General features: G+C 45.4%; 9 protein-coding genes and 1 long non-coding RNA gene across 17 annotated transcripts in view; 2 read left to right on the top strand and 8 right to left on the bottom strand.

Annotated features, from left to right (window-relative positions):
- The window catches only part of nedd1 (NEDD1 gamma-tubulin ring complex targeting factor), a 12370-nt gene extending 7144 nt beyond the window's left edge, over window positions 1-5226 (bottom strand). For 2 of the 3 annotated variants that reach the window (XR_014875017.1, XM_085165854.1), the window contains exon 1: window positions 5187-5226. The gene's annotated coding sequence lies outside the window, so the exon portion shown is untranslated. The remainder of the gene's footprint in view (window positions 1-5186) is intronic. The other variant, XM_085165855.1, reaches the window with a different exon arrangement.
- A 1927-nt stretch (window positions 5227-7153) lies between these two features.
- Window positions 7154-9701, top strand: pclaf (PCNA clamp associated factor). Its single transcript, XM_085168885.1, has 4 exons — window positions 7154-7312; window positions 8190-8270; window positions 8344-8524; window positions 9515-9701. Exons 1-4 carry the CDS (start codon window positions 7267-7269, stop codon window positions 9552-9554), a joined length of 348 nt encoding a protein of 115 aa, XP_085025011.1. The 5' UTR covers window positions 7154-7266; the 3' UTR covers window positions 9555-9701.
- A 37-nt stretch (window positions 9702-9738) lies between these two features.
- fcsk (fucose kinase) lies at window positions 9739-20294 on the bottom strand. Its single transcript, XM_085168862.1, has 23 exons — window positions 19754-20294; window positions 17750-17901; window positions 17444-17494; window positions 17251-17376; window positions 17062-17134; window positions 16868-16965; window positions 16704-16784; window positions 16448-16567; window positions 15319-15490; window positions 15138-15244; window positions 14300-14401; window positions 13959-14132; window positions 13788-13861; window positions 13275-13630; window positions 12913-13147; window positions 12666-12832; window positions 12363-12590; window positions 12146-12289; window positions 11961-12080; window positions 11706-11893; window positions 10890-10989; window positions 10568-10791; window positions 9739-9978 (listed from the first exon to the last, which is right to left on the bottom strand). The coding sequence occupies exons 1-23, from the start codon at window positions 19833-19835 to the stop codon at window positions 9904-9906; spliced, it is 3249 nt and encodes a 1082-aa protein (XP_085024988.1). The 5' UTR covers window positions 19836-20294; the 3' UTR covers window positions 9739-9903.
- A 100-nt stretch (window positions 20295-20394) lies between these two features.
- actr6 (actin related protein 6) lies at window positions 20395-25291 on the bottom strand. The gene is made up of 11 exons (XM_085168880.1): window positions 25097-25291; window positions 24248-24365; window positions 24106-24174; window positions 23907-24030; window positions 23606-23741; window positions 23473-23529; window positions 22406-22504; window positions 22159-22237; window positions 21838-22009; window positions 21151-21289; window positions 20395-21023 (listed from the first exon to the last, which is right to left on the bottom strand). The coding sequence occupies exons 1-11, from the start codon at window positions 25162-25164 to the stop codon at window positions 20894-20896; spliced, it is 1191 nt and encodes a 396-aa protein (XP_085025006.1). The 5' UTR covers window positions 25165-25291; the 3' UTR covers window positions 20395-20893.
- A 126-nt stretch (window positions 25292-25417) lies between these two features.
- Window positions 25418-35484, bottom strand: LOC146513381 (protein FAM3C-like). 5 transcript variants are annotated; one of them, XR_014875423.1, is made up of 11 exons: window positions 34243-34781; window positions 33578-33616; window positions 30120-30200; window positions 29902-29976; window positions 29707-29815; window positions 29506-29564; window positions 29205-29255; window positions 29048-29132; window positions 28671-28797; window positions 28096-28258; window positions 25418-27975 (listed from the first exon to the last, which is right to left on the bottom strand). XR_014875423.1 is itself a non-coding variant. In XM_085168881.1 (11 exons), exons 2-11 carry the CDS (start codon window positions 34370-34372, stop codon window positions 28169-28171), a joined length of 846 nt encoding a protein of 281 aa, XP_085025007.1. In that variant the 5' UTR covers window positions 34373-34477; window positions 34605-34781; the 3' UTR covers window positions 25418-28168. The 5 variants fall into 5 exon arrangements, 4 of the variants coding, with proteins under 4 accessions (XP_085025007.1, XP_085025010.1, XP_085025008.1 ...); XM_085168881.1 differs by having other exon boundaries at window positions 25418-28258; window positions 34243-34477; window positions 34605-34781; XM_085168884.1 differs by lacking the exon at window positions 34243-34781 and adding an exon at window positions 35326-35484 and having other exon boundaries at window positions 25418-28258.
- A 1516-nt stretch (window positions 35485-37000) lies between these two features.
- On the bottom strand, window positions 37001-46365 carry LOC146513379 (uncharacterized). The gene is made up of 13 exons (XM_085168875.1): window positions 45823-46365; window positions 45652-45745; window positions 45391-45478; window positions 43534-43870; window positions 43344-43437; window positions 41528-41615; window positions 40890-41196; window positions 40516-40609; window positions 40230-40317; window positions 39123-39441; window positions 37827-37920; window positions 37664-37751; window positions 37001-37588 (listed from the first exon to the last, which is right to left on the bottom strand). Exons 1-13 carry the CDS (start codon window positions 45881-45883, stop codon window positions 37001-37003), a joined length of 2340 nt encoding a protein of 779 aa, XP_085025001.1. The 5' UTR covers window positions 45884-46365.
- LOC146513380 (uncharacterized) lies at window positions 41703-43337 on the bottom strand. Its single transcript, XR_014875425.1, has 2 exons — window positions 42178-43337; window positions 41703-41883 (listed from the first exon to the last, which is right to left on the bottom strand). It is a non-coding gene; the product is annotated as an uncharacterized LOC146513380 (long non-coding RNA).
- Window positions 46366-48091: 1726 nt separating the features above from the next.
- On the top strand, window positions 48092-52184 carry kcnj11l (potassium inwardly rectifying channel subfamily J member 11, like). Its single transcript, XM_085168877.1, has 6 exons — window positions 48092-48253; window positions 49925-50087; window positions 50351-50590; window positions 50661-50930; window positions 51012-51219; window positions 51286-52184. The coding sequence occupies exons 2-6, from the start codon at window positions 49929-49931 to the stop codon at window positions 51714-51716; spliced, it is 1308 nt and encodes a 435-aa protein (XP_085025003.1). The 5' UTR covers window positions 48092-48253; window positions 49925-49928; the 3' UTR covers window positions 51717-52184.
- Window positions 52185-54224: 2040 nt separating this feature from the next.
- cd59b (CD59 molecule (CD59 blood group) b) lies at window positions 54225-63381 on the bottom strand. Its single transcript, XM_085168891.1, has 4 exons — window positions 63227-63381; window positions 56489-56546; window positions 55010-55111; window positions 54225-54789 (listed from the first exon to the last, which is right to left on the bottom strand). Exons 2-4 carry the CDS (start codon window positions 56532-56534, stop codon window positions 54590-54592), a joined length of 348 nt encoding a protein of 115 aa, XP_085025017.1. The 5' UTR covers window positions 56535-56546; window positions 63227-63381; the 3' UTR covers window positions 54225-54589.
- Window positions 63382-64589: 1208 nt separating this feature from the next.
- The window catches only part of prdm11 (PR domain containing 11), an 11058-nt gene continuing 7953 nt past the window's right edge, over window positions 64590-67694 (bottom strand). For both annotated transcript variants that reach the window (XM_085168863.1, XM_085168864.1), the window contains one exon: window positions 64590-67694. This exon is cut by the window's right edge and continues 981 nt beyond it. In XM_085168863.1, the coding sequence (XP_085024989.1) occupies window positions 66520-67694 (1175 nt within the window). In that variant the 3' untranslated portion in view covers window positions 64590-66519.

Here is a 67694-nt window from a genome sequence, read left to right as displayed (position 1 = left end):
CTCCAAGGTTCCTCACAGTGTTACTGGAGGCCAAGGTAATGCCATCCAGAGTAAGAATCTGGTTATTTTAATACGCTGAAAAGCATATTTCTAAGCTTTTCAGCGCCGAGTACAATGACCTCAGTTTTATCTGAGTTAAGAAGCAGAAAGTTAGTGGCCATCCAAGTCTTTATGTCTTTAAGACATTCCTGCAGTTTAACTAATTGGTGTGTGTTATCTGGCTTCATGGACAGATAGAGCTGGGTGTCATCTGCATAGCAGTGAAAATGTATGCTATGTCTTCTAATGATGCTGCCTAGGGGAAGCATGTATAATGTAAACAGAATTGGTCCTAGCACTGAACCCTGTGGAACTCCATAATTAACCTCAGTGTGTGAAGAGGACTCTCCATTTACATGTACAAATTGGAGTCTATTAGATAGATATGATACAAACCACTGCAGTGCAATACCTGTAATACCTACAGCATGTTCTAATCGCTCTAATAGGATATTATGGTCAACAGTATCGAATGCTGCACTAAGGTCAAGAAGGACAAGCACAGAGATGAGTCCACTGTCAGAGGCCATAAGAAGATCATTTGTAACCTTCACTAAAGCTGTTTCTGTGCTGTGATGAACTCTGAAACCTGACTGAAACTCTTCAAATAAACCATTCCTCTGCAGATGATCTGTTAGCTGTTTGACAACTACTCTTTCAAGAATTTTTGATATGAAAGGAAGGTTGGAGATTGGCCTATAATTAGCTAAGACTGCTGGGTCTAGAGATGGCTTTTTGAGTAAAAGTTTAACTGCAGCCACCTTGAAGGCCTGTGGTACATAGCCGATTATTAGAGATAGGTTGATCATATATAAGATCGAAGAATTAATCAATGGCAGGACTTCTTTGAGCAGTTTTGTAGGAATGGGGTCTAAAAGATACGTTGATGGTTTGGAGGAAGTAATTATTGAAGTTAACTCAGAAAGATCGATTGGAAAAAAAGAGTCTAACTTAACATCAATGGAACTAAGAGTAGCTGTAGATAATATTACATCTGTGGGATGATTATTGGTAATTTTTTCTCTAATGATAAAAATTTTATTAGTGAAGAAGTTCATGAAGTCATCACTAGTTAACGTTAAAGGGATGGTTGGCTCAAAAGAGCTCTGGCTTTTTGTCAGCCTGGCTACAGTGCTGAAGAGAAACCTGGGGTTGTTCTTATTTTCTTCAATCAGTGATGAGTAGTAAGCTGTTCTGGCTTTGCGGAGGGCTTTCTTATAAAGCAACAAACTATTTCTCCAGGCTAAATGATGATCCTCTAAATTTGTGACACGCCATTTCCTCTCCAGATTACGAGTCATCTGCTTTAGGGTACGTGTTTGAGAATTATACCACGAGGTCAGGTACTTCTGATTAGAGACCTTAGTTTTCACTGGAGCTACAGTATCCAGAGTCGTACGTAGTGAGGAGGTGAAATTATTAACAAGATAATCGACCTCTGTTGGGGTAGCGTTCAGATAGCTGCTCTGCTCTGTGTTGGTACAGGGCATTGACGATGATAACAGTGGCTGGATTATATTCTTAAACTTAGTTACAGCGCTTTCAGAAAGACATCTACTTTGATAAAGTCCACTCTCCACTGCTGCGTAATCAATTATTGTAAATGTAAATGTTATCAAGAAATGATCAGACAGGAGAGGGTTTTCAGGAAACACTGTTAAATGTTCAGTTTCTATGCCATATGTTAAAACAAGATCTAGAGTGTGATTAAAGTGGTGGGTGGGTTCTTTTACATTTTGAGAGAAACCAATTGAGTCTAGCAACAGATTAAATGCCATGTTGAGGCTGTCATTTTTAGCATCAACATGGATGTTAAAATCACCCACAATAATTATTTTATCTGAGCTCAGAACTAAATCAGATATAAAGTCTGAGAAATCAGACAGAAACTCTGTGTAAGGCCCAGGTGGACGATAGATGATAACAAGTAAGACTGGTTTCTGAGTTTCACAGCTGGGGTGGACAATGCTAAGCATCAGGCTTTCAAATGAATTAAAAGTCTGTCTTGGTCTTTCATGAATTAATAGACTGGTGTGAAAAATTGCTGCCACACCTCCCCCTCGACCTGTGCTTCGAGATTTCTGGTAGTTAGAATGACTCGGGGGTGTTGATTCATTTAAACTAACATAATCATCCTGCTGCAACCAGGTTTCTGTAAGGCAGAGTAAATCAATTTGTTGATCAATTATTAAGTCATGTACTAACAGAGACTTGGAGGAGAGAGACCTAATATTTAATAATCCACATTTCACTGTTTTACTCTTTGGTTCAGATGTGGACACTGTATTGTTCTTTCTTTGTAAATGTTTAAGTTGTTTGTTGCTGGTTTTTAGTTTGTTTTTTGTCTTTTTGGAAGCAGACACAGTCTCTATGGAGATGGGTTTTTGGGGGGGTAGCAGGAGGAGAGAAGCTGCAGAGAGGCGTGTAAGACTGCAACTCTGCTTCCTGGTCCCAACTCTGGATAGTCATATTTTGGGGGGTTTAATAAATTTGTTCATATTTCTAGAAATGAGAGCTGCTCCATCCAAAGTGGGATGGATGCCATCTCTCCTAACAAGACCAGGTTTCCTCCAGAAGGTTTGCCAATTATCTATGAAGCCCACATCATTTCTGGGACACCACTCAGACAGCCAGCAATTTAAGGAGAACATGCGGCTAAACATGTCACTCCTGGTCTGATTGGAGAGGGGACCAGAGAAAACTACAGAGTCCGACATTGTTTTGGCAAAGTTGCACACCGATTCAATATTGATTTTAGTGACCTCCGATTGGCGTAACCGGATGTTATTACTGCCGACGTGAATTATGATTTTATTGAATTTACGTTTACCCTTAGCCAGCAGTTTTAAATTTCCTTCAATGTCGCCTGCTCTGGCCCCTGGAAGACAATTGACTGTGGTTGCCGGTGTCTCTAGCTTCACATGTCTGAGAACAGAATCATCAATTACCAGAGTTTGACCCCCAGCGGGTGTGTCACCGAGTGGGGAAAAACGGTTAGACACATGAACGGGTTGGTGGTGTACCTGGGGCTTCTGTTTAGGACTACGCTTCCTCCTCACCGTTACCCAGCCGTCTTTCCCCAGCTGCTTGGGATCTGCCGGGGAACAGCTAGCGGGGCCTACGCTATCTTCGGCTGCACCAGCTACAGGGGCCTGGCTAGCTAAGGGTGAGAGAAGGGTGCAAAGCCGAGTCTCCAGTTCAGTAATCCTGGCCTCCAGAGCTGCAAATATGCTACATTTGTTACAGATATCATTACTGCTAAAGGAGGCCGAGGAGTAACTAAACATCTGACACAATGAGCAAGAAAGTGCAGAAGGGACAGGTGAAGTAGCCATGGTGCTAACGGGTTGGCTACGAGCTAAGCTAGCGAAACAGTACAGAGACAGTGAGTGAATACTTTGGCTATAAATTAGGTAGTGAGTACACAGAAAGTGTGCTTCGGATGAAGCACGTGAAGATTATACTGTGAAAAAAGAATGTATTTAAAAGTTGTTAATTAAACTGCTAAGCAAATAAGCTACTCAGAAACACCACTGTGTTTGAGCAGGAACAGGAAGCGATACTATACCACAGAGCGAGCGAACACCAAGTGATTGAGCAGTGTTGAGCTTTTGTTACCTAGTGGCTACTCAAGCCAGCAAGGACCAACGACCTGATTGACCCTGTGCACGAGAAAATGCTAACTTCCTGGTTTGAGACCGGATGTGGGGTTGTACATTTCCAGTAGCTTTACTTTGCGGTCAATCGCTACTGCGAAGATATACTCCAAAATTGATGTCCAAAACTCGAAAACGGAACGATCGCGTTAAGTTACAAAGAGGAGAAGGTGGGAACACTCACCACTGTTGTGTCATAAAAAATCTAATGATCAATTTTGACGTTTAAAGAGTTTAGATCGATCAGTTGTTTACATCACTAAACACAAGCAGAACTGCAGCAGAAGACACATCGTCCACATTCAGAAGCACATCTCTGTATAGTGACTGGTCTTATGATTTAAACAGGCAAATGTTCAGCATTCAAACTACAGGTGAACAACAGTCAAACCAGATGTTTTCCCCGTTATGTCGATATCAGCTAGTCAAGTACACACCTACACAGCATGTTAACAAACCGTGAAAAAAAGCCACACAAAAAATTAATGATTGCTGGTAACGGTTTCTATACATTAGTATTTACGAAGGGTATGTTGTGACTTACCTTCAAAATTACAGCGGTCCCTCGCTATAACGCGGTTCACCTTTCACCTCGCTGTTTCACAGATTTTTTAGTGCAAGTTTGCATGCTTTTTTACGTCCTGCGTCCTGATCGCTGCAGACGATCTCCTCCGTCTCTCCTGTACAGAATCGCCGCATCTATTGCTAGCAGTGTGACTCTGAAGTGCAGTGCTGTATGTCCACGATGTACACGAAACGTTTTGCACCGTCAAAAAATAAAATTGGCTAATTGATTTCACCTATCACTGGTTATTTTTAGAACATAACACCCGCGATAAACGAGGGACAGCTGAGAAATATAACATTTGAATCCATTTTCTCTTTTCCCCTGAGGCGCGGGGGAAAAATATCGACAAGTCGATGAACATCATTTACAGATATATTGGGTAAGTGCCCGAGACATCTATAGAAATGTAAATCGCCGCTTTATTTATTTATTTGCTTAACTTGTTTTGGACCGTAAACAGGGCGCGAATAGGACACCGGAAACAAAGCTCCCCACAGGAGTTTCCGCACCGGAAGTAGCATATGCTAACGTGCACATAGTCAATTTGGTGTGTGGTAGTAACAGGTTAATGTACTGTTGCGGCTCCTCCTTCCAGGCCGCGGCAGGCTAAACACGAGGACACAGATAACGCGCAGCAATGAACACATAACATACACTTCTGTATCATTTGCTCCTTTTATTCCACATGCAACTGTCCAGTATACAAATCAGTGCCTGGGATTAACTATTAGACAAATGCACAGACTGCACAAACAAATAACTGCAACTCACCAATAACTGCACTAACTACTATGCCACACTACAACTTGGCCTATGGCATCAATTAGTGCACAAATATACAGAAACCATCAAGTTACAGTCAAAATACATCAAAATCATTCAAGCTGCGGTTAACAGAAAGTTTTGCCTCATGCTCACCCTACCTTTCTGCTCAACAACATCAGGTGCTGTGAACAGGTGAGTGCAACCACATTTATCATCTACCACACCCATGACACACGCCCCACACCCGTGCACCAATACAGTGAGTCCATTTAAACCAACCCACTTAGTCAAAAAAAGAAAAACTCATATGGCTCCTACATGTACTTTTTTTTTTTTTAATTTATTTGAATATATATGAGTGCTTGTGTATAAATACACAAACAATACACATATGCTTTCAATTGTGTAATTTAAGTGATCTGCTCTGTTTTGGAAGTTCAGTTAACGCTAGAAATGTGCTTTGGAGTTTGTACGTGCTTTGTCTGTAGGGGCCACTGTAAATATACTTTTATTTATTCACTCCACATAAAATGTAATAAATAAATAATATCATACAAAAACCAACTATTAACATTTCAACTTTTAACTATTTAAATTTTCAGCTTTTTCCTTTTAAACAAATTTAAAGTGAAACAACACAAAACACTGCAAACCACAACACAATAAAATATAAATATAAATATGAAAACAAAAAGAAGATGCACATTCTCTGTCATATGGGCCTGCATGAATAAACTTTCTGAATCCTTTATCATCTGCAACAAAAATAGTTGTGGATGATTACTATACCTTTCTAATGTGACGCTGTTGTCCCTCGCTCTCTTTCTCTTCCTCCCGCTCTGTTCCTGTGCTACTGAGTGTAACTACCGCCCCTCCCCCCTCTGCCCAGCGCAAAGCACAAGGCTCGCGTGCGGAGTGAAGCAGGAAAAAAGTGCGAGAGAGAGAGAGAGAAAACCCCCACGGCTCACGTAGTTCACTTCAAAGACCCGGCTCTAAGAGCCGTTTCGTTTGCGAACGATACATCACTAGTAAATATAAGTTTCTACCGCATAATTATAGTATTATTATGAAATTCTTAAAGTGTTTTGGAATTATCTTAATTACTGATACCCTTAAAGTTTATTGTATTTTTATTGTATATATTGTATAATTTATTGTTTAAAAAAGGTCAATAAAAAATCGCTCAAATAAAATTCAATATGATCAAACCATAGAAAATGTAAAAAAAAATACACAAAAAGGAGCTTGAATTTTTTTTTTTAAAGATATATAGAAATTTTAAATTGAATTTTAAAAAAAGCAGAAAAAACAAAAATTTGAAAGGAATACAGTAAAAATGAAAATAAAATATTAGTAAAAAATTATATACTAAAATAAATTATTCAAGTAAAACAAACGACAAATGTAATTTGATAAACTGGCTTCATATGCCAAATATTTCAAATTCAGCAAAGAAAAAACAATAGTGTATTCAAGACGTTTCGGCAGTATTATACCCCATAATTGTATTACTATCATGAAATCTTTAACGTATTTCATTGTAATTTATTTTCCAAAATCATTGTAATTTATTGTGTAAACACAACCTATAAAAAAACATTCATTTATATAAAAAATACAATATGACCAAAAAAACAACTAATTGAAGTGAAAAATAAATAAATACAGCAGAACAAAAACTAAACATACTATAGTGTATTTCAGAAATTTCGACCGTATTTTTTATTGCAGTATTTACTACTCGTCTTAGCAATGTTCATGTCGAAGTTTCCGCTACTAAAAAAAATTGCCAGTCATAAAATTTCAGGTTCGAAAAATCTCAAAGTTTTCACTTCATTCAAAATGTCAAGTTGTTAACGCTAGTTCCTCAGAAGTTTGAGTTAGTAAGTTGCAATTTGAAGATACATAATTTGAAGTTTTGTGATAATAGCCTGATAACTCAAACTTCTGATTACCAAGAAAATGTTTTGTTTCGTTATTTTTCTGCCAGTGGCTTAAACAATCATCCATACAGTGAAAGAATAAAATGGTGGGAGCTGCAGTTACACACATTCACCTATGAGGGGCAAGCTTGTGTTCCAGCTATTCGTGGAGTCTACCACTATAGAAGCAAGAGAAGAAGAAGTCTCCCGCCCCATCCGCCTGTTGGTTTTAAACCGAGGCGGGACGGTGCTCGGTTCACTGCGGTCCGCGGATTTCAGGCAGGAGTGTTGGTTTACTGTAAAACCCGCTGCCAACATGGTGAGGACAAAAGCCGATAGTGTGCCCGGATCATACAGAAAAGGTACGGCAACAAGTTAAAGGCATTCAATCAGAATTTAGATCTTTAAAGCTTGTTTGTACAAGAACACGTCTGTTTTGTAAGGTAGTCTGGCGGGCAGGCGACGCTGAGCCAAAGCTGGTAAAATCATACAAATGTAGTCTCGAAGAAGAGTAGTTAACGTATTATATTTATTTTTTACACTAAAATAATTGAAAGAAAACTGTCAGCTGAAGTTTGTGTGTAAATCCACCGCACGGCTTCCTAAAATCAGCCTCCCGCCAACACGGAGGCTGGTCTGCTGCCCTCTCGGGTTCTCCGGGAGAGGCGAAGATATTTAAATTAAAACATTTAATTGTCGTTTTATCATCTGAGTCAAACGTTCTAGCTTAATGTTCTCATTCATCTCACGAGGTGTCATCTTTAATGACCCTTTCCTAAAGTTTGTACGACGTTTACTGTAAACTGGCGCCAGTTTTGAGCGCCGCGGTGCGTCTTTGTGCGCACGCCTCACAAAAGTCCATTCGCGTATTAAATAATTAACGCGCCTCTCTTTAACATAGATGCCACGCGTGTTACCGTCCATAATGGATGCATGTTTATTAAGTTCTGGGACCTTCTGGTGAATTTGGCTTACATTTTTTCCAACATCCAACGGATAAGAATTAAAATTTAGACCTGCTCTGCTTCCTTAAAGACCCAGTTTAAATAGCAGTGCACGGCTCTCATTCATTCTGCAGCTATTTTAGGTTTTTAACAAGCTTTCTTTTAACTTTTATTTAACATTCTGCAAATGAGACTTTACTCTCTTCATTTGGCTCAGCTTTGGTCCTCGGTGAACTTCTACTGGTTTCTTACTGGATCCTTCATAATCAGCTGGTTTCATGTATTTCATTTGCAGCTGTTGCAGCTTCTGCCCCCCGGAAGTCTCTGGGTGCCAGTTCATCCAACGCCGCCTCCAGCAGCCAGTCCCCCACACCTGGTCAGTCCTAGTTTCACTACACACACACACACACTTCACGTACTGAGGCTGCTGTGATTGTTGTAACTTGCAGCAAAGAACAAATACGCCGGTGGGAACCCCGTGTGTCCTCGTCCCACCCCGACCTGGCAGAAGGGCATCGGGGACTTTTTTGGCGGTCCCCCCAGGAAGGTGGAGAAGGAGAACAGGCGGCCCCAGGAGGTGGAGGATGATGAAGAGGCCGGAGGCAGCGGGATGTCAAAAGCCAGCAGGAAGTATGTGTTGTGCTTTATTTTAAACCTCTTCAGGGAACTTGCGTCCCACCTCCCAAACTCCTTTTAAGACACACAAAATGAGAGATGAAGCTTAGCCGAGGTTTGCTGCTGTGTGATGAGCCGTTAGTTTCACCTCAGATTATTTCAGTGTGGAGCTGTACCTGCTGCTGTGACGCGTGGGCCAGGCTAGTTTGATCCGCTAAAACACGAGCTGCGTGCTGGTGAGATGACGGGGAAAACATTTGAATGAATGCTGCATGAAACGGAGGCCGGTGTCAACGGGAGCTGATGCTTTCCCATACCCAAAGAGCGTGATCCAGAGTTTGGATCGGCATGAAGCTTTATATGATCACTTATGGATCAGGAACCTCTCTCTTCAGTCACCCATCAGAGGCCGGTTTCTGAGGGTTCACCGGAAACCTTCAGCAGAGTCTGCAGCTATCAAATGTAAAAACGCAGAGATGGAGTGCTTTTAGTTTGAAAAATGAAAGCATTTTAACTCTGCAGGTTTGTTTTAAAAATTATATTCCCTCATGGTCATTGAGTTAAAGCAAACAACATCAAGTGGTACCAGGAAACTCAAAGTCCAGTTTATTAGGAACACTGTAGCCATGCTTCTCAGCTGATTTTTGTCTCAAAAACCTCAAATACAGCAGCTGACGATAATCGGATTATTTCTTTTCCTCAAATCGTTGCTTTTATAGCTTCAGACTCACCTGTCTGGACTGATCGCAGCTCCTTGTAGGTCTTGAAAGTCATTAAAAGTTAAACTGATATTAAATTGAGAGTGAGACAGCTGAGACAGTTTGGTTCGAACATGGCTGAGTAACTGATTGCCGCATGGATGATGCTAAAATCTGAGGAGAGGCCTCAAACTCGCCGCTGACGCCGCTCGACTGACTGACAGATTTTATTTATTCAGGACGTGGCGTTTATGTTCCAGCGCCCTGTGGGAAGTTTGACGCTGATCAGTTTGGTTTTTGTCCGCAGAGCCCGGCCGCTGCCCGCTGAGGATGAGGACGACGACTGAAGCCTGGATCAGTCCGACTGCTGATGTACATCTGTATATAAATTCTGCTCAATTCACGCTGTATAGTTCAATGTTTTTTACCTACAGAATGTCTGTTTGAGATCTGGATTTTGTCTTTTTTACTAATAAAACTTGACTAAAAACAAACATGGCCGTCTTTGGATGAGGACACGGACTCGAACAGTCGAAAACTGAGCTTTTATTTATTCTGTCAAGATACAGATCAATGCTCCTGATTAATCAGTTTGATTAATAAAATCAGATTCCTACAAAACCAGAACAAACTTTAAACACAGCTCTTCTTTGTCTCCTCTTCATCACTGTTGAAGCCGAGGAACGATCAGCGTTCTCAGGTTAACGGCGCAAGGACTGTGAGTCCGTCCATGTCCAGCTCCACAGAGTGGACGCTGAAGTCTCCCAGACCCTGAAACACACCAGAAACCATCAAAACAGGACACATGGTCAGGAATTACTCTGCTCCGCCAGAGCAGCTTAGCATGATTCACAGTTCGGAATAATCCTCCTGTATCACACGCCAGCCCTTTAGAAAACAAGACAATTTAGCTCCTCCCACCTTAGGCTTTCTTTTTCTGATTAGACCCCTCTCTGTGACATCATCCACACTGAGCTCATTATAAAGTTTGTTTTACAGAAGCAGCTCTGACATGTTTCGAACTAAAGATTTTAAACCTGAGTTAAGCTTTAAAACTAATGACGGTTTATTTGAGGCCCCAGTGGGTTGTGAAGTCATCTTTCCTGACTAAAGGTCAAAGGTCAACTGCTTTGTAAAAGCTTTGCTGAACAAACCGTACCGTCTCCTGTAAAGAAAACCTGTGAATGTGTGTTTATTAAATCTGAGCGACATCAAACGGAGACATGTTGGACTCGCTGCTCCGCCGTGTGGTTCAAAGTGGTATTACATGAATCTACAGCGTAGCGCTGACTCAGGTATTTATGTTTGTTTTATTCATAGAATAGAATAAATTTGACCTCTGACCCTGACCAATTCTTACCGGCATGTTGTTGAGGACCTGCAGCACCGCCTCCCGCTGTCGGGGCTCTCGAGTCAGCAAGTAAAGGAAGCCGCCGCCACCGGCCCCGGCCAGACTCTGGCCCAGGACCAGCGGCCTCAGGGCCTCCATCATAGCGCGCACTGACGCTGGCTCGCAGCCCGGGGCCATCAGCTTCTTCTGCTGCCATGAGCGGTCCAGACACTCCCCCAGCCTGGACAGAGAACCTGCAGAGGAAGTGGTCATTTAGCCTTTCTGAAACCCACTGACGTTGGGCACACTGCATTCTGGGAAATGTAGGAAATGTCCCACTGAAGCGTCTCACCGTCCACGCAGGCCCGAGCGCACTCCTCTGAATTACACACCAGCTGCTGGGCGTTCTGCACCATCGACGGCAGGCGGCTGTACCAGCTGCGGACCACATCCTGCAGGACACACATCATCATCACCATCTTCATCTCAGCTGCTTTATTCCAACCCTGAAGGCTCTCTGTTACTCGGAGTCGCTCTGCTTGTTTTCACCTTGACGAGTTTCACTTTTCTCCTCTTTTACTTCATGAATCGACTTTTGTTTTTAACTTTTTAACATGAAAGAGGAGCTGAGAGTGGAGCAGACAGAAAGAAAGGAGAGCCCACTCCAACAGATCCACCTCCACCCTCGCCTGCACCTCCACCCTCGCCTGCACCTCCATCCCCCTCAGGAGAGAGATGTGCAGACTCCGGCCAGGCAAAGCTGCTGCCCCTGATGGCTCCGCCTTCAGAGATCCTGGAGACAGGAAACCTCAACCCGCCATCTGAAGCTGCTGCCACCACCATCATCATCATCATCATCGTCATTATTGTGATGTCTGATCAGTCCTGGGAACAAAGACGTGCAGCCAGACAACCCGACAGGTGGACCGCAGTCTGAGCAGCACAGGTGATTTCCAGCCTCCAGGTACATGCAGCAGGATGATTACAGGAGGGTGGAGGACAGATGTGAGCTTAACCATCCTACGGCTGGACTTCAGGAAGCAGGCTCCTCCCCCTCTCTCCCCTGTCAGTGCACGTCGTGGTGCTGCCAGTGTTTTTTAAGCAGCAGAATTAAGGAGCGTGCTCGTACACAGAGAGCGTCTCATTGGTCGATCCTGAAAGTACCCACCTGCAGCAGATTTCGGGCCAGCCGGGTCTTCCCGGTGTAGACCAGCAGGAGGTGCTGCTCCAGAGCAAGCGAGAACTCCTCAGGAAGACTGAGACGCTCCACCTGCACCTGCAGGGGGAGGGATGCTCTGGATCGACCCACCTTTACTCCGCCTACCAGACCGCCCACCTGATCCTGCCAGCCTCCACCTGCAGGAGGAGGAGGAGGATGAGAAGGAGCAGGAGAAGGTGTTTAGTGATGAAGGGCGTGACAAACCTGTGGTAAGAATCTGCTCCAGGTACAAAACGGCGTGGATCAGGGAGTCCGTGTCGTAGGTTCGCCTGGTACACCTGTACACCGCGGCCAACAGCGCCCCCGCCAGGATGCTGCTGGTCCCTGCAGAAAGAGGACCAATCAAAGTGCTGAACTCCTCCATCACCTACAAGTTTCCTGTTTCTCACCCAATCCCGATCCCGTCGGCAGCTCCGACCAGCTGTGGAGCTCCACCCCTCCTCCCCACCGCTCCATCAGCTGATGCCCCAGAGGATGCTGGGAGGTCAGGGACACCAGCCCACTACAGACACACACCGCCTTCAGCAGCGCTCCTGTAACACACAGACACACAGTCAGCTTCCCACTTCCTTCCTGTCGTCCCAGTTTAGCCGGTAAACGATGTACCGGGAGCGTGAGGCTGACTGTAATCCTTCAGGTCATCCAGGCTGTCGCACGCCGTCTCCGTGGAAATCCCACTGCTCCGCCCTCCAGTGTAGCTGACCAGCAGGAGGCGGGGCTCGGAGATGCGACGTGCTCTAGCACCAATAGGACACTTCCCGTCGACCTTCACCGCAACGTTTGTGACGGAGCCCCCGTGCTCGAATGCGATTGGTGGAGTGTCACTCCAGCCGCCTGAAACACAGATACAGGATCAGCGTCTAAAGGACCAACTGCCCCTGAATGCACCATGAACCTTTATCCAATAACCTGCTAAATCCAGCCGAGCTGGACACTCCACTTCCTGCCACTGTCCAAGGGGCTGGACTTTGCCCTGTCCAATGGAGATGAATCTCTGAGATGACATCACAGCCTTCCGTAACAGCACCTGTCCGGCGCCTTCGTAGTGCCGCGCCGCCCGCACCAGCAGATCAGGCCTGTAGGAGGCAGCGACACCCAAGGCGTTTACCATCGTTATATCAGCCAGACCATGTGACACAAACAGTGCAGCGCCCACCTGCTGAGCCAGTGCTGCCGCTGCACGGTGAGTGCGTGGACTCCGCCCTTCAGGTCACCCTCCTCCAACATGGCGTAGGCGGAGCTCCAGGCTTCATTAGCCGCTGGCCCGCTCCTCAGACCTCCCTGCCCGCCGGCCATGCACACCAACACGTCCGCGATGCAGGAGAGACAGCGGGCAGCCACGCCCAGATCTGCTCCGAGCTCCGCCCCCTGCTCTTTGCTCCCTCCAGCGACTGAAAGCAAACGAGAATTACCAAAGGAAGTTTCCTGAAACTGGCCAATCAGAAAACGTATTTGACACACAGAAGGAGGAGCCAAAACTGCCTGTTTCTATGGGCCCATCATAGAGCAGACACTCACTGCTGTCCAGAGCTTCCAGCAGCGCCCCCTGCTGGCCTCCCAGCACAGCGGCCCTGAAGCAAGGCAGCAGGCAGACGTCCGAGCGCCCCCTCAGGGCGTCGGCCACACGCCGCCTTCCCACCAGGAACAGCAGCTCCTCCCTTCGCTGTAGCTCCGTCTCCTGGTGGGTGAGCAACAGCACCTCCTTCAAAGAAAGCCTCCACGCCTCCCTCCACCCTGCCAGGCAGCCGCCCCCTCCCAGCAGCCAGGCCACGCCTCCCTCTAGACCCACAGCACCTCGTCTGGGGTGGAGGACTGGGAAGAGGCGAGCCTCCAGGAGGGAGCGCCGTTCTCCTCGAACCCACAGCTCCTCCGACCTGAGGACACGCACAGAGACACAACCGCACACATGTGACATTTGTGGAGGTCAGGAGGTCAACGATGTCATTAATATGACTAACATACTGACATAAAAACAAAACAATTTTTTAATGAGGCTTTTATTGTGAAGTTCTTCATATTCAGGAGTCTTACTGTATTCCCGTCCTGCTGTAGAAGTTGTTCCACGTCTGGTTGAGGAAGGAAGCGTTGCTGTCGTCAGAGGAGATCTGAGGAAGAGGAGGAGACATCAGATAACACTGGAACGCCACATACGCCCTGAGGAGGCGGCGGCGCAGGAGAATATAAAGATCTTCTGTGTTTTACCTCCAGGTCGTCGTGCGCTCCCATCACCGTGTAGACGTACAGCTGCAGCTCCCCCAGCTCAATGCGATGTCCCTGGATGATGATGTCACTGCTGAGAGGCAGGAGCCGGACACTTGGTGAGGTCGACAGCTCGAGACCCGACAGCAGGCAGCCTGTTGGGACGTCCAGAGGACCCTGACGGTCAGACGGTGGACATGTTGACACGTTGTCTCCATAAAAACACTGACTTCCTGCTTCTGATCTAACATCATGTCTGGAGAAACATGCAGTGTGGAAATACTAGACTCAGCTCTCAGGAGAGTGCGGTCAGAATACAGTCTGGGTCTGAAGCTCCTCCCCACCTGTAGGTGGCAGTGTTGCACCACTGCTCCTGCAGCCACGGAAACGGCGCCCTCCAAAACGCTATTGATCACCCGACCTCCTTCGCTCAACACGTCCTCGTTCTGATGAAACAGGAAGTGGAGCAGAGTCAAACGCTTGTTGATTGATCAATAATGGAGGCCTGACCTCTGGTGGCCACAACATGAACTGCAGTCATCGCTGAGCTTGCGTGACATTTGTCTCACTAAATAAACCCTCCGTGAAATTTCCGCTGATGATCAAATCTGTGGAAATAAGCTGTCGTCCTTCAGTCAGAAATCATCCCACGTCACGTATGGAGGGTCGAGAGAATAAACAATTCAAAATATGAAGTCGTTTTATTTTGAAAACTTATTATTATTTTGCAGTTCAGAGAGATCCTAGATAATATCCTTCCAGCCTCCGCTGGGAAGTCTTTGGACACCGGGTATCCCAGAATGCATTTCAAATTAAGTCACAGGTGCATATGTACTGTCCCTTTAAATAAAAACATTAAAAGAAAAGCTTTGAAAGACGCTTGGGACACACAGCAGGACAGAGAACGTGACATAATTCATCAAACTGTAAAACAACTACGTAGTTTAATTAATTAACGACACATTTAAGCATTTAACATATAAAAAGATTTTAATGTGTTTAACATGTATTTCCAGTTTGAATGAATTCACTTGTCACTTTCTGATGTATTTATTTCATTCTGACAACACAGGGACGCTGGAGTCGGGGAAGCGCTCAGTTTCTCACATGACCACAAAAACAAGCACCAATTACACAATTATTCATAAACTGTACATAAAGGATGGAGGCAGGAACAATCACCTGGATATGCGAGAGAGTGTTTCTCCCCGTCCAATCGCGGCTCAGTCGGTCGACATGCGCCTTCCCAGACAGAGTAAGGTAGTCGTAGCGACCGCCGGGGACGTACACTGTGAAACGAGGACATGTCAGCAGGCAACGGCGGCACAAAGAAAGAGCGAACGGAGGAGGCGGAGAAACTGACCCAGACTCAGCGGAGCTCCTCTCAGGATCCTCCACAGCTCCGCCCTGCCGCGCCTCACCACCGCCCCCTGCAGCCCGACCGCTGAACTGCAGCCGGCTCGCTCTTCGCTCACGAACTGATCCCGAGTCAGATCCAAGCAGAGACACTTTAACACGTCCAGGAAGAGAGACACCTGAGGAGGAACCGCAGCGAGGAGTCACATCAGCATCCACCAGGAAACAACTCGGGAATCTTTATCGCTCCAGCTCGTGCCGCTGCTTTTAAATATGGACGACAGGACGTTAAATTACAGCCGGCCATCTGTCGGAGCAGGTAACTCTGTAACGCCTCGTCGTGTGAGGGCCCCATCGCCACGCGTGATGGATCTGAACTTTCTACGGTTAGATGTCTAGTAGCCATGACGATGACTGCGACTCAGCCGACAAACAAAAGTCGTTACAAAAAGACCAACATCGTCTCCACGGTGATTCACGCCGCTCAGTGTCGATGTTTCAAACCGGGATTATGATCTCGGGTAAACGAGTACAGGTCAGAGGTCATGTTAGTCCTGTGGGCGGGACTCAAAATCAGCATCGTAACTCAAACTTTAGATGTTTTGTTAAAACTCATATTTATTTAGTGAAAGGATTTTTTTTTTTTACTTTATCATAATTTTATTGGAAATTGTGACTTTTTTAAAATTACAAATCATTTCACTTCATTTTTACACATATATAATATCATATATAATATTTCGATCTATTTTTTGTAGATCACATCAATGCTTGGGTTTTGGACTTTCATAGTTTCATGTATCATATATTTGGGGTTTAATTTTAGTAATTATATATATATATATATATATAAATTAACAATATAGTTCTTCAGAGATGGCTGGCATATTTAAGTTTATGTGCACTCTTTTTTTTATGTCTTTTAATTAATAATATATATATATATATATATATAAAATAGAATTAATTTTATTTCATATATTTAATTTATTTTAATCCAAAAAACATTTTTTCTTTCCACAACTTCAGCAACAATTTATCTTTTTTTTCCACTTGAAATTCTGATCCTTCATCATGACATCTCCAAGTCTTAGTTCTCATCCAGACTAACTTCCCTGGATGACAAATCCACGTACCTGGAGGGGCGGAGCTCCAGAGTCCAGCCCCAGGTAAGTGCAGCCGTCCAGAGGCGGCGTGACGTGAGTCTGCAGTAACTTCTCAGACACGGACCTGCTGAAGAAAACCGGACCCGACACCTGCAGACACACAAACAAAAGTATAAAATGATCAGTCTTAAAGGATTCGGAGAATCTGTCAGTGACTTTGTGTTTCAGTTTGAGCCTAAATGGCTTTTAATTAAAAGGTGTGTTTGATTTGATCTAGAAGACGCACCAGAGGCACTTTCCCATCAGGCATTGCAGCGCGCTGGATCTGCTCTTTGGTTCCTCGATAGATGATGTCTCTGACTCGTCCCTGATGGAAAACAACATTTAAATATTAAAAAGAGAAAAGAGGCGAGCACGTGGAAAAAAGCTGTGAATGAACTAAGTGAGCACCTGTGAGTCGGACAGGTAGACCCCATGATTGGCTGCATAGGTGATGTCACCAGGTAACGCCAAAACCCGAACACCTGAGAATCCGTCCCAGGACAAACCTGACCAACATGAAAGCGTGAGGAGGGGGAGGAGGGATGGTTCGATTAAATTCATGACGTTTCCAGGATCACCGGGGCTTCGACCCTCTCACTTACCAAAGTCAGGAGGGACGGCGAGGATCATGTCGGTGCTGCAGACCCAAACACCGGGAGGAGAACCGGGACAGATCTGAACGAAAACACAACAGTGTTCAGCGAGTCAAGGCAAACTGAAGTGGCCCCGACACACAACCCTGCAGCATCCCACGTTTAAAGGGTCTTTCTGGGGACGGCGTGGAAGCTCACCTGGTTGCTGAGGCGGTCCAGCAGCAGATCCAGACAGCAGACTGGAGCCTGGACCTTCTGATCGGGCTTCTCTTCGGGAAGCCAGCAGAACGCTCGGCTGCAGGAGCTCCAGGGAAAGTCCCGACCCTGAGGACCGATCGGAAAAATCAGCCGCGGCACAGAAACATCAGAGAGGCGCTGCTGTCTGACTCACCGTGTGGAGGATGAGGATGTAAGCGTCATCCAGGACGTCGGCAGTCACCACCTGAGAGAAAAACAGGTGATCGCATAAAGGACATGTGACAGTTTGTCTCCTGTTAGTGGGAGGAGCTAAAGCAGCATGTTTCAGACTGAGACACAGCTAAGACCAAGGAGGATTATTCTAAACTGAGAATCACGCAGAGAAATGATCCGAGGAGATCATGTGCTTTCTAGTTCAGAACAACGGGCACATCTTTGGGTTCTCTGGTTTTTGCAGGGTCACTAAGGATCAGGTGAAGGAGAGCGGCTGAGGACTCACTGTGTGCCCGGCTCTGCTGCTCAGGTGCTCCGCGGCCACCAGCAGAGCGTTCAGCGTTGCCCCGCCGCTGCCCAGCGGCTCCTGGCGGTCCCTGACGGTCAAAACCAACGCACCTGCAGAGAGGACGCCCCGCTGCTGCCTCAGCTCCAGCTCTGATGGACACACAAAAGTAGAAGTGAGATCATAACAAAGCCAAACTCGCACTGCAAGCAGGAACATTTCCAAAACAAACCTCTTTGGCCTATAAACTGAGTGGGTGTTGCATGATTTTAGAGCAAACAGCTGCAGCTCAGTGGCTCTACTGCAGCTCAGATTTATCCAACACAGCTCGGACGCTGCTGTTGGAAAGTTTAGATCAGCTTACTGAGATCAATACACTATCGTTGAACTATGACCAAGCTAATTTTAGGATATTTGGCAACAGGCAAAAAATAACATTTTATGTATGGCAATAAATCATCAGCGACAAAGTCACTGTCTGTTCCTAATAAACTTGTTATCATATATTGTCCACCTGGGCCTTACACATCCTTTAGAGGATCATCATTTAGCCTGGAGAAATAGTTTGTTGCTTTATAAGAAAGCCCTCCGCAAAGCCAGAACAGCTTACTACTCATCACTGATTGAAGAAAATAAGAACAACCCCAGGTTTCTCTTCAGCACTGTAGCCAGGCTGACAAAAAGTCAGAGCTCTTTTGAGCCAACCATCCCTTTAACGTTAACTAGTGATGACTTCATGAACTTCTTCACAAATAACATTTTTATCATTAGAGAAAAAATTACCAATAATCATCCCACAGATGTAATATTATCTACAGCTACTCTTAGTTCCATTGATGTTAAGTTAGACTCTTTTTTTCCAATCGATCTTTCTGAGTTAACTTCAATAATTACTTCCTCCAAACCATCAACGTGTCTTTTAGACCCCATTCCTACAAAACTGCTCAAAGAAGTCCTGCCATTAATTAATTCTTCGATCTTATATATGATCAACCTATCTCTAATAATTGGCTATGTACCACAGGCCTTCAAGGTGGCTGCAGTTAAACCTTTACTCAAAAAGCATCTCTAGACCCAGCAGTCTTAGCTAATTATAGGCCAATCTCCAACCTTCCTTTCATATCAAAAATCCTTGAAAGAGTAGTTGTCAAACAGCTAACAGATCATCTGCAGAGGAATGGTTTATTTGAAGAGTTTCAGTCAGGTTTCAGAGTTCATCACAGCACAGAAACAGCTTTAGTGAAGGTTACAAATGATCTTCTTATGGCCTCTGACAGTGGACTCATCTCTGTGCTTGTCCTTCTTGACCTTAGTGCAGCGTTCGATACCGTCGACCATAATATCCTATTAGAGCGATTAGAGCAGCTGTAGGTATTACAGGTATTGCACTGCAGTGGTTTGTATCATATCTATCTAATAGACTCCAATTTGTGCATGTAAATGGAGAGTCCTCTTCACACACTGAGGTTAATGATGGAGTTCCACAGGGTTCAGTGCTAGGACCAATTCTGTTTACATTATACATGCTTCCCCTAGGCAGCATCATTAGAAGACATAGCATACATTTTCACTGCTATGCAGATGACACCCAGCTCTATCTGTCCATGAAGCCAGATAACACACACCAATGAGTTAAACTGCAGGAATGTCTTAAAGACATAAAGACTTGGATGGCCACTAACTTTCTGCTTCTTAATTCAGATCAAACTGAGGTTATTCTACTCGGCCCTGAAAAGCTTAGAAATATGGTATCTAACCAGATTCTTACTCTGGATGGCATTACCTTGGCCTCCAGTAACACTGTGAGGAACCTTGGAGTCATTTTTGACCAGGATATGTCCTTCAACGCACATATTAAACAAATATGTAAGACTGCGTTCTTCCATTTGTGCAACATCTCTAAAATTAGTAATAAACTGGCCTCATCAGTGTCCACTAGCGCCCCCTCAGGTCGCTCGGTGTAACTCAAGCTCAAATAGCATGTACTGCGCGCATGCGCCTCACCTCTCTGGAACGCGTAAACGCTGTCTTTATGCTGGCACGTCAGCACCACCACGGTCCACCGGAACCCGCAGCTCTCCGACATCCTCACACGGTCACAGCTAACCCGGGCTAACCCAGGCTACCTCAGCAGCTACTGCACGGCTCACTGCCGCCGGAGGGGCGGGGCTAGCCAGACCTGTCCCGGTTAAACAGGTGTCCGTGAAGGATCACCTGAGGCTGAAACGTCTGAAGCGGCTTTTACGGTACAGGCACAGGTCAGCCCTGCGAGAGTATCCGGTCCAAGTATCCGTCTGAGGAGTTGGTCTCACTAAAACACCCGTTTCCTCTCTGCGACCGCCATCTGCAATTCTGCGCTGTTTGACCGCCCGGGCTTCCGTAGGCAGCAACCTGTAGCGCTTGGTTTCCACACTGGAGCCTCCCGGTGCGGCGGTTACTTTTAATGATACAGGCAATGGAAGTTGAAAGAAAAAAAACAAAAACCCCACTAGTGTATGTATAATATTTCAAAGAAAAAAGTAAAACTTGGAGTAAAGGAAACACTTTAAACCGCGGGACACCCCGGAGTAAAAACCGAGCACCCGTTTTAATCCAAACCCTCTAAACAATTCAAGATATCTAAAGATATAAAAAACACTCAAAAATGAACACTGAAGTTTTTTATTATTGTATTTAATAAATGCAAATTAAGATTTACATACAAAGAACACAAACATTAAAATACTGTAAAAACAAACAAAAACAGTTTTCTGACTAACGTCTCGTCCACAGTTTATTCATTCAGTGATTATCTGGGACTGCTCACTTTTATTCCCAAGTTTAAATAAAGAGCTGAAACATCACATTTATGAGCCATGACTTCGACCCACACCTCCGTCTCCACTGAGCCAGCAGAGGTGGAGGCAGGCGGCTGCTGCAGGTTCTCGGGGATAAACGTCAGGAAGACAGCAGCAGTGGTTTGAATGCCCCGAGCCCGCCGTCCAAGGAGCATCCAGACCTGCAGGTTTGGGGACCCTCAGTCTCCACCCACCTGCCCCACTCAGACTCCACACTTTACACACACTGTTGCTGTGGTAACAGGACACGTGTGACAGTGGAATAAGTCGAATCATCACTATCGATGTTTCTGCTCAGTTTGAACTCCTAAATGTCGAACTTCTCCTCGCAGATGCAGTGCCCGTTCTCCTCGTAGTCCTCCCGCATCACCACCATCTCGTCATAGTCGGGGTAATGAGCCAGCAGCTTCCCGCCCTCCCAGGCGTAACAGACAGGACTGCAAGACACAAACACGGCGTTAAAGTCTCCGTCAGCAGCATCCGCAGGTCAGCTAACCAACCACGTTCACTCATCTCTAACGCCACTTCGTGAAGATTTTGAGGCTGAGGATGAGGAGCACTTACTTTGCAGGAAACACGACAGACACGGGCAGGTGGGCGGGGACCAGCGCCCGCAGCTCCGCCTCCAACCGCTCTCTGAAGCCGGGAAACAGCGTGTTCCCTCCGGTCAGCACGACGTTCCGGTAGAAGTGCGGCTGCATCTCTGAGGACAGATTCACACGTTTAATTAAACGCTGAGCCGCTGTTCCTCACAGCGCCACCCGCAGGCCGTCGTTAAAAGTGTCAGAGACTTTTTTATTTACCTGTAACATTCAGTTTTTATTGGTCTGCAGCTTTAAAACAGAAACAAGATTCTGCTCTATGACAGAAAGATGATGAGTCGTACATCTACACCTGATTTATTTTGAGATTTTACGCTTTATTTTGATTCTTATTGGACAGCGGCAGTGACGACGGACAGGAAGCTGAACGTCTGGTGGTTTTATATGATTACATTACTGTATAATTAAATGATTTTATTTATTAGCATTATTATTAAGTTGTAAGGTGGAAGAGAGCAGGAGCAACATGCTGGAATCGAACCGTCTCCATGATCAAAGTAAACTTACATGAAGTCGTCTCCTCGTCTCTGCTGCTGTAAACTCAGAAATCAGCCTCTGACGGGTTTTCTTCTCTAAGCTCACAGAATCCGTTTCATTCATAAATCTGTGTTTCGTGACCCCAGCACGCCGCCGTGGATCAGCCACTCACCTTCAGGCAGCGACTCCACCGAGTGGACGATGGCCTCTGGGATTCCCATCTCCTGGATCCCGATGTCGGACGGGTGGAAGAGCATCTCGGGGACGGCGAAGCGCTCGTTGGCCAGCCTCAGGATCTGCTCTCCTGTTTTGTACTTCCCACTGAAGACCATCTCCTCACGGGGCTGGTGAGCAGAAACAGCAGAGAGCCATGAACATGTCACACACACTCACACACTGAAGAAGCTGCCAACATGAGGGCGAAGCCACGTGACGGGATCACAGCGACACGTCCTCACTGACGGCGCGTTAACACGAGCTGAGGCGCTCTCACCTTGCAGAAGCCTTTCTTAATGGAGCTGAAATCTGGAAGCACGTAATCCCTCATCACCGTGTTCTCCTCGCCCTTGGCCCTGACAAACCACAGCAGGTGTCCAGTTAACCAGCAGCTGCTGTGCATTTACACTCTGACACAGGGACTCACAATCCAGCTGTTAACGTACTAACGTAGGATAAAACACTGAAAGCCTGTCACACTGAGTCCCAGATCACGACATGAAGCTCAGGCTGAAGCTGCTTACTGGGCGATCTCCATGTCCTTGTAGAACTGCTGCGAGACGTAGCACACGTCCTCCTTCACCTGGTTGATCACGTGAGTCTCGTCCATCACGTGCAGCTGACTGTAAAAACAAACAGGAATCATTTTACTTTTTATTTACTTTAAATCTGAACGAGTGTGACGAGCTTCCTGTTACGGCTGCAGCTGGACCGTCATCAGCTAAAGAGTCACCTGAACACGAAACACCTGTTCAGAGGAGGACTGCTGAGTCAGAACCAGAGGCAGCGATGGACTCCACGAGCATCGCAGAAATACAAGTTACTCAGATCTGTCCCCACTGAGGTCTGGGAGAGACCCAGACTGTCCCCTCAGATGACAGGAAACTGTTAGGATGTTCAGGATCAAGCCTGCTGTGGATCTGCTGGAACACCAGTGTCACTTCCACAGTGAAGCCAGTCTCACATCTCCAAGAACCAAGAAAGAAGCTCCTGCTCCAAAATCAACGAGCTCAACTGAAATCTGCAGCTGCCCACGTGGACGAGCCAAACGGCGTCTGGAGAAACGTTTGATTGTCAGACGAGACAAAGGTGGAGCTGATTGGAGGAGCAAAGGTGAGGCTTTCAACCCTGAGAACACTGCAGCTGTGACGCATGGCGGTGGTAGCATCACGCTCTGGGCCGTGGTTCTGGAGTGATGAACGAGGACGGACTCCAAAACCTTCAATTACACCTCAGATCAGCAGCTGGACGGTGAAACGTGGACACAGTCGGGTGTTCCAGCAGGACAATGATCCCAAACACACATCAGAACTGGTTTTGGATAAAGCAGCTTAGCATGAAGCTGCAGAACAGAAGAGAAGCTACAACTTCAACCCTGCTGAAAATTAGTTTAAAGGCAGGAAACCAACCAGCATGAACTCTAGCTTGATGATAACACACACACGTACACACACAGTGTGGATCAGAGAAAATTGAAAATAAATTCACACCTGTGTTTATCTGTGTCACAATTATTCCACCTGAGAAAAAGAAGAGCTCCATAAAAGCCCAGAGTTCCTCCGGCCGAGGTGCCGGCGTCACAACGACTCACCGATACGAGATGATCTCCTTCAGGTGATTGGTCAGCAGCTTCCCTCCCACGTTGATCCTAAAAGGAAAAACAGGCATCAGGTTGCTGCTGTTGGTGTTCTCGCTGCTGCGTCTGCATCGTCGCGTCATCTAACCTGCGGATGCCCTCCTTCATTTTCCTGCTGCGGCAGTAGGGGGCGATGTGGGTGAAGGAGAACCCGGTGTCCACCACCATGCAGCAGAGCTCGGAGGGGTTTGTGTGGAAGTAGTGATGAGCACTAAGAGAGCCGGCTGGAGGAACAAAGTGGGGAATCGTTCAAAGAAAGCTTCCCTGATTGCCCGAAATCAGCAGCTCAGCTTTACCGTTTTTTACAGTTTACGAGCGCCACTCTTACTAAAACGAGACGCCAGGCTTTTATTCTGAAAGTAACAGGAAATCTAACAGGATGAACTCACCGTTGATCCTGAGTGCCGACTGGAACTGGTACTCCTCAAACAGGATCTCGTTCATGGACTCTTGAATGGAGGTGAAGTTGAAGTAGGGCTCGCTGATGACGACGCTCGTGTCTGCGAAATCCACCTGCACCCAGAAAACAGGGTCAGCCTCCACCACAGGAGGAGCTCAGTCAAACACAGCGATGAGGGGTGGAGTCACCTTAAACATCTCCTTTCCAAACAGGTGGTCCCACACCTTCCTCTGGACGTCCCAGTTCACCAGGTAACCCTGAAGAGAGAAACGGTGGAAATGAGACAGTCTGACGTCAGGCCGAAGCTGCTTCACCCTTACGTGACTTCACCTTCTGGAAGGGGAGGATGTAGAAGAGCCCCGAAGGATCTTTGATCTCATCCAGCTGGTTTGCAGTGAAGGTTTTTAACCTGGACGTCTTTGAGCGAAACTGGCAGTTTGGGATGACGCTGAGAGGGACAGAGAGAAGGTCGACGTCAGGGCCGCTCATTATTCTACCAACTACACGATTTTTTTATTCTCATACATTTATATTATATATTTATATATTTGCTCATTTTTACTCTTTTTTTAAATGTTTTTTTGCAACTGTTTCCCTTCATAAATTTGACAGTTTGTTTCATTCCACCCAACAAATTTGCAAAAGTTCATTGAAACATTTTCATGTTTTTTCTTATAAATCTGCTTGTCCTGTAAATGTGACCATTTTTTCTCTTAGATATGTACAAATTTATATTTTTCTCAATTCTCTCGTGGATTATAGCTTCAGTGTGTTGTGTCTTCGCCATCATGTACAGCTTTATGCAAAAGTTCGAGTAAATTCTTATTGATTTTGTTTTACGTGACGCACACTGGAAAAATAAGCCTCCCCTAAGAGTTAACTTAATTAAAAAAACTATTATAAATGTATAACACCCTTAGCTGTTTTACATTTATAAGATGAATTTCATTTAGACTTTGAGAGTTTATATTTGGTCTATAAAGAAAAAAATAAAGCGTTTTTAATCAAATACATTTTATTTCTTAAACTGAGAGATTTTAAATAGAATCTGGCGTGAGGGTTTGACTTCTTTTACACAGAGGTTAGGTCGCTTAAAGTCTAAATTATTTTTACGCCTCTTCAGTTGAATTATTATTATTTTAATTAGCCGCAACGTTAGCTGTCATGCTAACATCTCACCTGACTTTCTCCTGGCTGTATCCGATCTTCGCCGTGTACGCTCCGTTATCCAAAACTAATGTCGCCATTTCAGAGGCGGAACTGCTCACATTAAATGCATTTATAAACTCAGATTAATCCAGAAATAAACAAAAACAAAACGCATTTCACATTTTCAGCGAGAATCCGCCATTAGAACTTTACGAACTCCTTCGGCCAATCAAATTTGTCGTCCTCTCCGTTTGTGGCGGATGGACAGCCAATCAGATCTTCACATCTTAGCCTTTACGCTTCTTTGCAGCTCGACCAGCCAATCAGAAACAATGTTTTTGACTGTGCTTTAGAAAAGTGTTCGGGTGGAAACGGCATCTTGCTTTTGTTCCGCCTCCTTTGTTCGTTAACTTTTAGTCTCTTTTGCTCTTCAGAGTGGAATTAAATGACATTAATCGGAAGTTATAAACAAAATAACCGCCCAAATACGACTTTTCCTTTAAACTAAGTGCATTTAGTTAATTAATGTCTTTCAGCATAATGTTGATGTAATTTATTTGAATATTTACATTTCATGGCACTATGGAGGCTTGGGACACACGACACGGGAGCTCCAGTTTTTCACTCCAACTTTATTCACCTCCATACATCAACTGAGCACATCGCGCCCAAACACAACAAGAACCCCTCCTCCGAACTTGGGTGTGAGTGGAACCATGTAGTGGGTCGTCGCACCACATTTTTTAATGTTTCTAAAATCTGCAGAAAAATCTTTTTCTTCTTCTTTTGCTTTCAGCTGCTCCCTTTAGTTTTCTCAGAGGACCGTCTCCTCCTGTTCCAGTATCCTCCTCCGTCACTATATCCATGAACCTTCTCTGAGGTCTTTCTCTTTTCCTCCTGCCTGCCAGCTCCATCGTCATCATTCTCTGTCTAATACAGGGGTTTCAAAGTCACAGCCCGTATACTGACATGAAGAAATAAAATGCAGTTTGGTCCTTGAAGTGACTTTTTTGTTAGGGAGGATTTGTTTGTTGTTGAGTGAAATGTTAAAATGAGTTTTTTAAAAAGCCAAAACTGATTGAATATGAAGGCAAAATGAGCCGAGAGCACAAACATGCTGTTAGTTCAGAGTCACAAACTCGTGTTTGTTTGGTGGTTCAACAAAAGGCTTCAGTTAGTTTAAGAGGAAAAATAAATCTAAATTCATGTTTGCAGTTTTGTCTTGTTATAAAATATTTGAAATTTAAACAAAACATTTTAGAAAATATTTCTGGTTTTGTTTGTTTTGTACTACTTACACACTAAAGTGGCCGTCCAATGAGACGACAGCGGCCCACAGCTCATTTCACTTTGACACCCCTGCTCTAATATCTCCATCCTGTGCAGCTCAGCCTCAGCTCTCCTCAGATGGTTGACCCGAGATATTTAAACTCTTCTTTCATTCCTCTCCTCTTCAGAGCACGCCTCCACCCACACAGGCTCTCCTACGCCTGCTCTCAGAGACTCCTGCCTGACCTCACCCGTCTCAAACAGGAGGGGGCTCAGAGCTTCAACCCATCTGTCCTGCACCACCCTTCCATACCTCCAATATAAAAACACAGTCCTCTCACTGAAACACACCCGAGCGGTTCACGTCTTTCGCTCTTTGCCCACAGAGGTTAAATGATGGCGATCACACTGAACCGTCAACTTTTCACACTCCAGCTGTCATGCAAACATAAAACACAACTGAAGCATAAATCAGGTGCAGGTGCGTCGAGCCGGCAGGTAGGCGGGCACTGCCTCGCTGCTTTATGCTCCTGAATATTTAAACCATCACCTGGCAGTGGATCTTTATTCTGTGCAGTAATAAAATGATTTCATGCAGAAAAGACAAACTGGGGACAAACAGCTTCTTCACACTGTTAACAAACACACACACACACGTTTATTGTGTTTGCATCCATAATTCTGTTGTACGCACAAAGTGCTTTTCTATTGTTTCCTGAAACGAAACAGCAGAAAATGAGCTTGATGCTTTTTCTCCTGCTTTAATCCTCAGAATGAAATCTTTGTCGTCCACGTGTGAGGACAGGACGCTCTGATGACTGCGCTCAGCTTCACTCACCTTTTTACAGGTAGCTGTCGTCATGTTTGTCCCCGAGTCACATTTACTCACAGAGAAAAACAATGAACAATGAGTCTGCTGCTGCAGGATGTGACTCAAGGAAGTGTGAAATCCTCTGTTTGCCGAGGCAGCAGCGTGAAAGAGTCGCAGAGAGTTTGTTCTTCAGTTCAAGTCAACTTTATTCATATAGTACAAACTCACAACAGCCTCAAACACCTTTTATTGTGCAGTAAAGATCCTACAATAAACCCAACAGTCAGACAGCCCCTGTGAGCAAGCACTTGGTGACAGAAGGAAGGAAAAACTCCCTTTAAACAGGAAGAGGCTTCAGGCAGAACCAGGTAACCTTCATCTAGCCTCAAAATCGTTGTCTTCCTCCAGAGTCAAAGCATCAGCATCTTCTTCATTCGGCTTCCTTTGATTTTTATTGTAAACAAACCAACAACCACGAATCTGAAAATGGGTAAGAAACATCGCACACGTGCAGACCCACAGCCCGGCAACTAACTCACTTTGTAACAACCTTAAACTCAAGAAAGGACACAAAGAAACCTCCCCAGACCTGTGTGATCCTGGCTGGTCTGACGTCACTCGTCTCTGTCAGAGTCATTCTTAAGAAATCAAAGCAACACTTAAAATCACAAAGAAACAAACTGGAAGCTGTGGAGCTGCTCTGGGACGACTCGAAGATAAAACCTGGAGATTCTGGTGCCGGTGATGGTGGCTGCAGCGCTTCAGGAGAGGCTGAAACCTTCAGGAGGTCATCGCTCTTACTGCACAGCTCACCTGGCTTCCCATCACCCTTCAATAAAAAGGACCAAATCTGAAACCTTAAAATGTCTTTTCCTGATTTTTGTTTTATTCCCAGCAGCAGACGGAGTCCAGCTGCCATGAAAGCCTCACACAGAGCAGGTGGGTTCACCTGGATTTGGTTTGCACAGCTTGCTGGTCCCAGATCAGTCTCTAAATCGCCGGCCGTGCGTCCGCAGCCTCAGTCACTCCAGGTATTTGGGGACGCAGCCCTCCAGCCCGATCATCTCGGGCCAGCCGTCGTATTTGTTGGTTGCCGAGTCGCTCTTCATGTGCTGGAAGAGAGAGAGTGAGGAGGTGAAGAGGATACAGGCAGCACGGCGCTCTCCTCGGCTTCTGCAGAGCCTTTCACGTCTGACACGTGTGCTCAGCCTGGTTTGTCTCGTTGTTGCTGCTGTAGAGCACAACTCCTCCTGAAGACTGGCTAAGAGCTCAGACACTAACAAGAACACAACAACAACAAAAGAAGACGTGGAGATCAGTTCAGGATGGTTGTGATTGGTCAGGACTCACAGCCACCTCTCCACGATCAGGGGAAACCTGACACCTGCTCCCTCAGGGATCACACCTGCGTCCCGGGTCAGGACCCTGATCCTCACCATCCCAGCATTTAACGCTTTACATGCACGAGTGCACACATTTCCACGATGAAGCCGGAGCCGGCTCAAGGCCTTCAGACTCATCTACCTTCTCAAACCTGCTCTTCCCCGTTACTCCTTTGCCACCAATAAACACCCAGTTGTCCCTGTAGCCCAGCGAGTGGATGCGAGAGCTTCCCAGTTCAGCAATCAGATTCTTGAGCTCGTCGTTCAACCTGCAGAAACACGCAGAGGGTGGAGGAGTGCGTTAACAGCTCACCTCAATATGAAGACAACACAGAGACTGAGCTGACAGCTGAGACAAAGCCTCAGAAACACAAACTCCACCCCTGCCTGTCCCGTTTTATAAAACAAACGAACACGGATACAGCATCCATGCTGCGTCTGGTCCTCGATTACTGTGCAGGAACAAGAACCCAGAGAGTCTGAGCTCCGTCAGAAGTGATCGGAGGAGGAGACTCTTACTTTGTTGAGGGTTCGTCGTAGGACGCCATTATAACGATGGAGCCCGTCTCGATGCTCTGCAGTAGCTCAATGAACGGTTTCACATCTGCAACACAAACATGATAAAAGCTCCGCCTCCAACCGCTGACACGAGTCGGCTCGGGTCGTCTTCACTCACCTCCGCTGTACGTGTCATAGTGATCCGTCTTCAGGACTTCTCCCGTTTTACCTGCAGGAGAAAAACGAAGGTGTCACCTCACACGGGATCACAGCAGAACACCAGGAGAAGCTCCGCCCATTCATTTGAGGATTGAATGCATTTCCAAAGAAAATCTTAAGACTAATTCTTAAAAAGGTTTAGAAATACAGAATAAAGCAGTCGAGAGAAAAACGAAACACCAGAAAGCAAAAGGAAAGAAGGAGCCATCGATTCTTAGTCAGCACCTGGAGCCGTGAGGCTGCGCAGGAAGCACGCTCACCGTTTAGGATAACGATGTTTATTCCTCCTCCAGCGTTGTTCAGCGCCGTTCCCAGAACCCTGAGGAGAGTCACAGTCTGCACGTCAGCACGAAGAAAAAGTTTAAAACAAAGAGATGCAAACGCGACACAACAAGCATGCGAGGTCTGATAGGACGCCAGAGAGACACGCTGAGGAGAGGAGGCAGCGAGGAAGCTCCTACAGTTTGTTTTGGACGCAGATGGCCGCGGGGACGACGTTGGCGGCGCCGCTGTGGATGTAGAAACTGATCTCATGTGCAGGACACTCTCTTGGAGTACCACAAACACCAGCTGAAGGAAAGAAAAAGACTCGTTATCATCCTCCACCTGCTCCTCTGGGTCAGCTGACGCCCCCATCAGCTCGAGTGACCTCTGACCTGAACGCTTGCTGGATATTTTGGCTTCGCGAGGGAAGAAATTGATGAGCTTGGGTAATTTATGACGCCAACCACCTGCGAGGACAGAAACAAAACGACTCATTAGATTTACAGAAACAGGTTTTTCTTTGCTTTAATACGAAACATCTGAGAGCGAAGCTGAAGGTCGACCGTCCTCGGGCGCTACAAGAACTGTGTCGTGCTTCATGCACTCTCACCTTCAAACGAGACGTTGGACTGCTGCAGGAAGACGACGACAACGATCACACACGCGGCCACCACCAGCCACAGCAAAACACCTGAGGGAGGCACACAAAGTGTCGTTAGCACGCCGTGTGAGGCGGTCGCACCTGATGAGCAGTTTCACGCATCACAGGCATGAGAAACACGTCTGACGACATCCTCACACACTCGCTTTTATCTTTAACGGTTTCTCTTTGTCAAACGATTTGGATTGTTTTGGAAAATGTTTCCAGTTTTTTTTAGAAGTAAATAAAATCAACAACCAAACCATGAAAGTCAATAAATGATAAGAACGACTTCAGATAAATGGAAAGAACCAGTGACTGCGGCTGGTTTATTACAGCCACGATAAACATGAATGTTTCAGTTTTAAATGTTTATATCAAACTAGAAAAAATTGCATTTCCTGCGAAAATGCTGTGTGGATGCCTCAACGCTGAAGATGTCTGCTGAAAAAAGCTGAAAAAAGCTGAAAAGTTGCAAAAAGTTGCAAAAAGTTGCAAAAAGTTGCATGGCAGTGAAGAAACAGAATATTCTGCTGAAAACAGGTGAAGAAGCAAAACTTTTTGCTGAAAAGTGGTGAAAAAAAATGTTGCCATGAGCAGCCAGAACCTGGCCCTCCTGGTCTCAAGGCAGCTACTCATCTCACTGAGACAAACTCATTCTCACAGAGAAGAGGTGGAGAGACTGACAATTCTGCTGAAATGAGCAGAAGCTGCTGAGATTTGTGCTGATAAGAGGTGAAAAGGCTGAAAATGTTCAGTTTTTTCTGAAAACAGCAGAAAAAGCTGAAATTTGTGTTGAAAAGAGTTAAATAAGTTGAATTGGTAACTGAAAGAAATGTTGCCATAAGTGGGATTTGAACCCGGGCCTCCCAGTCTGAGAACGGCTGCTCATCTCACTGAGCTAAAACACAGCTCAGCCCGGCGAGGAAAATCAGTAATAATATGGCAGAAATGGGGAAAAAATATTGCAAAAAAATTCAATATCTCAAAAAGTATAGAAGTTATGAGCACCAAAAGTCATAGCTGGCATTAGCAGAAAGAGCAGAATTTGTTAAAGTTTGAATGGAGAAAATCAGCTGAAAACTGAGGGAGTAGTTAATCAGCAAAAAGCGTACGGAAGCAACTGGAGGAATAATAAAGAATAAAGAGAAACAAGAACTCAATTGTGTGGATGCCTTTTGAGGCATCCACACAACTAGAAAATTTTGCATTTCCTGCAAAAATGCTGTGTGGATGCCTCAACGCTGAAGATGTCTGCTGAAAAAAACTGAAAAAGTTGAAAAGTTGCAAAAAGTTGCAAAAAGTTGCATGGCGGTGAAGAAACTGAAAATACAGAAGCAACTAGAGGAATAATAAAGAATAAAGAGAAACAGGAACTCAACTGTGAAAGGGCATCCACACAATTAAATGAACCGGACACAGGCCCACGCGCTTCGTTGTGAATTATTTCTTTGTAAATAAAACGCAATCAAATATTTGCTCAGATTATCTTGGTTAAGACGTTCGTCATCCATCATTGTGATGGCTGCCGACTGCGTTTCTTTGTGCGCGGGTGAGCTGCCCTGCACAAACAAAGGTGAGGTGAACACAGGTGTTCTTTCTCACAGATGTGCTCTCACTACAGGAAACATCTGCCTGCTGTGCTGAAGAGCGATCAGCCGAAGTTAAACTAAAACAGAGCTTTGTTTAAGCCCAACTCTTTCTCCGGGTAGTGCCCCTGAAATATTAAAAAACAGCAGCCGCACACGTGTGAAAGCCCGTTAACCTGAAGTCTGCCTGAAGCTCGTTTCTACCAATGAAAGATAAAAACGGTTTCTGCCCAACACGGAACTTTTAGGTTGTGATCTTACAAGTTTCAGAAGCTGATATGTCGGACAATGTTCGGCTGTTAAGTTGAATTTCCGGTGATTATCTCACATTTGCAGTCTGCGATCTACTGACAGCTAGAGGCGAGATTTTACACACTGAACATTTAACATTTTGGCTTCTCTCAAGATTTGGCTTTGAGGCAGAAACAAGCTTCCGTGCAGTGGGAGGAGCATCAGTATGGAGGAAGACTCAAACAGGAAGAAGATATAGGCTGTGTCCCAATTCAAAGGCTGCTTGAAATGCGGCCCTCAAATGCGTCCTTCATTTCCCTGAATTTTAAGGACGTGGCGGTGTAGACTTCGTGGCCCAACATATCCCAGAATGCATAGCGCGGCGGTGGGTGTGGATAATTTTGCCGAAAAAAAACGGCAGATGAGGGGCAGCCGAAGAGTAAACTTTAAGTAAGTACTGAATATTACATCACTTATTTATGTGCAAATGTTTAATAACGAAGAACATTAAAACATTGCTGTTGGCCACATGTCGGCAAAGTCATGTGACATTAGTGACGTTTGTCTGTGAAGCTTCTCAGTCATCCAGGTCATCGTAGTCAAAGGAGCTTGCAAAGAAAAGCGTCTGGACTTCTTTAAGTTGCTTGAAGACGTTTCACCTTCATCCAAGAAGCTTCTTCAGTTCTAAGGTCAAATGGTGGAGAGTCCCAGATTTAAACCTAGTGGGAGTTTCCCCCCACAGAGGGACAAAAGGACCCCCTGATGATCCTCTAATCGCCTGAGCCAAGGTGTGGAACTGGGTGTGGGTCCCAATCAGCCAGAGTTTCAGGTGAGCTCATTGTGAAACCTGGCCCCACCTTATCATGTGATTTCCTGAGGTCAGATGGCCCACATACTGTTTCTACATCCTGGGCCATCTGACCTCAGGAAATCACATGATAAGGTGGGGCCAGGTTTCACAATGAACTCACCCGAAACTCTGGCTGATTGGGACCCACACCCAGTTCCACACCTTGGCTCAGGCGATTAGAGGATCATCAGGGGGTCCTTTTGTCCCTCTGTGGGGGGAAACTCCCACTAGGTTTAAATCTGGGACTCTCCACCATTTGACCTTAGAACTGAAGAAGCTTCTCGGATGAAGGTGAAACGTCTTCAAGTAACTTAAAGAAGTCCAGACGCTTTTCTTTGCAAGCTCCTTAGATTAGTGACGTTTGTACTAACTTGGTTTTAAAGCCTTTACTTTAAAATATACGTTCAATAGCTGAGCTTAATCAGAGAATGACCAAAGCTCATGTAGAAACAAACAAATGAACAAAAGATTTTCTTTTGTTCATTTCTGTCAAACAAAGCTGTATGAAACGTTTCCAGCTGTTAGTATCATGGTTGCTAGGCAACCTGGGCAGCGCGACGGAGGCTAGACCGCCCGTTTCACAAGCCTCGCACTTCCGGTCTTAGCGGTCTTCGAGTACGCGTCCTTTGTGGGCCGTTAAGGCTGCAGACCCTGAATTGGGACACAGCCAAAGAGTGAAGGACGAAGCACATCAATGAGGAGCATCAGAAGCGCGCGCGCACACACGCGCACGCAGGTGAAGGCAGAAAGAAACTTACTTCCCCGGCGGACCGCGCGCTTCATCGTGCTTCGTTTCCCTGTTTGAGACACACGGGTGGAAACTTCAGGACTCGTCAGACATGCTCGTGTTCACATCTCAGCTGTGATGTTCCTGTGGGACTAAAGCTGTGGATGCGTCTCGCACACCCACCGAGTGTGCTGCCCGTCCGTGTCTTTACTTACACAGTAAATAATGCTCACTCAACTCAATGCTTCTATAAACCCGCCTGTTTTTAAACCACCTTCATCACCGATCCATGTAAATCTGACCTGCTGTGACCCAAAAAATACATCTTAATGTCACCCAGACTTCAGTCACGGCCCCAAACGGACTGCGGTTATGACAGGAATGCTGTTTATCAAGATGATGTCATTCTCAAGAGGAAGCATTCAGCCCATGTTTGAAATGTTTGGAGCCTTCACAGCAGGTTAAATACTGGAAATCACTTTACCGGCCCGAGACTCTGCACCTGAGCGCGCTCCACAGAAACTCCAAACACCTGAGCAGAGCTGTCAAAGCTTCAGTCAAATACTTCATGAATGTTTGGAAACTTGCTAAACTTGCTTGCCGGGTACACCTGCACAGGTGCTGCTAAGCTCCGTAAAGATGCGCTTTCTTCCTATTTTCACCGAGGAAAAGAAACCAAACCACACCGCACGTTACCTGTGACACCCGCGCAGGTACAGCAGCTCTTTCTCACCGTGATGGTCTGAGAAATCACGCCCCCCCCCCACACACACACACCTACCTCAGAGGAAGAAAAGGTAGACTGACCGACTCTGACGGTGAGCATCTCCAACAACGAGCAGTGCCGCCGACCGCCTCTCCTCTCAGCCAATCAGAAGCTCGCAGGTGGGTCAGAGTGCGCGTGAATAAAGCACAGGTGTAACGGTCCCACCTGTTTGACGAAGGAACGAACGGAGCTCACAGCTGTTTGTCTCACAGGTACCAACCTCACGACGTGCAGGTACAGCTGGAGCCACGCTCCGTGCACTGAGTCTGCGCAGTAACAGAAACAAACTTACCGTAAAACCAGATAAGTAGTGCCCGCTGGCGTTACTGAACACTCATTCCTGTCTTTAAAACCCGGGTTTGTATCCCTCCGCCCACCCGTGAAGTTCCAGGACCTCGTTTAGTCAAATATGTGAAAGTATGTGTGGAACAAACCCAGCAGCTCCACGCTGGTGCGGCACACAGGTGAGGGGCGGCACACAGGTGAGGGGCGTCACACCTGTTACAGCCCATCTGCTTTTCAGCATAAACTGCGTAACAGCGAAGCGTCGGAAACACGACTTTTAGTCCAAACGTGCAGGTTGCTGCTTCCTGTCCTCACACAGTAAAAACACTTTTTAATCAAAGCTGATCTTTATTTCCTCCAGGAGACAAACGGCATTTTTTACGTTTTCTATAGAAAACCTGACAGTACCAGAGGTCACGTGACCTGCAGCCTCTTTAACGCTGAGAAGCTGGAGACAGAAATTGTTCCGTTATTGTTCCTCCTTCAGCAAGTTCACACAAAACGACAGAAAAGAGCGAAACATGAGTTTTTAAACCAATCAGAACAGCTCCGCCCCCCAGCGAGGACGCTATCATCAAGATAACGTCACGGTCAGTAGAAACACATGAAACACCTGCAGGCCTACAGAAGTCCTCTCATCATTAGAATGGACCTGCCTCTATTGTTATTAACGATAAGCTGAAAGGCCTGGTTATGTAAATGACCGTGTCACGTGACATCAGACTGACCTCTCACAGAGCAGCAGACGCTTCCTCGTCCTGTCACACAGATGTAAACACACATTTGGTTCCTCGTCAATAATAAGTTCAGAAGCTTAAATGGGCGAATAAACCTGTGTAGATTACAGCAGCTCAGATTCAGCAGCTCAGATTCAGCAGCTCGGCATTCCTCACATAGCTGACCGCAGCTGTACTTATTATTTTGGCTGCTGTAACAGGAATCCAGCTTCTGATTGGTTCATTTCTGGAAGCCTGCTGAGGGCCCTGTTACCTGCCCTCTTATTTGTAACACCTGGCTTCATTTAAACAGGACATACTCGCCAAACCCGTTTTACTCACAGAGGCTTCAGTGGGCGCACGCCATGACCACAGACCTGCAGCAGCTTCGATGGCGTCTGGTGCTCGCGTCTGATTTTCATATGGAAACGACGTCCTCGGGGCAGGAAGTCACCTCAGGAGTTAAATAAAATGAAGGCACCAACTTTACTGTCCTCTAAGTGATGAACGCCGGCGTAACGCCATGTAAACATGCAATTCAGAGTAATCTGATTACAATTTACATTTTCCCATGATGAGAACCTTTAAATATTTGTGTTCAGGCTCAGAGGTAAGTGTAGGACGTGTGCAAGCGAAAAACAGAAAAGCAGAAAAGAGGCTGTAGGTGGCCACTCCTGCTCCAGGTGCAAAGGTATGATTGGTGTTTAGGTGCAGACAGGTGTGCTGAGCAGATCCTGACAGCAGCAACAAGGAAATCTGCCGAGGTCTCAGGATTCAGCTACCCTGCACCTGTACAGGAAGTTCAGGGCTGGACCTCCCAGTTTGTGTAATTAGACTGAAGTGGAACCATTTGTCCTGAAAATGTTTAGTAAAGTCTGTCGTTGCCCCTCCCCCCTCCATCACTGTGAAGAACTCTGGAGCTTTTATTTTGAAATCCAGCTGCTCAGTGCAGTTTGAGTGGCATCAGTCACAAATTGGTGTTTTGTTTTAATTAAAGGCTCCTCTGGACACTTTCAGCACACAAGCCTCATCTCACACGAGTGTGATCACAGTGAGGGATTCCCGGGAACAGTTTTCACTATTCCCGATGAACCCTGCAGAACCCTTTGAGTTCCTAAAGAGAAGAAAGAAAACACTCTGTGGCACTGAGGATGGAAACGAGTTTAACTTGATGAACTTTCATTAAACACAGAAACAAAACTCCTGCCTGACTCTGATTGTGCAGCGTTCCTGGTAACCAGTCAGCATCCCAGGAGCGCGCTTCCAGAACGTTCCCGGAACGGTCCAATGAGAACCAAACGGACTGGCCTCCGCAGTAAGGTCGTGTTCTCAGGCAGCTCCGGACCGTTTTCATCACTGCTGCTGAGCTCCGAGCGTCGCCACTTCCTCCTCTTCTGGAGCGGAGCGCCGCGCTGGCTCCTCCTCCCCCGGCCGAACAGCTGCAGCGATCCAACGGCGGCCCGACAGCCACCTGAGAACACGCCATCGGCCACACCTGACTCAGGTGATGTTTCTGATTATTATGGACCTGCACGCAGAGACGTTTGATCCCGCCCACTCAGCGAGCTCTGTCCTTCACAGAAGTCCTGTGGATCCAGAGTCTGGACCCACAGACAAGCAGGCGGTTTGCCAGCCCGCCACGAGGTCCGTACAGGGATAGTCCACGCCCCCACGCCGCGCCGGCGGTCTACATGAGGGCGTTGAGGTGCCCCGAGTGTCCCACAGAGTTCAGCATCAGCGCCCTCTGGTCCAGCACCTCCCTGTCCCGGCCCAGCGCCGCCCTCTCCTGCTCCACCATGGCTCTGTCCCGCTCCACCGCCGCCCGCTCCCGGTCCAGCCACAGCCTCTCCGCCTGCACCGCCGCCCTCTCTCTCTCCAGCGCCGCTCTGTCTCGCTCCACCATCTCTCTCTCTCGCTCCAGCGCCGCCCTCTCCCTCTCCACCATCTCCCACTCCCTCTCCAGCCCCCCCAGCGGCCCGTCGCACGTCTCCGAGCTCCGCTGGTTCTGCTCCGCGCCGTCTCCGAACGCATCCGCCGCGTAGTCTGAGGAAGACGGGCGGGAGGCCGGTGGGGCAGGCGGAGGCGCGGGGGCAGCGCGGGGCCTGTGTCTGGGGGCGGGGTCTGGGTGCTGATCGTCGTCCTGTGTGACGGGGGCCAGGAGGGGGGCGCTGCTCGCCAGCCGGCCCTCCATGGCTTCGTTCATAAGGTGAAACCACGGCCAGGAAGAGGCGCCGTCGGCCGCCGTCTCCATGCCGACAGGAGGATACTTCAGGTCCTGAGGAGAGCAGAGGATTTTAGAGACACGCAGCCACGAGCAGCTGTACCGAGGCGGCGAGTTAGTGACGCCTACCTTGTACCGCCTCTTCAGATTGTCCCACTTCTTCGCCATCTGGTAGGTGGAGACCTTCCCCTGCAGCCCGAGCTCCTTCAGGATGGCTCTGACAGGAAGTGAGGACACAGAGTCAGGAACGCCTCGCTGCTCCGACATTCACCCGCACGGGAGGGATACTTACTTCCAGGCGGCTTTGGCGGCGTTCCTCCTCCCGGTGAACAACGCCTCGTTAGCGGCTCGAAGTTTAATCATCTTCCTCGTGTCCTGGTCGGTCACTGCGGCGCACACAGGTCGACAGACAAGTTAGCAAAGATTGATTTTATGCTGCATCAGTTTAATTTCAGGTGTTTTACATTTGTTTAAAAGATTTTTACTGCTGTTATTTTTATGTTCTTGTTAATTTATTCAGTTTGACTTTTTACTTTGAATAAATATCTTTTAATTTTTGATAACAAATTTTTTATTCATTTATTTTGATTTTCAAACATATTCATAGATTTCATGTGTTTACATTTTAAACCACATTTTTATTAAATATCTGTATTTTAATACCTTCATTGTTATTATGATACTTTTCTTACTTCTGTATGTAAACATTTTGTTTTTATTTTAATCAGTTATTTTAAAGTTTTGTTTTTATTTTACTTTATTCAATTTGAATTTTGTTACATTTTTCTTTGCAAAGCTTTTCAGCGTTTTTTCTCACAGGATAAATTTCAGGTCTTATTATTGTATTTAGTTTTAACAGATGTTTGACTTCCTGTCTGATGTCGTCTTTGTTTGGTTTTTGTATTTTCTTAACTGCAAGTTATCAAAGATTGATTTTATTTTTCAATGTTTTTTGTGCTGCATAAGTTTAATTTAAGATTTCTACTGCTGTTATTTTTATGTTCTTGTTAAATTATTCAGTTTGACTTTTTACTTTGAATAAATATCTTTTATTGATATCTGAATTTTTTATTCATTATTTATTTAGATTTTCAAACATATTCATAGATTTCATGTTTTACATTTACACATTTTTATTAAATGTTTTTTCAGTATCTGTATTTTAATACATTCATTATTATTATGATACTTTTCTTACTTCTGTATGTAAACATTGTCTTTTTTTAAAAGTTTTGTTTTTATTTTACTTTGTAATTTATTCAATTTGAATTTTGTTACATTTTTCTTTGCAAAGCTTTTCAGCGTTTTTTCTCACAGGATAAATTTCAGGTCTTATTATTGTATTTAGTTTTGACAGATGTTTGACTTCCTGTCTGATGTCGTCTTTGTGTTTTCTTAACTGCAGTGATTCTTTCATGTTTTTGTACTACACAGTTTCCGTCACGTCCTGATTCTTCGTGAAGCTTTAATTTGCTCGTTGGCTGCAGAGGCTTCACGGCTTTAAAGCTTAAACGACGTGAGCGAAGCCTCGAGGAGGTTTGAGGGCAGCGATCGTCACCGGGCCGTGACCACGAAGAAATCCTCTCACTTTTATAAGTCGGGTCGGACGGCGTCGAACACTCCTCTCCGCTGGCGTCAATGTAGGTGACGTTCCCGTCGGACTCCGCGTTGTCTCCGCCCACCATGCTCTCCAGCTCCGACACGCTGCTCCTCTCCGCCATCAAACAGTCTCTGTCGGGAGGCGGGGACGAGCCGAACACGCCGTCCTCCTCGTTGGTCCAGACGGGCGTCACTCGGGGAGCTTTGCCCGTCAGACGGCCTTCCAGAGCGTCGCTCATCAGCTGGAACCAGGGCCACGAGGCCGGGTTGGTCTGACCCTCCATCCCCCGAGGAGGAAACTTCAGGTCCTGCAGACGCAGCAAACTCACGTTTCAGTGAACGCTCGAGGCGAGCAGCAGCTCGAGGCGAGCAGCAGCTCGAGGCGAGCAGCAGCTCGAGGCGAGCAGCAGCTCTCTGCGGCGCTCAGCCGATTACCATCAGAGAGCTGCAGGACGTCTAACTTTATTTAAACAGGTCCGACTGGACAAAGCAGGTTATAGGTCACATGCAGGGCACAGGTTACTGCGAGTCACCTGAGACTCATCGAACACACCGACCAGATTCAGTTACTTTAACGAACACCTGGAGGTCAGTTTAAAACACACCCCTCCGCCTGCACACGACTAACGTATCGACGGCGCCTCAGTCTTGAGTGATCCACTCACAGACTTGCGTGTCCACACCGCCCACCTGCAGGACTGACACTACAGGTGTAATTATCTCAGGAATGTTGTCACTGCCGATCAGGAAAAGCTGGATTTGTTGCACGTGTGGAAAAACGCTCCGATTAAAAGGAATGTAAACTAGCAGAACATCGACAGCAGCACTGCGAAGAAGCTGATTTCCTGGTTTTAACGCCTGAAGCTCGTAAGCGTCTCACACATTCACAGTGGAGACGTTTATCCGGCCCACAGTGCAACAGGACGGCGTGCGACGACGAGTCTCTGTAAAAACCTGACATGTCTGTGCACCTCCTCTAAATACAGGCAATTTAGTTATGGAGGACAACAGCGCCTCAGCCGAGCGCTAAAAAGGATGCGGCGGTAACACGGGGTCACATGACCTGATGCTGCTCAAACTGCTGCAGGGATCTCACCTTGAATTTGGTCTTCAGGTTGTCCCACTTCTTGGCAACCTGGTCAGGTGTTATCTTCCCTGTCAGCCCCATCTCCTTCACTATCCCCCTGCACACGCACACACAGACACACGCACACACACACACACACGCACACACACAGTTTAACAGGACCCCGACACACGCAGGAACGAGCGCGCGCACACACACGCACACACAGACACACACACACGCACACACAGTTTAACAGGACCCCGACACACGCAGAAACGAGCGCGGTGTGTTCAGCAGACGCTCGAACGCTCACCTCCACGCCGGTTTGGCGGTGTTCCTCCTGCCGGTGAACAGAGACTCGTTCGCAGCTCGCAGCTCGATCAGCCGCCTCGTGTCGTCTTCGCTCACTGTGAAAAGAGGCGATGCAAACGTTACTCTGAGGCGTTTCCTGCACGGCGTGCATGAATACGATCGGGTGACGTCGTTCGTTGAAGCTCCGAGCACAAAGAACTTTTAGACGAACCCTCGAACCAATCACATGACCTCCTGGACAGCTGATTGGCTGTGCTTTAACTTTCACTTGCACATGTTCCCTTCCTCCCTGACGCCTACATTACCCACAATCCACCCCGGCCGCTGCGCAGGACTAAGCCGCCCCCTCCGTCTCACTCTGCTGTCTGAGCTTACGTTTGTAGGTGAACTCGCCCATCCGGTGCAGCTCGCCCAGAGCCGACGAGCCGTTCTTGTCCTCGTTATCGACCAGCAGGTCCATCTCAGACTCCGTCAGGAACTCGGCCATCCCGCCTCGGCTCCGGCGGGCTCGCTTCTTGGGTGTCGGGGACAGCGACTCGCAGTCCTCGTCTTCATCCTCCACGATGGGAGTGAGGATGGGCGCGGCGCCGGCGAACCGTCCCTCCATGGCGTCGTTCATTCTGTAGAACCAGGGCCAGGAGCTGGGGTTGGTCTCCACGCCTCGAGCGGGAAACTTCAGCTCCTGGAGGAGACATGACAGGACGTCAACACTGCCACCATCTGCAATTACCCACGATTCACAGGGACGCCGCCGATTCTGCTTCGATACGTGCCAATCAATACTAACTATTGATTATTAATTTATCTAATTTAACTGAAAGACGTACAGGATTGTAGAGCTACAAAGAACACGAGTGGCCGTTATATCGTTGCAGTTCCTCTAACGCCCACTTGAGGCACCAAAACTGACATTAACAAAGAACGGCTGTCGCCCCGCCCACTGCGGGTCACGATCTGGATGGCAACGCCCCTTCGAGTCGTGGAGCTGGTCGAGCTGGAGTGAGAGGACGCACCTTGTATCTCCTCTTCAGGTTGTCCCACTTCTTGGCCAGCTGGTCTGTGGTCAGTTTGCCCTGAAGGCCCAGCTCGTAGAGAATCGCTCTGAGAAAATAACAAATAAAGTTATTTGAATCGGAGCCGAGTCCTGATTAATTTACTCAGGTTGGTTATTAAGTTGATGAGCCTGCAGCAGAGCGCCGTGAGGAAGTGATCTGGAAACATCAACATGCATCTACTGGTCAATGCTGCCCCCTGCTGGTGTGTTTTAATTCACATTTGGACAAGAGGGATCACAAAAGGTACCTTTAAGTCTTTGATCATGATCAGAAAAATAAACATTAAATGTCTGAGACGCTCTGCAAATAAAAAACTGGTTATGGACAAATCAAGTGTGTGATCATGTATGAGTTGTATAGTTTTAATGTTTTATTTGGGAACAGAATGGTGTGTATGTGTAAGTTTGGTGATGGAGTTTTTATTATGAATGAATGATGATTTTTTTTATGAATTATTGTCTATTTTTTTATGTTTAAGGACAACAGATGGAAATTAGCCTTTGGCTATAATCTGGCATGTTTACATTCATGTAATTTTTTTTTTACATTTATGTTCATTAACATGCACTGTCCTAAATAAATAAATTAAATTAAATTAAATTAAAAACAATGTAAGAAATATTTATGAAACCCTAATCTACAAAAAGTATATAAAAAAGTCCAAAAACTTATTTCTTATTAATATATTCATTTTAGTTTTGTAGGTTTTTGTAAATAAAAACAATCAAAAAGAGTCTAAATGTGCTTCAGGCACCAAAACATTTAATACTTGATGATATCCTGATTTAACCTTTAGGAGAAAACGTTCGAATTCATTAGGACCACATCATGTAATCAGAAACTAATCAGGAAGGCGGCTCTGTGGTCGGCATGAAGCTGGACACTCTGGTGTCAGTGGCAGAGAAGAGGACCTTAAAGAAACTGATGGACATTATGAACAATGTGCATCCTCTGCACACGGTCGTAAACAATCAGAGGAGCCTATTCAGCGACAGGCTGCTTCTCCCAAAGTCAAAAACCAACAGACTTAAAAACTCCTTTGTCCCACACGCCATCAAACTGTTTAACTCCTCACTGGAGGGGAGAGGGAGGGGAAACAGGGGGACAAGGGAGGGGGGGACAACTGAGCTGTAGGTGCTTTTCTACACTGTGCAATATTTGTTTTGTTTTGTCTTTTTTCTTATATTCGACTGTGCAATAATCACTGTGCAATATACTCACTCAAATGAGCAATCCTATTTATCCATATTGTATATCCTGTATCTATATATGTGTATATATGGTGTATTTATGCTTATATCCTTACTCTCATTCCCCTTAATGTATCTGTAACATGCAACTTTTTCGGTGCTTTGCTACTGGAAACTGAATTTCCCGGAGGAACCCACCCGAGGGATTAATAAAGTTTCATCTAATCTAATCTAATCTATGTAACGGAGATCAGTGGAGCCTTTGTTTACTGTGACCAGGCCACAGCTGGACGGGTGGGAAACCTGCTGTAGAGGCTTAAACTTCAAACACAACCAAAAAATGCTTGAAAACATATTTTCATGACATTAAACGGTGCGACGATCCCAGAAAGTTGATTCTGTTTCTCGCACTGAAAAACAAACAAACACTCCAACAGGTGATTTCGTCACCCGGGTGACGCATCAACACAATATGACAAATTATTTCTTTAAATAAGATCCACGTCAATAACAAACCTGAGATGACGGAAATAAAAAGACAATAAACCAGAAACCGGTTCAGACCTGGTTCAGGTGCGACTCACCTCCAGGCCGGCTTGGCTGAGTGTTTCCTGCCAGTGAAGAGCGCCTCGTTGGCTGCTCGCAGTTTGATCATCCTCTCGGTTTCTTGTTCGCTCACTGTCAACAAGAGGTGGGGGGCGGAGCCATTAAACACGCGGTCCTGTGTGAGGTGTGATTATAACCTGATGATGTCAGCCAGGTGTGTCTGCCTACTTTTATACGAGCACTCGGTCATCCTCCTCCAGCCCATCGGGATGCCCTCAGGGGGCGGAGCCTCCGTGTGAACCCCCCCATCATCCGCTGCCGTTTCGGCTGCCACCGTGTCCTCCATCTCCGTCTTGATCAGGAACTCCAGGATGTCGGTGTTCTCCTGGTTCTGATTGGGCTGGCAGTTGTCACGGTGACCGGCGTTGCCAGCGGTCTCTGGGCTCAGCACCAGGTTGCTGTTGTAGAGGCGACCCTGCATGGCTTCATCCATGATGTGGAACCACGGCCACGACTCCACAACGCCCCCCATGTGGTCCTGGCCCTGGTACGGCTGCTTCAGGTCCTGAAAGAGGAGAACAGTGACCCCTGCAGGCTGAAACAGGGACGTACAGGAAGAGCTGCCTGCAGGTGAGCGTCAGCAGAAAAACGGTTCTGCAAAGTGCGTCACAGAAAGAAACGTGCCAAATAAAAAGAATTAAACATGAAGACATTTAAAGGTCTTTTTCCTCCAGTCGACTCCCTGAAAGATTCACCAAGAAGCAGACAGACGTGCTCATCGGAAAAATCTCTTTAAAAAAAACAAACAAACACCGTCTCTCCTCATGTCTGAAAAAGTAACCGTCCCCAAAACCTGATAACTGGTTGTTCCACCCTCACCCAGACTGACTTAAGTCCAGACTCGTGTTTGCTGGCTGAGATCTTCAGCCTGCTTCACTTTGTCAAACAGCTTCTATTTAAGGGATTTCTGAGTCACCACTAGGGATGGGTACCAGGTTCTGACATAAACGGTAGTAACCAGACCGAAAAGCAGCGCACATTTCGGTGCTTTATTTTCCTGAGATGTCTATCTATCTATCTGGATTCAAGCCAATCATTTTACGTTTCCGAGGATAGTAGGCGGGTCCAGGTACGTACGTTCTTTTAGAGCAGAGCTACAGATTAAAAATGTCCAAGGCGAAGCGGTCAAAGTCTGGCTGTACTTCACAGCAAAAGATGCAAACTCAGCAGCTGCAACAAGTGCTTTAAGCTGATACTGTGATGCTGTCAAAGGAGGTAACACCTCAAATCTGATGAAACACCTGGCGACGCATAGTGTTTTTTTAAAAGCCGAGAAATGCGCCGTATTTGATAGCTTGCTGCGAGACCTCACACCGAGCACATCTACTGCAGGTGTGGTGCCTGTTATCGGACCCGGAGTTAGCAACATCCCCCAAAAACCCGAAGAGGAGAGTCCTGGCCCCTAGCCCTGCCAGTGTAGCAGAAATGATGAGGATGATGATGCAGCAGCAGCCGTTCTTCTCTGCGTGAGTAGCTTAATGTTGTTCGTGTGTAATTTACGTTGAGTAGGCTAACCACGTTATTACATTAATGCATGTAAGGTGAACTAGCAAACACCATCATAGCTACATGCAGCTGTCTTCTTGTTTGATGGCAGATACTCCCTTCACCCTGGACAAAAAGGCTAAAATGACCAAAGAAAAAGTGGGAAACAGTTAAACATGAGAGGTTTTTGGACAAAGTTTGTGTTTTTTCCATTGTTTAAGCTGCTTCCAACCAAGAGTGATACCATATATGCCCCATAGCTGCAGAAAAGGCTAACATTGTTATCTTTTTACAAAAAAACAGCTGAACATGAGAGGTTTTTGGACCAATTTTGTGTTCTCCATTGTTTAAGCACCGTTTAAGCACCGTCTCAAAAGTACCAGTTTGGTACTGGTATCGGATAAAACCTAAACGATACCCATCCCTAACCAGCAGGTCTGACAGGGATCAGGCCTGGGAGGGGAGGGGGGGGGGGGGGGGGGGGGGTAGTGACTTTCAGACATGAGGAGAAGAACAGCAGCTACATGGCATCTCATGTACCTTATATTTTGTCCGCAGGTTGTCCCATTTCTTGGCGATCTGGTCTGCCGTCAGCTTCCCTTCCAGACCGAGGCCTTTCAGGATGGTGCTGAGGAGACAGGAAGCAGGACATGAGCACTCACAGAGGCCGTGGGAACTTTATGAGGGTGCTGCGACCGGTCCTGGCCGCTGGCACCCAGATCTCTCAGGTTAAACTGCTTCTGCTGCTCCTCGGTCACCTGTCGCTTGCTCAGGTGAGTCCAGGAGCAGGCGGGCTCATACCTCCAGGCTATCTTTGCAGAGTTCCTCTTCCCTGTGAACAGGGCCTCGTTGGACGCCCTGAACTCAATCAGCCTTTTCACATCCTCTTCGGTCACTGCAGGCAGGCAGCGGAGGTCAAAGGTCAGCAGCTCAAACACATGGGACAGCACTTTTAAGGGTACAGGTACTTACTCTTATAGGAGTTCTCTGGGAAGTGAGGCAGCGGGTGGGGGGCCGGCTCCATGGTGATCATGAGAGGACACAGCTAGGAGACAAGGAAGGGAGGGAGGAAGGAAGGAGGGAGGGAGGAGGAGGAGATGCGCTGTGTTCAGGCCCGATGCTAACTACATCCGCTAGCGCATCCTGTTGCTCCTACAACGGGGCTCCTCCGTCCATCACGGGGGCCGGGCCGTGTCTGTGGGCGGGGGCCGCCGTCTCCTCCCGGTGAACCGTTAGCGGCCGGAGGCTGCAAGCTAACTCAGGCAGCTAAAGCTAAACAACAAACAGACCGCGGAGCCGGGCTTCCCGCCGCACAGAGAGACACCGGCTCCTGTTAGCTCGGCTCGGCCCCAACCTCCGCCTCCTCTCGGTATCTTATGTCACCTCCTCCGACGGGCGGAAAAGCGTGAATTAAAGCGTCCCCGTTAACGGAGCTAGCCTGCATCCCGACGCTCTGCTCCGAGAGAAGGGTACGCTCGATATCTCCACCCGGGCCTGGCCGCAATCACCTGACCTCCGGCTCGAGAGGGCGGGGTCAACACAAACACAACCAGCTCGTTTTTTCCCCGTGTAGTATTATTATTATTATTATTATTATTGCTCTTTTTACATTAAGTAAAATATGCGAGGATTTATAACATATATATGGATATAAAACAGGACTGCCTGAAACTGTAATAACTAACTTTCACACTTTAGTGGTAAAAGCTTTTAGGCAGGAAGGGGTTCAACTCCAGGCCTCGAGGGCCGGTGTCCTTTAGGTGTGTACTTGATCCAACACAGCTGATTTAAATGGCTAAATGACCTCCTCAACATGTCCTGTAGTTCTCCAGAGGCCTGGTAACGAACTAATCATTTAATTCAGGTGTGTTGATCCAGGGTGAGATCTAAAACCTGCAGGACGCCGGCCCTCAAGGCCTGGGGTTGGACACCCCTGCTTTTTTTTTTTTTTTGCCTGTCCCGTTTGGTTCTTTAGCCGTCATTGATGAGTTGATGACTGAAGGCCAACAAAGATATCCAACAGATTTACTTTACCAAGTGGATCATCACGGCTTTGATCGACTTTTGTTGTTATTATTTATTTTATTTTATTTAATTTTCAGTAGTTACAGATGGGACAGGCATGGCTGGGGAATAGGAAAGGGAGAAAGAAAGATGAAGGAACAGAAAAACAGAGGGGAAGAGGGGCAGTGAGAAAGGACACTTAAAAAGGAAATATATCCCAGATCACCTGCTTTTAGGTATTTACCACATATTTGTCTAAATTAGGGAACTCTGTCACTGAACTAACACAGCCAACTCCCTCAGCGTGTTTGTAGTCTTGGCTCATATTGCCTTCATATTAAATTATTTTGTGCTTTTTAAAGAACTTTTTAAACATTGCACTCAACAACAAACAAATCCTCCCTACGACTGGCCCCCAGGCCACAAGTTTGGACTACAGAAGCAGTATTTTAGGCTGTAAAAGCAGACAGTATCAGCTTCATATAGAATGTGCATGTACCACTTTCATTCAGGTTCATGCAGCTCAGTCCCAGAACAGGAACAACGCATTTAAAATCCAGTCTGTAACAAATGCAAATGTTCACATTAACAAGTCAAAAATAGCTTCAAGGGAAGACAGTTAAGTTCAGGACCAACATATTTAAGGAGTAATGCAGAAAAATAAGAGAAAGAATAAAAACACCTGAGGTAACTGTTTAATCGTCTGTAAGATTCTGTGTTTTCTGTAATAAATAAGTCAAATATTGTGTTTGAACTGATTTCTTTTTTGTTCAGAGCGGATTTTACCAGCGATGTTCAGTTAATAGGAGCTGCTTTTGTCTTTTAAATGTTTCATTTCACTTTCATTTATGTATAAATTTGTTAATGTTTACACACACGCGCACACACACGTTCAGCTTTAGGTTTGTTTGGCGCCTCGTCTCCTCTGCTGCCCCCTGCAGGCACCAGGAAGCCTCTGCAGCTCAACGTCAAGTTCATCACATTCACCACACCCAACACCGGAAATGCACTTTCATAATTAAATTCCTCTCATTCGTTAAAGCTATTTGAGAAGGTACCTGAACATCTTTGCAATTTCCCGTTGAGCTGAATTATTGATTAACTATATGATCAGCCTGTAATTGAGTCCAATCGATATTATACTCAGTCTGTTATAGCGCATGGTCTACGTTGTTCTTTAATAACCAAAAACATCATAAACGGCACCTTTAGTGTATTATTTTGAAAGTCCAGGCCGGAACTTCACCTATATCATGTTCTAACCTGACTCAGGTCGATGCTCGGGTGGTGCTGAGGACATCCTGATGGCTGAATGATGGAGTCCGTGCTGCTGTTCCCGTCGGTTTAAGACACCCCGCTCAGGAACACCACCTTTATTCAACTCCATCAGCTCACTCAGGTAACGTCACGTGACTCTAAGCGGGTTTGATCAGTGCGGTCATCAGCGTCACCTGCAGAGAGACGCGCGTGTCGTTATGGTGATAGGAACCAACAAACGCGAGGACATAAAGAAGGATGCTGATGCTCGTGGTGGTTTCTGTTAGTATGGAGTTAGATTCTTTTTTGTGACCAGCGTGGAAATGATGTCACCTGCAAACACCTGCAGGAATAAGGGACTGTTTTGGACAATTAACTGTCGTCATTTCCGCCTTTCTGCATCGAGAGTAAACATGGGAGAGCAGAGGTCACATCCTCCAGGCTCTCACATACATCACCAGTCAACTTAAAACAGGTCCCAGCGCTGTCTATGATAATATAATCTAATCTAATCTAATATAATATAATACAATGTAATCTAATCTAATCTAATATAATGTAATATAATGTAATGTAATATAATATAATGTAATATAATGTAATGTAATATAATATACTATAATATAATATAATGTAATCTAATATAATATAATGTAATATAATGTAATGTAATATAATATAATGTAATATAATGTAATGTAATATAATATAATGTAATATAATGTAATGTAATGTAATATAATGTAATGTAATATAATATAATGTAATATAATGTAATGTAATGTAATATAATATACTATAATATAATATAATGTAATCTAATCTAATATAATGTAATCTAATCTAATATAATGTAATGTAATATAATGTAATGTAATATAATATAATATAATATAATGTAATCTAATCTAATCTAATGTAATGTAATCTAATATAATGTAATGTAATCTAATCTAATGTAATATAATATAATATAATATAATGTAATATAATGTAATGTAATATAATATACTATAATATAATATAATATAATATAATATAATCTAATCTAATGTAATGTAATCTAATATAATGTAATCTAATCTAATGTAATGTAATATAATATAATATACTATAATCTAATATAATCTAATATGATATAATCTAATCTAATCTAATATAATATAATATCATATGATATAATCTAATCTAATCTAATCTAATATAATATAATGTAATATAATGTAATATAATATGATATAATATGTTACAGAATGATAACAGGTATAGTCAACTTGAAACAGTTTTTAAATTAGTTTTAACTGATTATTTTTGAACTGTGATAAATTATTGTTGTTTATATTTACGTATTAACAAAATAAAGAGGAAATAACACAATAATATTACAGTTATATAATAAAGATCTAACATGGCTCACGTGCACGCACATGCACGTGTTTGCAGTTTTTTATTGATTTATTTTGTTATTTAATTGAGTTGTTTTACTATTTACAGCTTTTTATCTTTTTTGTTTTTATGTTATTATTATGTTACTGTTGTGTTTTTTGTTTACGTTTAATTTAAATGTCTTTGGGATTTCAGAGATGAATCGAGTATCTCGTCTCATCAGTAACAGGAAGTAGAGAATCTCCTTACTCACCAAAAGTCCAAAGTTCAGAAGATTATTGACAAATTTCTTTTACAGTATTTATGAAATCATAATTTTTAGCCTCACTTAAAAACGATATGCTGTAAATCTGCTGTTTTCTTGGTGTTGATGACAAACCTTTCGTCAGCTGTATTTATGTTGAAGTTGTATTTTTCATGTGCGCAGCGTCATGTTGGCCAGGAAGGGCCTCCTGCCGGACGGCTTCCTGCTGACCCGGCTGGCGGAGGACCAGAACCAGCCAAACCGCAGCCGTTCGAGGTCTCAGAGAGCTCGCTTCATCACCAAGACCGGATCCTGTAACGTGGCTCACAAGAACATCAGGGAGCAGGTAGAGCGGCGAGTGTTTGGTTACGATGCAATGAAAGCTTCAGATATGCAGGACTGTTTGCTGCTCTGTGGCAGAATGGGAGCGTCTGGAGCTCCACTGTGCTTTTTATCTGTTAAACATCCTTTTACTTTGAGTCCAGAATAAGTTAAATGTTGTTCTGGGCGACGGGAAGAAAAGGTCGGGGGTAGAACGAGGAAAAAGAGAGAGAACGCACTCCACAGTCTGTTGGGTTTGCTGACGGGAGGCTTTGTGGTGTGGTTCAGGGTCGCTTCCTGCAGGACGTTTTCACCACCATGGTGGACCTGAAGTGGCAGCACTCCCTCCTCATCTTCACCTCCGCCTTCCTCTGCTCCTGGATGCTCTTCGCTATGATCTGGTGGCTCCTCGCCTTCGCTCACGGAGACCTGGAGCCCCGCGACCCCAACGGCGAGCCGGGCCCAGTCCCCTGCGTCACAGCCATCCACTCCTTCACCTCGGCCTTCCTCTTCTCCATCGAAGTCCAGGTGAGAGCTGCTTCCCGCTGATGCGGGTGTAGACGTCCGTCTTTGGTAATCCTGGATGTTTCCCATTTAGGTGACCATCGGTTTTGGTGGCAGGATGGTGACGGAGGAGTGTCCGCTGGCCATCACCGTGTTGATCATTCAGAACATTTTGGGGCTGATCATCAACGCCGTGATGCTCGGCTGCGTGTTCATGAAGACGGCGCAGGCCAACCGGCGAGCAGAAACACTCATCTTCTCCAAAAACGCCGTCATCGCTCCTCGAAACGGCCGCCCGACCTTCATGTTCAGAGTGGGAGATCTGAGGAAGAGCATGATCATCTCAGCCACCGTCCAGCTGCAGGTGACCTACAACTTCACCTGAGCTCCACAAAACCAAACCAATCCTGAAGATACAGACACAAAACTGAGATCTTCTCTTCAGGTGATCCGGCGCACGGTGACGTCAGAAGGCGAGGTGATCCCCGTGTGCCAGCTGGACATCCAGGTGGAGAACCCCCTCAGGAGTAACGGCATCTTCCTGGTGTCTCCTCTGATCATCAGCCACACCATGGAGCGAGGGAGTCCTCTCTACGAGCTGTCCGCCCAGTCACTGGCCTCCGAGGACCTGGAGATCATCGTCATCCTGGAAGGTGAGATCTTTACCTTCCTTTAGATCATCCACTGTTATCATCTTCACCCTCTCTTTCTTCTTTAAGGCGTGGTGGAGACGACGGGGATCACCATGCAGGCGCGGACCTCCTACATACCCGAGGAGATTCTGTGGGGGAGGCGCTTCGTCTCCATCCTCACGGAGGAGGACGGCAGGTACTGTGTCGACTACTCCAAGTTCGGAAACACGGTTCCCGTCCGGATGTCGTCTCTCAGCGCCAAGGAGCTCAACCAAACCAGAGGAGTCCAGGAAGGAGGGTCCGACGTCCAGCTGCAGGGGTGGGGGCTGGTGCGAGCCGGCAGAGGGGGGTTCCGCAGAGGAGGGCGGGCCTACGACAGCGCCACGCCTCAGCCCTGGTACGCCCAGTCGGAGAAAGCAGAGAAGGAGGTGGAGCAGAAAGGACAGAAAAAGACGGTCCAGTTGGAGGTGATCGGACGGCAGATCGAAGAGGACGCGCTCGCAGAGCTGAGCGACTGAACACAGCGCCCTCTGCTGTACACCCAGGTGCACTGCACTCATGTGCCTGTTAGAGCAGCGGTCCCCAACCTCAGAGGTTTCCCAGAGCTGGAAAACATTAAATATGTGTGTAGAAGACAGAAATGAACATTATTTTAAAAACACTGAATGTTATAGATGCTGTTAGTGATAACACGCATTATAAATATACGTTTACCGCATACTCAGCTAAACAGAGACAGGAAACTGACCACAACATGTTTTTGTGTCATCGTGTTCATACTGAATATTTTAATAGACTTTTAGGACACACTTAACTTGTCCTCCTTTAGTTCTACATGATTTAACAGTCACATTAAACCCTGTGTGAGTCCTGTAGACAAAGACACTCCCGTGAGGTTTGTAGCAGATCTCCTGCTGAACTCTTCTGTAGGGCTTGGATATGTATTTCAATATTTGTGATGTTTAATAAATATGTTTTTTATCATCCTTTTTGTCAGGCTTCTTTGTGCTGTCTGTGACCCACAAGCTGGATTTAAAGTGCAGATCGAGCTTTATTTTGAAAGGATTTCAGGGCAGATTCCAGGTTGAATCCTTCCTGTGAAGAAATAACTGCTTTGTCTTAAGATATCATCTGAAACTCATGTTGAGCTGGGCTTTCAGTTCATGTAGTACCGCTCTGTAACACTAGATGGTGCAATAGACCAGTGAGACAGCAGCACACACAACGCATGATGATGAGTCACAGTACGAAGGGAAATGATTCATTTAATACTTACAAACGAATGATTTGTATGTACTCACATGTTTGTGCTCTGACCCTCACATGAATACACGTATATATATGTGATCTACTCCACGACAGAAGTCATCAGTGAGACGCTGTAAGATGAAACTGCAAGGAGCAGAACCCTCCACGGAGGAGACTAGACTCCAGGATCAAGGTAGCTCAGAGGAAAAGTAGCCGACTATCGAATTTGGAGAAAGGTGCGATGTAGAAGGTGCCTACGCAGTACAGCAAGCAGTAGCGGTTTTTGATACGGGCGGTTGCCCGGGGCGGCATCGTGGTCGAGACGACGAGGCTCCAGTTACAGCAGTGCAAGTAAACCAACAATAAATATAAGAGGAGTAAGAACATAAATATACACTTTAGGACTCGGGGTAAAGGGACCAATAACAGTTAACCAGAAATGCACCTTAGACTGCACACTGAGCTCTTTACACTGTATCAAAGTGTCACATCTTCAGTGTTGATGAAAAGATAAAACAAAATATTTACAAAAATGTGTGGCGTGGACTCACCTTTGTGACATACTGTTTATATAAGCTCGATGACTAATGAACAGCTGGTCATCGTTATCAAAAGTTACTGCAGTTTGAATGCTGTTATTAAGAAGTCATCAGCAGTGCAGCACATTCATCACATCACGGAGCTCATCAATAAATCAGTTTATGCTGAGAATAATCTCCCTCCACAGAGGGACTATGTAACAGGCGGACAGTGTTGGTCAAGTTACTTGAAAAAAGTAATCAGTAACTAATTACTGATGACTTATTTTCAAAAGTAATGAATTACTTAGTTACTTAGTTACTTTTTAAAAACACGATTTCCAACCTGAATAGGTGATAAAGTGATAGATCTTTCAGCCCAATTCTACTTTTTCTACATAATCATCATACAAAATGTAATCAAATGGAAAAGTCTCTTTTTAAAACTTGTTTTATTAGTTTTAATCTTTTAACTTTATGCATCAAGCAAACATTTAATTATCTGCAACATTCTCTGACTGGAAGAAATTAGTTTAACATTTAAACTTATTTTCTGCACATTCCAGCACATAAAATAAAATATTTTGTGTGTTTACACTCAGTCTTTCAAATAGATGCAAGTAAAACACAGCAGAAAATAAATAAAGTCAAAGACTAGCGGTCCTGTTGGTCTATTTTCACCTGTAAAGCAGGAGTAGGGTAGGCGGAGGTTTACCCTGGTGCAGGTGTGCAGCGGTCAGTGGAAGAATCCGCGAGTTTCTCTGTGAGTTTCCCATTACGTCGTAGCTACTCGGTGCTTGCTCGGAAGTTTAGGGTTTTTTTCTCTGTAAAAAGAAGTTTTCTTCCCACGCACAACGGACACTAATGTTTTTGTCACTTTTTATGGAATCAAACTCAAAGTAAGGTCAGTACTTCCACGCTTTAAACGCTGCACGCTCATACTCTCTCTGCACTCGATATATGATCCATTGTTGATCTGCACACAGCTGTTGTCACGAACGTCGCACTCGCTTACGTCACTGTCATGAGACATTCTCGCAAAAAAATCACGGTTTTAGTAACGCAGTAACGCAGCGTTCCTACGGGAAAGTAACGGTAATCTGATTACTGTTTTTGCAATAGTAATCCCTTACTTTACTCGTTACTTGAAAAAACTAATCGGATTACAGTAACGCGTTACTGCCCATCTCTGCTGGCGGATGAATCTATGTGTTTTTGTTGAGATGTTTAGGTGTTCTTTTAAAAAAAGAAGAAACACAATTTTTAAAATATTTTTTCTCTCGTATTTATTGTTAAAATTGCAGAAAGTGAGAAATCAGCTAAAAAGGTGAAAAAGCTGATTTTAGTTTTTTTACATTTGCTTTAGTTTGTGTTAGCTTTGAAAGATGAAATCAAAGGCTGTATATAAAAGATGCATGCTGGAGTGACATCACCTGTTGGTTAGTGAGGGCCTGTTTGTGACGGTTCAGTCACAGAACCTGAACCTGCCACAGAGACCATTAACGAGTTTACTGAGCTGACAGGCGCCCCCTGCTGGTCATTAGAAAGAGCAGGTTGAAGGACTTTAGCTGTTCAGACATCCATCGACTTTATACAGTCTGTGGCTGAAACACTGACGTGCTGCTTCACATCCAGCACCACCAGACGCTCAGCAGAGACCCCAGCAGAGCCACCAGGGGCGTGACCGCGGTGCAAGCGGTGCCGGAGTTGCACAGGTTGCTGCTGCAGCATCGGTACGTGAAGGCGGAGATGGCCGGGAACATCTGGCTGAGGCGGGAGTTATCGCAGTCCGTGTACCTGATGCACTGACGGATGGTCTTCCCACCTGGAAAACCAAACACACGCACAGAAATCTGATTGGCTGACAGAGAAAATTCTGAGTGGAGCTGAAAAAGAAAAGTGCGTCCGTCATTTTTAAGATTCAGCATCAAAGTAAAATGAGCCGACTCAGCACTAATAACACAGGAGTCTTAGCTCTGAGCTAATCTGGCCAGTCTCTGAACCAGGAAGCTAACAGGAAGTGGTCAACTCTGGGTTAAACTGACCTCTCTCACTCAGAGAGATGCACGAGTCCTCATACGTGCACTCCTGGACGTTCTGGCAGCGTCCGGTGTAATCCTGGCACTTATAGCAGCGAAGCCCAGAACCTGAAGGAGAACAAGGAGAAGGAGGAAACAACACGTCAGGTTTTCATGTTCTTACTATTTATTCACCAATTCATTAATTATATATTAGATATATTGAATAAATCCCCTAAAAATCCTCCTGGCTTCCCACAGACTGTATATAAAGATGGACAAAGCTTCTAGGTCTGAAAGGTGAAGCCTGCATTACTGCTACTGTCCAGCAGGGGGCGGCTCCTAGAAGTGTGTTTGGACACAAGTGTGAGAGAAAGGTCCAGTCAGTGTGTTTTTATGGTGAAGAGTTTATAGTGTTGTGGAGTCTGTGCCACGTCCACAGTCTGTGACACCTCCGACAGCGATGGCGATCTACTGACCTGCTTATGTGGAGGTGTGGAAGCACCACGACGGGCAGAGCGCCTCCACCAAGTACCTGAATCCACGAGTCTGAGCTCTCAGAGCCGAAACGTCCTTAAAATCGACCTTCACTCATTCCAGACTCACAAAACGGAACAAATAACACAATTTAAAACCAAAACCAGGCTCAACGCCCTGATGACGCGCAGCTATCTGAGGTTTCTGTAACCACGCTATAATCTCAGGCGTACACAGGTGCTCTGAAGGATGTGGATGTTCACTCTGTCACTGATCTTAACTAAAATGTTCTTTATCTCTGACCACATCACACACAGGAACAATATTATCTCTCAGCTCTGGAAGTCTTTGACGTTCACCCTCATTGGTCGTCACGGCGCCACACCTCACGCCACGCTCCACAGCATGAGCAGGACCGATGATCTGCACACAGACACACTGAAACACGACCGAGCCTGCAGCCGGGCACACAGCGTTTCTGACTCATAAATAAAACCATTTATTCTGGCAGCGCTCGTCCTGTGAGCGACACGAGGCTGACGTGATCGCACCTCTCGCTGTCGGCCTATCAGAGCTCTGTCCATGAAGATCGAACACAGCAGCAGTGTGTCTGACACCTTTACGTGTCCTCCTGTATTACTGAAAGAAAACTCTGAAGCTGTCTTCATATTCAGGTCCAACACTTCCCGTCTACACTTCTACACCTGCTTCTACGTAGCTTCGTCTCACCTCATGTAAACATGCGAATGACAATAAAGTTTTCTTGAATCACTGATATTCTCAGCAGAACATTTTGAATTTGAGAGCAAACACAGGATCAACATGTTCAGGTGCAGCTCTGACTTTTCCTCCTCTGGTAAAAACGATTAAATCTAGTTAAAGAAAAACATTTGAGATCTGGAAAAGCAGAGTTTTGACTTCAATCATTTACAGCAGGAAGTGATCTGGGAGGTGACATCAGCAGGTGTCTCCCAGCGATCGTGGCTTCACACTCTGGCGGGTTTATGGCGAGGAGGAACTGTGACTCACCCACGCGCAGCGTCCCGAAGCAGAGCAGCAGCAGCAGCAGCTTCATGTCGTCTTCTCCCTGCAAACGAGAAGCAGAGCTGAAGTCCGATCTGTTCCTCCGCCGACCCAAACTGAGAAACGCTCTTTGTCCGGCGCACCACAAAGACTCGCTGTCTGCCTCCCCCCCCCCCGACAGCCTCCAGCCTCCGCCTCCCTCTGAGTGTCATTATGGACGTGTGCACGCCGTCCCCCCAGTGAAATCTAAATTACTCCTGTTATAACCTGCAAACATCTGAGAGCACCACAGACGCTCCTCCTGCTCTGCTGAAGCTCTGCGCTCGCTGGACGAGTCACGGCTCAGCATCTTCCCCTAAACCCTGTGAAGCACCTATCGTGCCTGAACTGAGTCACTGAAAGCAAAAGTAGAAAGGTCAAAGGTCAAAGGTAACAAGTGTAACCTGAAAGCTTCACCCTGAGGTCTGTCAGGTGGCAGCGCTCCCTCTGCAGAGTCAGGATGCTGCAGGAGAGGATGGCTTCGAATTACACGACCTTCACGTCTCCAGTCAGCGAGCAGGAAGTGAGGCGACGTGTGAGCCGCAGTCACTCACAGCCCGTCCTCCCCGCCGGGCCGTGGGAGGAAGCGGCGTTGGTTTGGCATGCGAGTCTGTTTGTAGCTGCAGACGCCGCGGAGGCACCAGAGGCGACCGAGTCGCCGCATCCCGACCTTTAACACAAGGCCACTTTTCAACCCGGTGCCCTTTGACCCTGCGAGCACCGCGACGCAAGACAGCTTTTAAAAAGTGGAGAGAGATCGAGCTCAGGAAGCACACGTGAGGGAGCCAATCAGTGTTTGGCGTGTTAGAGCTCCACCAATAAGACTCAGTGTCCTTATTCTCCTATTAGATTGTTTTATGTGCTTTAATAATGAAGGCTTGTAGAGCGAGGCCACTGTTGACTCACTGAGTGCTCGGCCAGACTGAACAACAGGAAGTCTTAGTGCACAGACATATTAATAGATAAACTTTCCATATAAGCCGTGTTTGAAACTGTGACGTCTGAAGCACAGAAATAACATCATATAAGACACGAGGAGCTAAAAATGTTAGAGCTGAGCAGCTCTCTCTCTCTCTCTCTCCTCCTGAAGATGATTGAACACAAAGAAATATAAATGTTTGAACACGATGAGTCGTTTTCTCTGTTCTGTCACGAGGACAAAAGACTCGTTAACACGGGGACGAACTGCACGCTGGGTCTCGTTTACTAATGTTGACGCGCAAACAGAAAAATGAGTTTATTCAATATAATAATGGATTAAATTTATAGAAGGTGTTTCTCACTCACTATGTATTAACAGACCTCTCTGCACTGAATCATATCTGTTATTAACCTCTGTCTCTCTTCCACAGCATGTCTTTATCCTGTCTTCCTTCTCTCACCCCAACCAATCACAGCAGATGGCCCCGCCCCTCCCTGAGCCTGGTTCTGCCGGAGGTTTCTTCCTGTTAAAAGGGAGTTTTTCCTTCCCACTGTCACCAAAGTGCTGCTCATAGGGGGTCATATGATTGTTGGGTTTTTCTCTGTATCTATGAAGCGCCTTGAGGCGACATTTGTTGTGATTTGGCGCTATATAAATAAAATTGAATTGAATTGTTTGTAAATCAGAGTCATTGGGAACCAGCAGCATGGTGCTGCCTGCACTCAGCCCCGCCCCCTTCCTCTCTGTGAAAGCAGTGATGATGAGGTGAGAGAGAAACGATGGATCTGAAGCCTCCACAGTGTTTCCACAGGAAAAAATGATAAATGAATAAATAGATTTTTAAAAGCTGACTGAGATGAAATAATCTAAAAAAAAAAGAAGAAAAGAGGTGAAGGATCATGTGATCTAGTTTTGTTTTTAAAGGCGTGGCCGGGCTGCCGTCTGAAGCGTGAAAGGACCCAAAATAAAGTTCCTGTTCGCCGCTCTGACGTCACAACAGACGTAAAAGAAACATGGCTGCCACTTTTACACAGGTTACCTTAGACAGAAAGTCCTGTTTCTGACCTCTGTTTGACAGCCTTAAAGGGGTCAGAGGTCACAGGAGTGTGATCAGTTTACTCTATGTGCTCAATCTTCACTTCACAGAACAGAGCGTCCTCTCTGCTGGGTCTGGGGGGACACAGAGGCTCCATTATGGCGTGGGTGTCCATCTTTAGTCCCGCGCTGTGTTTCACACCAACCCTCGGCTGCCAGCTTCGAGTGGCTTCAGTCGAAACGAGTGTTTGGACAAAGGCGTGTGTGCAGCTTCAGGCGGCAGCTGGACGTCGCACAGTCGCCCCTCTAAGAGCGGTGCCGCGACCCCCAACCCGAGCTGCCTTACACGATAGCGTCCGCGCCGCTGTTTCCAGCAGAGGTCGGAGTCGTGCGTTGAGCTGCAGCTGAAGAAAAGCGGCGCTCCCAGGACTGCGTCAGGATCTGTGTAACAAATACCTGCAGCGGTGTCAGGCGTCCATCGTTTAAGTACAGTCTACGTTTCGCTCCCCTCGTGTCTGACTGCAGGTGATGTCAGCAGCCGCAGACAAAGCGCGCTTCATTCGCTGACAAAGACGTCACAGTGAGCCGGCGTCCAGCAGCGGCTCTGACTGGTGTCCAGCAGCGGCTCTGACTGGTGTCCAGCAGCGGCTCTGACTGGCGTCCAGCAGCGGCTCTGGCTCCTCTGACGTGGAAGCGCTGGCAGCGTCCGGTCGCTTCCTGCCGCCCGGGAGCGGCCGGACAGCTCGGCAGGAAAGCTGCTTTCTCTGTTTCCAGGAGACGGAGAAACACTCCAAAAAATCCAGGACAGAAACTCAGACTCTGACCTCTGACCCTTCACCTCCTGCTGTGTGCTGTATATTAAAGATGGAAGTCCCTGTAGTTCTTTCTTTCACAGAGAACAAAGACGCCTTCGCGTCACGTTCTGTAGTCCGTCTCTCTCGATCTGTACGGCACATATCTGTGATATCTGTGGCTTCGCTCTATAAGCCGGACGAGTTTAATAAAAACATCAGGAGCAATAAGACAGGTGAAAGCAGCACCTGTTCAGATGGAGACTAAACAAAGTCAGGAACTGTGGAAAAATATGAACACTGAATTTAACAGAACATAATAACATATAATTCAGGCTTGTTTACAAACTCTAATGTTAGATCTACAGGACACATTGTGCCCTAATAGCGCCCTGTCAATATCAAGGCCATCTTATTTTGGATTTCAAAGTAAAAGCCCTGTGAATTTTCATTATTGAACTACCCCTTCAGTGACTTCAGAATGCTCTTAAGAGCAAAAGTCATATTTCCAAAGACTAGTTGATTTACATCAACACCATCCAACCACAGAAAATTTGAAATTGCCCATATTTGACTTACTCGTCTAAGGATTTCAAAATTCTTGTTTCCACAGGATAATTTCACTCTGTATTTACAGTATACAGCCCCACAGTGACACCATGTCAATATCAAGTCAGTCTGATTTTACTTTCCAAAATAAAAGCATTTTCAAATTGCCCATATATGACCTACTCTTTTAACGATTTCAAAATGCTTTAAATAGAAAAATTCCAGTTTCCACAGGATAATTTCACGTTAGATCAACAGTATACAACCGCACGATGTTACCATGTCAATTTCAAATCAGTCTGATTTTGGCCTTCCAAAATAAAAGCCTTTGCAAATGGCCCATATATGACCTACTCTTTTAGCGATTTCAAAATGCTGTTTCCACAGGATGAATCCATGTTAGATCAAAAGTATCCAACCTCGCCATGTTACCATGTCAATTTCAAGTCATTCTGACTTTGCCTTCCAAAGTAATGGCCTGTTGAAAATGGCCATAATTTACCTAACTTTCAGTGATTTCAGAATGCTCTAAAAAGGAAAGTTTCTGTTCCCACAGGATAATTTCACTTTAGATCAACAGTACCCAACCCCATAGTGACACCATATCAATTTTGAGTCAGGCTGATTTTGCTTTCCAAAATAAAAACCTTTTCAAATTGACCATAAAAGATATACTCTTAACGATTTCAAAATGCTCTTAAATTGAAATTTGCTGTTTCCACAGGATAATTTCACTTTAGATCAACAGTATCCGACCCCACAGTGACACCATATCAATTTTGAGTCAGGCTGATTTTGCTTTCCAGTATAAAAGACTTTTCAAATTGACCATAAAAGATATACTCTTAACAATTTCAAAATGCTCTTAAATTGAAATATGCTGACAACCAACCCCGACAGTAAAACCATGTAAATTTCAAGTTGGTCTGATTTTGCCTTTCAAATTAATGGCCCGTCGAATTTGCCCATATGTGATATACTCTTTCAATTATTTCAGAATGTTTTAAAAATGAAAATTGCTGTTTCCACGGGATAATTTCACTCAAGATCGACGATGTGTGTATTCTGAAGTCACCAAAAAGTATGGTCACCAACTCCACTGTTAGATAATATGCATTGATATGTGTTGGCATGAGCTGGTATTAATTCATGGAAGCTTGAACTTTCCATTTAATGCCACTCTGAAGTTATGGAAAGAGAAGCTCCTATAAACAAAGTCAAAAGGCTTTTACTCTGAAATGCAAAACAAGATTGATTTGAGATTGAGATGTTACCACTGTAGAGGTTGTGTATGGTTTGCATGAACTCCAATTGTCCGCTTCAGGACACCTACACCAGGAGATGCCGGACTAGAGCAGATGCTGAAGGACCCGTCACATCCTGGCAACAAACTGTTCCAACTTCTGCAATCTGGTAGAAGGTTCCTCATCATCCGGGCAAGGACAGAGACTCAAGAGGAGCTTCTATCCCCAAGCCATCCAGGCCTAAACACACACACCCGCCCTCTCACATCATCTATAACTGACTGAGACAGGACTCTGTTCCAGACACTCTAAACCCATCAGCACAATGTACATTTCAAATTCCTTTAATTTTAAATATGTTTATATTGTCTATTCTGTAAAATAGTCAGATGTCTATTCTTATTAATGTACAGAATTCACCTGCTTGCTGCTACTACTGTACATTCACCCAATGTATGTGTATATATATATATATATATATATATATATAATGTTCTTCCTCCCCCCACCATTTTTGCACATGTTGAGGAGCGTGTCAGGCTACATTTCACTGTGTTATACTTGTATAACTATGCAGGTGACAAATAAAGAACCTTGAACCTTGAACCTTGAATTACTTAGTGGGAACAGTAATTGTCCTGTTAACAGCATCAGCGTTTAATTATTAAAAGTACCTCACAAACAATTATAATCACGATATTGAGGTGATAAAACTGTGGGGTTGTAAACTGTCAATGCAGAGTGAAATGATCTCGTGGAAACAGCAACTTTGCTTTTAATGGGATTGAAATGGGTGAAAGCAATTTCAACGGGCCATTACTTTGAAAGGCAAAATCAAGGCGACTTGAAATTGACTTGATATCCCCGTGATAGTGTGCACTATCGATCTTGAGTGAAATTATCCCGTGGAAACAGCAATTTTCATTTTTAAAACATTCTGAAATAATTGAAAGAGTATATCACATATGGGCAAATTCGACGGGCCATTAATTTGAAAGGCAAAATCAGAGCAACTTGAAATTTACAAGGTTTTACTGTCCGGGTTGGATACTGTTGATCTAAAGTGGAATTACCCTGTGGAAACAGCAATTTTCAACTTAAGAGCATTTTGAAATCGTTAAGAGTATATCTTTTATGGGCAATTTGAAAAGTCTTTTATACTGGAAAGCAAATTCAGCCTGACTTAAAATTGATATGGTGTCACTGTGGGGTTGGATACTTTTGATCTAACATGGATTCATCCTGTGGAAAAAGCAAATTTAAATTTAAGAGCATTTTGAAATCATTAAAAGAGTAAGTCATATATGGGCCATTTAAAAAGGCTTTTATTTTGGAAGGCAAAATTAGACTAACTTGATATTGACATGGTGTCACTGTGGGGTTGTATACTGTCAATATAGACTGCGACTAGTCTGTGGAAACGTGAATTTTCCAATCTGAATTAATTGAAAGAGTAGTTCAAAAATAAACATTCAGAGGGCTTTTACTTTGAAATCCAAAAGGAGATGGCTTTAATATTGACATGTTGCTACTAGAATAGTAGGGTATGTCCTTTGTATCCAGCATTAGAGTGTTCAAACAAGACCAACTGATATTTGTGAATGTGCTCTTAATTGACTGAAGTTGGCTTTTATTTAGAATTCATGCTTCAGGAGCTTTTATTTTGAAATCAGGTTTCCACGTCTTTTGCCATAATACTTCGAATACACAGGAAGTGGAGGCTGGCTTGACACCAGTGAGCTCAGCGGGTTTAAACACACAGCTCGTCTGTGACCCGAGAGCTGAGGTTCAAAGGTCATCCGATAAACTGCACGTTTAAAGCACGTTCACATGTAACGTCCTGATTTTGGAATCAGCTCCTGGAGCTGTGACGTCCTCATCTCGTTTTTAATGTTGGCAAACTTCCTGCAGCGCAAGCCGACGAGCACCAACTCAACTTGGTACAGGTTAGGTGTGGCTCACCGACAAACCGGAACACACACACACGTTTTCATATCTTAGTGACGACATCTCTTTGACATAACCCTTCCCTAGCTGATTGCCCAACCATCCCAAACCAGTGTGAAACACGGCTCGTGGGGACGGAGCTGTTGGTCCCCACAAAGGTATGTAAACACGGAGACTCACACACTGAGTTCACGTAAAATGCTCACAAACAGCTCACCTGTAGATCCCGATGACGTTTCAGCAGCTTGCAGTGACGTCGCAGTTGTCTGAGTGCGCACACAGATAATTAGCCGAGACGCAACGCAGATCTGTCCGGATTAACTCGGTCGTCAGAGAGTAAAATGACCTCATTGTGCAATCAGTCCACTACTGGTTCACAGCCCCGCGGCACTCTGGGAAATGCAGTGCCGGGTAATTACAACATGAAAAAGCTTTTTCTTATTTTTGTGGCTTTAAACAAACAAATAAAGAAGATGCGTTGTCTTTGCTTCATTTGCTCTTTTTACTAGTTTATAAATATTTATTTTAAACTACTGAAAACTTCAGCTAACACCATCATCTGATCAGTTCATCCAAACAATAATAATCACAGAGCACCTACAGTATTAGTAAAAGCTGGAAGCTGAGTATTAAAAGAAGCATCTAATACACCGAATAATGTATAAAAATAGTAACATCCCATCAATAAGACCCAACGTCTGCTAATTAAATGTTATTATGATGTATAAGATGAGTACGGAGCCCCGCAAGGGACATTGGAGAAAAAAAGATGAAGATGAGCAAAATTCATCTTCATCTTTTTTCCTCCAATGTCCCTTGCGGGGCTCCGTAGATGAGTATTTAACTCAGATTGCAACTGAGAGCATTAAATAATAATTTGCAATAAAGTAATTTACTAACTCGCTTTTTAATTTAGAAAATATTAGAAAAACACAGAAAAAAGAATTAAATTAAAAAAAAATATTTTTAAAATTTTACTGGTGAAAATAAACGTTTAATGAATAGTAATAAATTTCCCCTCAAATATTCAAATAACATTCTTACACAGATCAGAAAAACATGTCCAAAGATTTATTTATTTTAATTACTAAAAGATAAAGCTGACTGTTATTGATGCTATATGACCAAAAATATTCATTCAATTTTATTTGTATTGCACCAAATCACAACAAGCATTTTATATTCTCAGGTAAAGACCCTGCAATAATAATGAGCAAGCGTTTTGGCGACAGAGAGGGGCGGGGCCATCTGTTTAAATCTCAAATTCATGAATTATCAGAATATGTAAGTAAATGTTTTCTGAAAAATTTACGAAAAACATTTTTTAAATGGTGTAAATAATGTTGTATGAAAATATGAACAATATTCATGAAAATATATATTAAATATAATTCTATTCAATCAGACCACAAGAGTCGCCCCCTGTTGGCTTCTCTGTAGAACAACAGCTGCATCCATCTTTTAACTACAGCCTGAGAAAAACGACTCAAACTATGGAGGACTGAAGATCAGCTGCTCACATTTATGAAGCAAAATTATTTTTAAAAATGAGAAATTTCTCAAAAATATGAATTTAAATTCAGACAAATATAAAAAATAAAGTCAGGCCGATCGTTCCCATCATGTCATTTTTATTTCTGCATTAAACATGAGCAAAAAAACCTTTATAATAATTATAAAACACTTAGGAAGGAGCTGAAAGCAGCGGTCGATCATGCAGCTGTGAAAACGCCTCTGAAGCTTTGGCCGAAGCTGAACTGCTCCTGCAGAACATCCGTGGAAAATGGCATCAGGAACATAAAACGGATCATTGGCTGCACTAAAGACTGAACAAATATGGCAAAAGTACAGCGTGGCGTCGCAGGATAGCACCTTTTTCTTCGCATTCGATCATTTTGGCACAATCGTCCAATTCAAGAGAAAAACACTGTCCTGTAAAAACAGGCTCGGCAGCATTTACAGTATGTACAGTCAGCACAGCAGAGACCGTGTGCAGCAGGGCATTTCTAATAGAAATATAAAGCCTTTATACATCCTTACACTCCAGCTTTTCATTCCTGTCAGGCACAACACTGAATAAGCTGGCAGATGAGCTAAAGCAGAGAGCAACGATTGTTCCCGATGTGAAACTGTCTGTTATCGTGGCAACAAGCGCTTCATTATCACATGGAACAAGCGCAGCTCAGAGCGGGAGGCTCCCAGCCGAGCACGGACACGTGAAAGCAACACAACGGCACACGCCGTCGCTTGTTTTTGTGCTTCTTGTTTCGCCGCCTCCCTGTGGACGTTTGTTTCTTGGTGGTGAGTCTGTGTCTCCGTGGAGGTTGTGGTTCTCTCAGCCTTTTTGGCGTCGTTTTGCATCGATTTGGGACGTTTTGAAGCACTTTGCGGTCGTTTTTGTTCAGTTGGGTCGAGATTAGGTTGCAACCCATTCACACAGAGACCAGAACACCATCGCAGTCAGATCAGGCCTCGTGCAGAGAGTCTGACTCGGAGTTCGTCTTGTTAAAAGGTCATGTGACATTATCTCTGGTCTCCAGAGACCTTCATCTTCATAACGTGTTTCTGTAGCTCCTTTAAATGCAGCTGATGATGAGCTTTCGTACGTTCACGAGCAGAACGAGCAGACTGCAGGCTCAGTCGCCGTGGGCTCTCGGCTCGACCACCTTCGATTTGTCCAAAGGTTTCACGATCCAAAGTTTGGACCCGTAAAAGGATTGCTGTGAAACTTTAGCTTAATATGTTAAATATTTATTTTCACCCACTTTAAGGGTTTTATGTACATTACAGCTCCATCCATGCTGCCAGTCAGCTGCTGATCCTCTGCTTGTCTCCAGCAGTTTTGGTGTTAAGGTGAGAGTTGGGTTGGCGTCTTGTATCCGACTGCCAATCATGTGAAATGAGCTAGAAATCCCCTTTTCACAAGTCTTAATTGTTTTGCTAAGTTTATTTCTCATATGAAAAGTTTTATGTCATTATGTCTGTGAAGGTTCTCACCAGGTCACGGTCGTCTCAGGAGCTCGCAAAGAAAAGCGACCGGCCTCCAGGTTTCTTAACGACATTTTACCTCTGAGAGCAAATGTTGGAGAGTCCAACTACTTGCATGTTTAACATTTAACAGTTGTGGAGATCCTCATATTCAAACATGGCCTCAGATTTCAAACTGCAAAAAAAGATAAAAGCTGCTGGAAGTAAGTCTGCAGAGCTGTTTTTAAAATTCTTGAAACACTTTTGATGTATGAAGCTAAAATTTCACAACAAGCATTTTGGCGGCCGTGCAGAAAGTGTTCCCAGAACCTGATGACTGAGTGAGCCAAAGGCCACTGAAGGTTGAGACGCGCTCACATGGCTCGTTTGGGTTTTCTTGAGTTTTTAGTGGAATTTTTGGGATGTTTGATTTTCTGCCTTTTCACACCGATTGGCTGCTTTTGTTCTTCCAGCTGAATTTGGTGGCAGTAATTGTGACGTCACGGCTTTTCTGAATTCAGCGTCTACCCTTGGACTTGCATGTTACACATCAGGGTAGAATTCTGCGTTGACGTCAACGCTGTGCAGCACGCATTTCTGATCAGACGCCGACATCCTGTTCAGCACCTCAGCCGAGAGCGAGTAGCCGCTGCCGGACTTTTCCTCGAACCAGCTGTCCAATGCTCGCTTCCCGTCAAAGTTTGCGATGGGTGGTCCGTTAACAGCCACGGTCAGCAGATCGTTCATCTGTTCCAGGGTTAGCCGGGAACGGTTGTTCTTGCACACTTTCTGCAGAGACCCTCGGCCCTTATCGCAGCAGGCCGTGGAGCTGGGCAGGACCCTGACGACCTGCACGATGCGGTTCAGCAGCGGGAAGCGTTGCTTGTACCTGCAGATGTGGCCGATCACCTCTTTAAAACCGTTCATACTGTAGTAGTCTGCTTTCAGGTCCTTCCACTCCACCACCAGGCTGCCTCTGGCCTCCGTCTGGGAGACCTCCTGGCCCGCGGTGGGAATCGATTCCAGATGGTTGAATATAATCTTGATTTCCTCGTCCCCGTAGGCTTGCAGGTCCTCGTGGCTGCTGGGCCAGGTGGACAGGTCCAGCACCTTGCAGGCTTTGGCAAACGAGCAACTCTGCAGGTCCAACCTCTGAGACAGGATGCTTTGGCTCCTGTTGCAGATCTTTTCTCTGATGGACTGAAACTTGGACTCTGCAACGCGCAGGTTCTTCAAGGCAACTCCGTTAAAACTTTCTCTGAAATTTTCCTCAAACTCCTGCAGATATTCTCCGGGGCAGTCCACCAACTGGCCTATCTCCTGAATGGCCTCCTCTATCTTGGCCTCCACCTGCGACACCAACAGGTACTCTCCCTGAAAGGTGAAGGCCAATCGTGACAGGATCGCTATGATGTCGAGCAGGAAGTAGATGAGCTTCACTGACTGATAGTCCATGAGGAACTGGAGGAGGGTGAGCGCGATGGCCGCAGCGTCAGCCCTCTGTGTCTGGCTACTGATCTCCTTAAGGTGTGCAACGACCTCCAGGTAATCCTTGATGAGCGCATTAAGGACGTTCGGCTCTCCTATGATCCAGCGTATGGCTCTGATGTCTCCTAGGAACTCCGTCTCCTCTGACAGCGTCGGCGCAGTGGATCGCAGTTCGGCCATCATGCGAGGGGAGTAGCGGTAAAAACTGAGAAGCTGTTTGAGGTTGTTTT

Source organism: Neolamprologus multifasciatus, chromosome 7 (genome assembly GCF_963576455.1).
Source record: "Neolamprologus multifasciatus chromosome 7, fNeoMul1.2, whole genome shotgun sequence".
Classification (NCBI taxonomy): Eukaryota; Metazoa; Chordata; class Actinopteri; order Cichliformes; family Cichlidae; genus Neolamprologus; species Neolamprologus multifasciatus.
The sequence above is the reverse complement of the archived record's forward strand: the minus strand, read 5'-3'. Positions and strand labels throughout refer to the sequence as shown.

Excerpts from the sequence above, each read along its gene's own strand:
- pclaf (XM_085168885.1), top strand. The coding sequence starts at position 7,267 with ATGGTGAGGACAAAAGCCGATAGTGTGCCCGGATCATACAGAAAAG. Across the intron at positions 7,313-8,189 it reads GCCCGGATCATACAGAAAAG|CTGTTGCAGCTTCTGCCCCC; the intron begins GTACGGCAACAA and ends TTTCATTTGCAG. Across the intron at positions 8,525-9,514 it reads ATGTCAAAAGCCAGCAGGAA|AGCCCGGCCGCTGCCCGCTG; the intron begins GTATGTGTTGTG and ends TTTTGTCCGCAG.
- kcnj11l (XM_085168877.1), top strand. The coding sequence starts at position 49,929 with ATGTTGGCCAGGAAGGGCCTCCTGCCGGACGGCTTCCTGCTGACCCGG. Across the intron at positions 50,088-50,350 it reads ACAAGAACATCAGGGAGCAG|GGTCGCTTCCTGCAGGACGT; the intron begins GTAGAGCGGCGA and ends GGTGTGGTTCAG. Across the intron at positions 50,591-50,660 it reads TCTTCTCCATCGAAGTCCAG|GTGACCATCGGTTTTGGTGG; the intron begins GTGAGAGCTGCT and ends TTTCCCATTTAG.
- actr6 (XM_085168880.1), bottom strand. The coding sequence starts at position 25,164 with ATGGCGACATTAGTTTTGGATAACGGAGCGTACACGGCGAAGATCGGA. Across the intron at positions 22,238-22,405 it reads AAGGACATGGAGATCGCCCA|GGCCAAGGGCGAGGAGAACA; the intron begins GTAAGCAGCTTC and ends GTGGTTTGTCAG. Across the intron at positions 21,024-21,150 it reads TCTGTCGTGTTTCCTGCAAA|TCCTGTCTGTTACGCCTGGG; the intron begins GTAAGTGCTCCT and ends TGTGTCTTGCAG.
- LOC146513379 (XM_085168875.1), bottom strand. The coding sequence starts at position 45,883 with ATGATCACCATGGAGCCGGCCCCCCACCCGCTGCCTCACTTCCCAGAG. Across the intron at positions 43,438-43,533 it reads GACCGAGTGCTCGTATAAAA|TGAGCGAACAAGAAACCGAG; the intron begins GTAGGCAGACAC and ends TCTTGTTGACAG. Across the intron at positions 37,921-39,122 it reads GTCCGACCCGACTTATAAAA|TGACCGACCAGGACACGAGG; the intron begins GTGAGAGGATTT and ends TGTGCGCCGCAG.
- fcsk (XM_085168862.1), bottom strand. The coding sequence starts at position 19,835 with ATGTCGGAGAGCTGCGGGTTCCGGTGGACCGTGGTGGTGCTGACGTGC. Across the intron at positions 17,135-17,250 it reads TGGACCGCCTCAGCAACCAG|ATCTGTCCCGGTTCTCCTCC; the intron begins GTGAGCTTCCAC and ends GTTTTCGTTCAG. Across the intron at positions 10,990-11,705 it reads TGGCCCGAAATCTGCTGCAG|GATGTGGTCCGCAGCTGGTA; the intron begins GTGGGTACTTTC and ends TGTGTCCTGCAG.
- cd59b (XM_085168891.1), bottom strand. The coding sequence starts at position 56,534 with ATGAAGCTGCTGCTGCTGCTGCTCTGCTTCGGGACGCTGCGCGTGG. Across the intron at positions 55,112-56,488 it reads CTTCGGGACGCTGCGCGTGG|GTTCTGGGCTTCGCTGCTAT; the intron begins GTGAGTCACAGT and ends GTTCTCCTTCAG. Across the intron at positions 54,790-55,009 it reads CATCTCTCTGAGTGAGAGAG|GTGGGAAGACCATCCGTCAG; the intron begins GTCAGTTTAACC and ends TTGGTTTTCCAG.
- LOC146513381 (XM_085168881.1), bottom strand. The coding sequence starts at position 34,372 with ATGCTCACCGTCAGAGTCGGTCAGTCTACCTTTTCTTCCTCTGAGGTA. Across the intron at positions 29,816-29,901 it reads AATATCCAGCAAGCGTTCAG|CTGGTGTTTGTGGTACTCCA; the intron begins GTCAGAGGTCAC and ends TCTTTCCTTCAG. Across the intron at positions 28,798-29,047 it reads TACGACGAACCCTCAACAAA|GTTGAACGACGAGCTCAAGA; the intron begins GTAAGAGTCTCC and ends GTGTTTCTGCAG.